This window comes from Dendrobium catenatum, unplaced genomic scaffold (assembly GCF_001605985.2).
Source record: "Dendrobium catenatum unplaced genomic scaffold, ASM160598v2 fragScaff_scaffold_853, whole genome shotgun sequence".
Classification (NCBI taxonomy): domain Eukaryota; kingdom Viridiplantae; phylum Streptophyta; class Magnoliopsida; order Asparagales; family Orchidaceae; genus Dendrobium; species Dendrobium catenatum.
The window spans coordinates 3,581,026-3,650,325 of NW_021319315.1; the positions used below are offsets into that span (position 1 = coordinate 3,581,026).

The 69,300-nt window shown below is 33.7% G+C and overlaps 3 protein-coding genes across 4 annotated transcripts in view; 2 read left to right on the forward strand and 1 right to left on the reverse strand.

The window, feature by feature from the left end:
- The first annotated feature begins 16,522 nt into the window (after window positions 1-16,522).
- On the forward strand, window positions 16,523-43,722 carry LOC110097208 (AUGMIN subunit 2). The gene is made up of 6 exons (XM_020823468.2): window positions 16,523-16,943; window positions 17,588-17,713; window positions 17,827-17,931; window positions 23,273-23,341; window positions 42,249-42,362; window positions 43,218-43,722. The coding sequence occupies exons 1-6, from the start codon at window positions 16,827-16,829 to the stop codon at window positions 43,389-43,391; spliced, it is 705 nt and encodes a 234-aa protein (XP_020679127.1). The 5' UTR covers window positions 16,523-16,826; the 3' UTR covers window positions 43,392-43,722.
- A 2,428-nt stretch (window positions 43,723-46,150) lies between these two features.
- On the reverse strand, window positions 46,151-50,396 carry LOC110097196 (protein JASON). The gene is made up of 6 exons (XM_020823455.2): window positions 50,068-50,396; window positions 49,920-49,968; window positions 49,711-49,802; window positions 47,350-47,534; window positions 46,770-47,238; window positions 46,151-46,543 (listed from the first exon to the last, which is right to left on the reverse strand). Exons 1-6 carry the CDS (start codon window positions 50,155-50,157, stop codon window positions 46,535-46,537), a joined length of 894 nt encoding a protein of 297 aa, XP_020679114.1. The 5' UTR covers window positions 50,158-50,396; the 3' UTR covers window positions 46,151-46,534.
- Window positions 50,397-64,129: 13,733 nt separating this feature from the next.
- The window catches only part of LOC110097188 (serine/threonine-protein kinase D6PK-like), a 15,099-nt gene continuing 9,928 nt past the window's right edge, over window positions 64,130-69,300 (forward strand). The window contains exon 1 of one of the 2 annotated variants that reach the window (XR_002303180.2): window positions 64,130-65,060. Coding sequence is in view for 1 of the 2 variants with exons in the window: in XM_020823443.2 (XP_020679102.1) it covers window positions 64,282-65,060 (779 nt within the window). In the remaining variant the exon portion in view is untranslated. The remainder of the gene's footprint in view (window positions 65,061-69,300) is intronic. The other variant, XM_020823443.2, reaches the window with a different exon arrangement.

Genomic DNA, 69,300 nt, shown 5'->3' on the forward strand with positions numbered 1-69,300 from the left:
TTACTGAAGTTGGCAGCTCAACCGTTCAATAGTTATGTAGTTTGAGTTCAAATAGAAGGAAGGCCTTGATGCTATGTAAAAGTGAGAGTGGTGTCTAACCCTTTATCAAGGATGGAATCATTCCCAATATTGCCCATCTGACTAAGGGAAGTGATTCAAACCATTTACCTATTGCTTGTTCAATCTTCTTTTATGGGAGATTAAATATTGACTTGTTAATAGCTTGAACTAGCTCATTGGTCTGTGGATGGTGAACTGAGGAAAATAGAAGGTGAATGAATTAAGACGTGCAAAATTCTTTTATTTTCTTATTGATAAATTGTGGTCCATTATTAGTTATTTTAGTGAGAGGAAGAATGTATCTATTGATAATGTAATACCATAAGAAGATTTGAATGGCCTCTTGATAGAAGTTTAGCACGTGTCTTTACTTCAATCCATTTAGTGAAGTAGTTCACCATTATAAGGATAAACATTCTTTTCCCACACAATGGAAGGAATGAACCAATAAGACCCATGCTTCACTTGATGACTGGCTAAGAGCTGTTGATGAGTTGGAGCTTGTAAGGGGGTTGCATTTGCATGGTGGTAAATTGTTGGGATTAAGAACACTTGATTGAGAATTCTTCTGCATCTTTTTAAAGAGTTGGCAAGAAGTTTCCTTATTACAAAATTTGGTGGGTAAGTGTTCTTCCTCCATAGTGGATCGGCCGATTGAGCTACAACCACTCCCCAAATTCTCTCCTTGGTAAGTTGTGGAGTGAGCTGGTAAATAAATTTTAATTTAAAAGAAATTATTTGTAGATGATTTTTAAAAAAGATATGAGTAAGTTATTTTTTAACAAAATAATATTTTAAATTTAAGCAACTTTTTCTTTTATAAAAAACTAAAATTGCCATGAATATAAATTGCAACTTTAACAATGATGAAAAATTAATTCTTAACATTCTTCACATTCCAAGGTATCATAAATCATAAACAAATATCATCATCACTTATCATGTAGGTAGTATATGAGTAATAAAGTACAAAAAAAAATACTCCACAAGATCAAAATATCTTTTACAAGCAAAGAAAAAAGACTCTTTAGATCTATGCTTTAAATTCTCAAAGTTGAGGATTTAATTATATGATTTGTGAAAATAACCAATGGTCTAGACTCTCTCATGAACCTCTCCTGGTCAAAATGGAAAATCTCAACAGAAAAGAGAAATTGAGAAACAAACATTTCTCCCGAATGCTTTTAATATTTTTAGTTGCTTTTCTTGCAAAAAATTTCATTTTGGGATTTTTAGAAAAGGATATTTAAAGGGTTTCTTGATTTGAAACCTTGACAAGGATGTTTTTTAAAACTCTTGGTCATATAATGCAATTTGATCCACTGATCATAAAATATGATTAGTATAATTATTTAATTTCAAGAAAAATCTCTTTATTTGATCAAACTGCACAATCGGTATTGTACAGTACAATTAGTACATTTAACAAATTTTAGGAAATCATTCTCTATGTGAAAGGTACCCTGTATGGTTGGCATCATACAATACAATACAATTTCAATTTTGATTTTTTAATATGTTCCTTGATTAATGGTTCTTAATTAGATAATTACTTAAATAATAATATAGTATGATCATATCTCTATCACACAGTACAATTAGTTCAAATTTAAATTGACTTAATTAAGAAAAGAAGCATATAAAGATTATGTAATTTTGAATAAAACTAATCATATTTTTAATTATCATCATATAGATTAGTATGAGAATTATAATTTTGAATTTTTTGAAAATCAATATGACTTTATCTTCACTATTACCAAAAATATTCTAAGTAGAGTACAATATGACATAAATCATACATTGCATTTATAGTAGATCAAGTTATTTTAATATACCATTTTTATGCAATTTGTAAGCCTTTTTTTTAAAATAAAATTTATCTCTAGTGTGTGTACTTGGTCATTTCACATATATCATATATGATATACCTAGCATATAAAAGAAGACTAAACAAAAATAAAATTTACAAGTATTTGATTTCATAGTCTAAGCTTATGATTGTCATCCAAGCTGTATGTCAAGTCCATATGGACCTGCATCTATTGTAACCCTAAAATGTTAGCATTAATTAGTCAAAAAATTAATGCTAACAATAATGATCATATTCATTAAAATCTCAATAAACTTATAGGCTCACTAGTCTAACAATTTATCCTTTTTCATGATGGAAAATACTTTTAGTTAGGCTATATATCAAACAAAAATTGTTTTGTGAAAAAAAAAAAAAATTATTAAATTTGCAAAAATACTTCTTCCCCTTAATTTATGTCTTGAGTATTAAAAACCTAGTCAAAAGTGTAGATATTATAATTTTTTTTTAAAAAACTATTTAATTATTTTAATAAAAAGAAATAAGTATAAGTATAAATAACAAACACAAGTACACGGTAGAAATACAAGTACATAATTCAAATACAAGTCTTCAACACAACCAAACACTTACTCGTTTCAATATCTCAAAAGTGAAAAATGACATTAAGAAAATAAAATACATGAAAAAAAAAATAAAAAAAAAACTCAATACTCAGAAGGTCCTTAGTCTAAAGGACTAGAGGAGATTAGCGATGCAATTAAGATAACTGATCTAGACACTAAGGCTTCGTTTGGGATGACTTTTTTATTACTTCTTGAAGCAGCTTTTTAGTACAAAAATTAAAACTTTTTACTAAAAAAATTGCTTTAAGAAGCACTAAAAAAGCCGTTCCAAATGAAGCATAAATTAGATCGTCATCCTGCTAACATTGTAATTGCATCCACCACATATTTTCTTATTGGATGTGCTTGTTTTGAATTCTAGCGTTAAAAATGCTTAGTCCACTCATCATGCGGGTAATTATGGCCAGAATGAATAGGAAGAGGTGGCCCTCTTTCTTTTTCCTCATTCCCACCTCTTATATATATTGGGAAAAATTATTAGGTCCGGACACCGGACATAGATATACGTCCGGACTCCAATAAAATATTGACATGTGGAATGTACATGTATCAGCGGAATTTTAAGTCAAGCGCGTCAAAATTAAGCGCAGGTAAAACACAGTCAAAGCACAGTCAAAGCGCAATAAAAAAGGGCAGTCAAAGCACGCGCAATCCATGTGGCAAAGTTTAAGTGGATATCCGGACTTATTTTTAGGTCCAGTGTCCGGACCTAATAATTTCCCCTATATTGGTTGATTCCGCTCACTATATAAAATATAATAAAAATGGATGGTAAAGTAGGAAGGTAGATGGTCGGGTGGCTAAGGATATTTTAAATTGTATTTAAACTCAAGGACTTAGTCTATGATGTGTCCTAGTGCTAGGTTTTGCTTTCTAAAGGCACTTGGGTTCCTAATATTGGTACGACTTTTAATGTACCAAATCAAAAGATTTATTGTGTAAAATTATGTTCCAGTAATGAAATAATAAGTAATTATTGTGAGCTATGTGGTGTTTTAATGATGTACAAAAGCATATGTTGGATTACATAAGCGTTCAATACAAGGCTACTCACTAAAGGTTGCTGGTGACTAAGAGGTAAATTTCTTAAGGATGTATTTACTAAGAACCTATTATAGTTAAGGTCAATAGCTATTTTTTGGGGTGCAACAGTAGTATAGGATATGTGTAAATACTCGTGTGACTCTTGGTCATTTATTGATACTTTCCTCCTATATGCTAGTAATTGTATTCCAGCCATATCAACATTTATGCTCAAATTTGTTAGGAATTCATAAAAAAATTTAGAGAAAAAATAGAATGCAAATGAAATGAGAAATTCTAAATTAATACCAATAAAAAATCATAAATTTGATAAGATAAAATTTCTTTCTACATGACCTTTTATTTAGTAATAGAAGCTTCCATATATCATCAATCTTATCATTCAACGGACGGTAAGATGATGATACTAAAGAATTAGAGCATTTTCTTGCCATTTTTGAATGAGAAGGGAACGAGTGTCCCTAGGAAAATGAAAAACCAACACAAAGACAATGGGATCTTACATGAAGATGTGAGTGATAAGGGAAAATCATGCTTATTTATAAATTTTCAAGGCTACGTAAAATCATACAGTATGATCATGCTAATATAGTATGATTTGTTATACTCCAGACTATCCTAATGATTATCTAATAACTCTTTTGATTGAGTAAATCATACATGATGATAAGTATTGTACAATATTATTTATTACTTCATGATCATTCCAATGACTATTCTAAATAGCTAGTTAACTCAATCAAATTGTATAGTATGAAATAGATCATACAATATGAGCATTTAATTTCTTTAGATTATTTTCAAACAATTGACCAATTAACATCATACAATGTTTAGTGAATTATATAGTATAATATTAATCATACAATATAAAGTTGATTTATTAAATCTTTTGTATTTTTCAATTTTTGGGTGATCAATAACCTCCAAATAGGCACACAAACATTACCAAATAATAAATAAAAATATTTAATCACAAATACAAATATTCCTAACATAGGTACAACTGACACACATAAATAACTTACCTTATGGTCTAAGCTCCTAAATATATCACTCTACTATTTCAATTCTTAGTAAACTAAAATTTTCAATAATAAGTTCCTTTATAAAAATATCTAACAATTGATTTGCATTGCTAATAAATTGAATGTTAACATCACCTTTTGATACATGATCTTTGATAAAGTGATAAAAATTTCAATGTGTTTTATTTGTGAATATTGTGTTTGATTCTTTGTAATACAGTTTGTAATTGTATTATCAAATAAGATAACTATGGTGGCAACGTACATACTGAAGTCAATAAGCTATTACTTTAGCCTCAAGGCAAAAGCGACATAACATCCTCCAGCAATGTATGCCACTTCTATAGTGTATATGGCTATAGAGTTTATCTTCTATTGGACCATAAAACTAATGAATGTTTGATGAATTATCATTTCTTGATATACTTTTCCCAACTCTATAACCTGCAAAGTCTGTATGGGGTTTTAGTTAGCTTTGGTCTTATGTGTAGTCATTCAACACATAATATATGTATTTACCTCCTTTGCTAAAAAATATTTAGGTAATTTGTACTCATTTAATAAGCTCTAGAAGTCTTAATTAGGGTCTTATTCTTCCTCAATTCAATCCATTTTATCATGGTGTCCTAAGAAGTGTTCTATTTCTATCGCCTAAAAATATTTTATTTTATTTTTATTTTTAAACTCCCTACTATTATCACTATATATAGTGGCTACTGTGTTTATTTTCTCTTCGACTAGAAAACTAATTGATATTTGATGAATTAATATTTCCTGATATACTTTTCCACAACTGTATAACCTATAAAATGTGTATGGGGTTTTAGTTAGCTTAGGTCTTATCTGTACTCCATTCAACACATAATATATGTATTTACTATATTTGCCCAAAAATATTTAAGTAATATGTACTCATTTAACAAGCTATAACAGTCTCAGTTATGGTCTTATTCTTCCACTATGCTATCCCATTTTATCGCAGTGTCTTAGGAGCTAAGAAATATTCTATTTTTATCTCCTAAAATATTTTATTTTCTTTTTATTTTTAAACTCCCCACCAACATTACTATGTATAGTGGATATACTATAACTAATTTTTCTTTGAATTCATATAGTAATAGTTTGGTCTTTAAAAAAAAATCCCTTTTATGCCAAAAATTTAACTCATGTAAGTCTAGTGTAGTAATTTACTATCACAAAATCATAGGACTTCCCTCCAAAATTTTAGTGTTAATGAATCCAAATAGATTCATATATAAAATCTCTAGTGGTTTAGAAGTTATTATATCCTTAACAGAATGAAATGATGTCCTAACATATATTCTAACCAGTAAGCATTACATAAATAGTCATTATTAAAATATAGTTTTAGTATTCCGTAGACATACTATAAGTGTGTGATTTTTCTAAATGTGTTCACACTAGCATGACACAATCTCCGTTACTATAACTAAAACTCATCTATTATGATTTTTGGGCAACAAACTTCCATAGACCTACCTATACTATCCAAATTGAGCATATAGATAATATTTATATGTTGACCTTTAAAAAAAATACCATTTAGAACAATTAAACATATATCAATAAAAATATTATATCAAAATCTTTATCATAGAATTGACTAATGATAAACAAACAATATTAGGGAATGCATGATGTGCCTATTTGATGCAAACTTCATTTTCAAAGAAGATGACGGATGAAGAACCACTCTTGGGGATGCATGATTATAAGTAGAACTAGGTGCAAGCTTTCTCAATTATATAAATTTTTTTTTGTAAGTCTTCATTTGCACTTTTTTATCTTAATCTTGATTTGAAAGTCAATGTCAATTTCTTTAAAATTTTGAAACTTACATTCTAGTTCAATGTATACATGCTCATGCTTAGAATGCATGGAAGCTTGTTCTTTTATCTTCTTATTATATATATTTTTTTTTTCAAATTTTTACATTCTTTTAACACAATAGTATGTTTTGTTTTTTGCAAGGTAAAAAAATTCTCTTTTATACAAATTTTATTTTTTTATTCAATTTCTTACATCTAGCATGCGATTATTTAGAAAATAAAAATAGTTCATCATGGAAAAACTCTTTACCAACTCGCTATCTAAATCATTTGATCCTTTATTGGCCATTAAACATAGATCTGTTGCATTGTCATCAATATAGTTTTGAGGAGTCTAAATTTTAATTAATCTAAAATGCACGTTGTGTTTTCCTCATTTGTTTTTTCAAACTTCCCCATATTTCTTAAACTTATCATCTTGTTATTGGTTCTTAAATAGTCCCATTTGATATGACCTAGCTTTTGGACTGAAAATAAAAAATGTCAGAAGTGATTTTATTTATTCTTTTACCTTTTTTCTTGCCCTTCACTTATGATTATGTTTTTATTACCTAAGAAGGTTTTGAATCATTAGGTAATGAATTCAATATCCTCATCTTCGATAAAAGTAATGAATGCGATGTCTACTTGTCTTAGGAAAACTTTTTATTCACATGCTATAAAAAAAACATGTTGATGATCAATAGAGTAAAAATATTATTTTTTTAATTTATAAATTTTCATCACCTTAGTAGTGTCAAAGTTTTGGCAGGCATCTCAATGTTTTACTCACCTTTTCAACATTAGAGAATTCTCTTCCAAGGGCATACTAATCTAAAAGGCACATTGTATTTGCCCCTTATTTTTCTCACTTTCCCCTTCTCCTTCTCCTTATCATTTTTTAATGGTTCTTGGACACTCCCATTTGATATGACCTAGCTTTTTAGACTTAAAATAAATAGTGCAAATCTGGTTTTATTTAGCTTTTTATCTTTTATCTTATCACTCCACTTTTGATTATGTTTTATTATTATGTGTGAAGTCTGGAAAGGAAGAACTATCCGGATTGCTACGTATTTATTGAGTATTTGCTGAGTATTTGTAAATATTGAGTAAATACTTAGTAAATACGCAACAAATCAGCAAATACTCAGTAAATACACAGCAAATCAACAAATAGTCAGTAAATACTTAACAAAAACTTAGAAAATACTCAGCAAATATTCAATAAATACTCCATAATACTCACAACTAAGTATTTACTATGTATTTGGTGAGTATTTACAAATATGCAATCCAGACGGTTCTCCATATCCGGACTCCAGATAGAATAATTTCTCATGTCTATGACATTCATCATCCTCGGCACTTGAAAATATAATAATATATGACTTAAAAATAATTAAAATATTTTTTTCATCTTGAAGCTTGATCTTGTTTGCACTTGAGTTAATATGACATAACCAGACAACTGGCTTTTTTTAATCATAAAAGTGTTTTGTGATACATTTTACTCTTGATGTACTATTACAATCGCTACTTAAAGTGTATTTGGTCATACATGCACAGACTTAATCAATAATGTTACATGATCAAATTAAATTATATTTATGATCATTAAAATATTAAACATAAACTTAAGCTCATTGTGTTAAAAATAAAACTATTGATGCTTTATCTAGGGTGACTATAACTATCTTTTTTTTATGACTCAAGAACTCAAGCTTTGATAGAATTGGAAATGATTACCCAATGTATCATGATTTTGTGTAACTTAATCTCAAACATATGGACAAACCTTTGACTTTACAAGGAACTTTCTTAGTCATTAATATATTTTTTTATAAAGAAGAGTGGCTCTATCTTTAGACCATTTCTTAGGGAATTTCTTTTTATTGAATTACATTTAGGAGGAGGAATTGAAGGTTTTCTTTTTTAGAAAGAGAAAAAAATGTTAAAGATTAATTCTATTAGCCTTCACTAAATTGAGATACTCAAAAAATTTGTGGCCTAGTGTTTAACTAATAAATAAGCCAAAGCCAGAATATAAAAAAATAGTTAGTACATTACTTTACTAGTTTTATATAGTCCTTGGGAAGATTTATAAATGATTTTATGTTAGATTACTCAATGACTCAAGTACACAATAGTGTTTTTTAAATTGTTTATAAGTTTTAAAAAATAGTTTATTTCTTACCCTGCTCTAAAATAAATAATGCTTTGCACATGACTAAATTATTTTTTAAGAAAATACTATGACTAAATGGACTCCTTTCAACTATTATTTATGATAGAAATATCATATTTGTACTTTTGAAAAACATTATAAAAACTATTAGGAATTGAACTAAAGTTTTGTAGCACCTTTCATCCTCAAACTAACGATCAAATTGAAGTAGTCAACAAAACATAAAGAAATCTACATAAATATTTATTTGGAAAAGTACAAAATTTAGATTTATATATTCCTACTTCAAAAGTTGGTTATAATAGTATTACATACACAACTAAAAAAAGTAATATTTTGAGATAGTCTATGGACAAAATCTTAGATGACTATTGATGCAGCTAACCTCCCACCTCATGTATTTTGTATGCATCTTTTCATTTGTGAAGGACTTTCAAAACCTATATGAAGAAATGAGAAATTATAATTATTACAAGTAATGATAAATATGGTTCTAGAATAAGTAGTAATTCTTCTATAAGAGAATATAGAGAAAGTAATTATGTTTTAATTTGATCCACTCTAAAGCATTGGCAAACCACCAAATCTATGAAAAAAAAAGCACTTATGAAAGTTACTTGGCTAAACTAACTCATATCCCTCAGTTAGTGTAAGACTACTTGAACTCTGACCATGAAGAACAAACTTTAAATGAGCTCTAAAAATTAATGAATCACATTAAATGGATCAATAAAATCAAGCTATATGTCTAATTTTAAGAGTCATGACTAAACCCCAAGTAAAAGATCAAACTAAAGTCACATTAATAATAGCTTAGGCTAAGGCCCAATTAATGAATATTAAAATTTATGTTTTTCTCTTTTATTTTGTAACTTTATTTCTTTATGTGAATAGCTTGGTCAACAATTCATGGCTTTGGATAAGAATGCAAAGGAGCATTAAGTGAATTGTTGAAATCACTTTTTTTCATTAATTGGTTGACCACCTCATTTTCCCTTTCTTTTTTTCCCTCCATGTGCTTTATAATGCAGTAGTCCAAGAGTTATGTAAATGCATGTATAATGGGCATCTGTATATAATGAAATATTTTTGGCATTTGGAAGAGAAATTATTTTGGAGAAGTTTATTCTCTAAGTTATTGTTTGGTAGTTTAATTTGACTTTTAATTAGTAAGATTGGTTATTTATCTTGAAAGTGCTTGCTACATCTCTCAACATCTCCTCTAAATCTGTCACATCTTTCTACACCTCTTAACATCATCTAAGGATTGTCATTCAATACTGACAACCTCAAAACCACTCTAAACCCTTCATTGAAATCTTGATCATATCTAGGAAGATATTTAGTTAGTCCTTATTCTCCACACCCCTATGGTTCTTTAAAATCAATAAAGCTACAAAAGCTACTTTAGATCAGAAGTTGACATCCTAATGTAACCGTCCACCGTCATTGCACTCATATTAGATAATTTTAAACTAATTTCTAGAATAGATACTTTGAATCAGTCAAAACTAAGCCAATCTAAACTTACTTTGTTTTGGCTTTCCCTCCATCACACCTCTCTAAAGACAATACCTTCAAACAAAAAAACTCTAGTTCACACCTCAAATATTAAAATAAAAACTCCCATAGTTATTTTCAACCACTATGCTCACAACAAATGTCTCCCATTACCGCCAACGAAGGTTCAAGCAATCTTGTAACACAATCAAACAAGATTTTGAGTAAGATTCTAACCAATTCAAATAAGGTTTTAAGAAGATTCATACGAAGACCCAAATAAGATTTTGAGTTAGATTCTAACCTAACTGAAAAAGGTTCGTCTGCGCGTTCTTTATAATCTGCATTGGACGCTGACAGCTTGTTCCTCACATCTTCTAGCATTTTGGTGTAATGTTCGGTTGTTTCAGCAGCCGACTTGCTCCTGCATTTTGGTAAAACAGCAACATCCACAATGTGATTAGGGAGTTTAGTATATACAATGCTAAAGGGACATTGGCTGGTCGATCGGTTACTCATCGAGTTATAGGCAAATTCTGCCTGCCCCAAGTAGTCGTCCCACTGTTTGGGATGTTCGTGGGCTATGCACCGTAACATGCTTCCCAACGAACGATTGACGACTTCTGTTTGTCCGTCAGTTTGCAGGTGATAAGATGAGCTCAATTTGATTTCCGTTCGCAGCCGTTTCCAAAGCTCCCGCCAGAAGTGGCTAATGAATCTTACATCTCTGTCGGATGTAATACTACGGGGCAACCCGTGAAGACGGACGATTTCTTTGAAGAATAGGATGGCGACATTCAGGGCATCGTAAGTCTTTTTACAAGCTAGAAAATGTGCCATTTTAGAGAATCTGTCGACGACAACCATGATTGAGTCAGCCCCTCTTTTGGTCCTTGGCAACCCCAATATAAAATCCATGCTCAAATCTTCCCAAATGGAGTTTGGTACTGGTAACGGCATGTACAACCCAGTGTTTTGAGCATTGCCCTTGTACAATTGGCATATCGGGCAGCGTTCCACAAACCTGATTACATCGCGACGAAGGCGCGACCAATAGAACCGACTCTGCATTTGCTCCAATGTCTTGGCTCTTCCAGCGTGAGCAGCTAGTCCGCCACTGTGGACCTCTTTAATCAAGTGTTCCCGCCACGACGACTGAGGAATGCAGAGGAGGTTTCCTTTAAAAAGGTAATTGTGTCGTATTGAAAAGTCCTGACTAGCTGATGCAGTCTCCTGTGACAACGTGGTCCATATGCTTGAGAAGTCAGCATCGGATGCATACAACTCCGCGAGGTATTAAAGACCCTGTTGGTCCACTTGAAGTTTAGCGATTAGTGCAGATCGCCGGCTGAGAGCGTCGGCGACTCTGTTGTGCGTACCAGCTTTGTGTTTCAAAACAAAACTAAATCGTTGTAGGAATGTCACCCATCTGGCGTGCATTCGGTTGATCGTCTTCTGGCTGTTGATAAATTGCAATGCACGGTTGTCGCTGCTCAGCACAAAGTCTTGATGTATTAGGTAGTGTTCCCACTGTTTTAAAGCTCTAACCACAGTGTATAATTCTTGCTCGTAGGCGGACCACTTCTGTCTGGTCGGGCTGAGTTTTTCACTGAAAAATTCGACTGGCCTTTCTTCTTGAGATAATACTGCACCGACCCCGATAGCTGAAGCATCAGTATCAACACTGAAGGGCTTATGAAAATCAGGAATTACTAGTACTGGAGCAGTGGTCATTGCCGCCTTGATGTTTTCGAAGCTAGTTTGTTGTTCCTGATTCCACTGTAATGTTTTACTCTTGAGGCAGTCTGTGAGTGGCGCTACCAATATGCTGAATCCCCGAACAAAACGGCGATAAAAATTTGCTAAACCAATGAAGCTCCGCACGTCTGAAATGGTTTTGGGTGTTGGCCAGCTAGTAATCGCTGAGATTTTCTGTGGATCCGTTTGAACGCCATTGCCGGATACAATGAACCCAAGGAAGTGGACAGAGGTAGTAGCAAACTCACATTTAGAAAAATTTAGATATAACTGGTTGGCCCTTAAGATGTCAAAGATTGTCTGAAGATTGTTCAGGTGCTCTTCGATGGAGGAACTGTAAACGAGGATGTCGTCGAAGTAGACGACACAACATCTTCCTAGAGCTGATTTCAAGACTTCATTCATAAGTCTCATAAATGTGGCGGGGGCGTTGCATAGGCCGAATGGCATCACGCGCCATTCATATAACCCATCACGAGTCTTAAACGCTGTTTTCCACTCGTCCCCGGGACGGACCCGAATATGATGGTAACCACTTCTCAAATCCAGCTTCGAAAAAACTATAGCTCCAGTGAGTTTGTCCAGCATATCTTCGAGGTGAGGCACTGGAAATCTGTATTTTACAGTGATTTTATTGATCGCCCGGCTGTCGACGCACATCCGCCAACTCCCATCCTTCTTCGGCACCAATAAGGCGGGGATGGCGCACGGGCTCAGGCTTGGCTGTATCAAATTCTTCTGCAATAACTCCTCTACAATTCTCTGGAGTTCTTCATGTTCTTGCGGGCTCATCCGGTAATGGGGCAGGTTCAGGAGGGTAGCTCCCGGATGCAATTCAATCTGATGTTGCAAGCTGCGGAGGGGAGGAAGAACGTTCGGTAATTCTTCCGGCCAGACGTCCTGATATTGTTGTAACAATTCCTGTATCACCGTAGGAAGCAGGTGGAGTTTGTCATGTGAACTCTTCAGGGACACGATCAAGGCCAACATGTGGTTTTCTTCCTTCCAGGATTCAATGAGGCTGGGACCCGACACCATATGCATTGCTGTTTTTCCCAGCAGTTTCTGACTATTATCCGCAGGGGTATGCGGCAGCAGTCTAATTTTACGGTCCTTCCAGTCGAACGAGTAGGTGTTGAGGCGCCCGTCATACATAGCGTCGGCGTCAAATTGCCACGGCCACCCGAGTATGATATGACATACATCCATTTCGAGGACGTCGCAGAGAACTTCACACATATAATTTTTCCCAATTGTGAATGTTACCCGGCCCATTTCAGACACGAGTATGTCCACTCCCTTCTTCACCCAACTGATTTTGTACGGTTGCGGATTCCTGGTCATTTTCAATTGGAGCTTTTGCACCACCGAACGAGCGATGATGTTTTCTGTGCAACCACTGTCGATGAGCATGTCACAAACCTTGCCGTTGATTGTGCATCGCGTCCGGAAAATGGCATGTCGCTGAGTGTTATTGGTTTGCCGTGGAGCCAGCAGTAGCTTCTCCAAAATACATACTAGTTTTTCTCCGTCATCTGCTTGAAGGTCTTCAAAATCTTGTTCGTTGACATCTTCTCCAAAATGCTGTTCATCTTCGGGTTCGCCCTCTGCTAAGTGTAACTGTTGCCGAGTCGGACAGTCATTTGACTTGTGTCCCGGTTGAAAACACCGGTAACATTTGAATGTTGTTGGTTTAGCATAAGGATTGGCATCCTTAACTGGAAGTTTTGCCCGTAGAGGGGATGCGGCTTTGGGTTCAGGACCAAGAATGCCCGCTCCACCTAATGGTGATGCCGCCGGTTTGTTGCCGCTGTGGGTCAGTGGTTTGCTAGTTTCTCTAGTCTGCTCACTATGGTATCGGTTGATAGTGCGATTCCTCGGGTGACGGCTGAGTTGTAATTCGGCTTTGAGAGCGTAGTTCACCGCCTGCGACAGTGTCCAAACCGAGTTAAGTTACAGCTTCTCCTGGATCGCTTCTCGTAACCCGCCTATATACCGCGCGACGAGCTGGTTTTCGGATTCATTCAGATTGTTGCGGGCACTCAATATGTAGAACTCTTCTGTATACTCGTTCACAGTTTTCCCCCCTTGCGAGAATGCTGATATTGAACATACAGCATTTGTTCGTAATCGACTGGCAAGAAGTGTCCGCGGAGCAGACGCTTCATCCGGTACTAGCTGGTTACGGCACCCTTTCCCTCTCTTCGCCGGGATTGTAACAGTTGCATCCACCACGCTCCAGCTCCCCCTTTCAAGCGACAAGCAACATACTTAACTTGTTTTTCGGGAGCTATTTCCATGTAATCAAAGAAAGCCTCCACTGCTCTTTCCCAATCCAGATATTCCTAAATGTTAAGACGGCCTTCAAAAAAAAGGAATATCGAGCTTGATACGAAACTCCCCTTGCTGTCGGCGAGGAATGGGGTACCGTCGCGGTTCATAATACATCTGTCGTTCGTCTTCGTCTGATTCGGACGCATCTTGATTTTGAAACTCTGCTTCGTTCTCGGAATCAGAGGTGACATGTGTGACCGTCATTTGTCGCCGAAGGCGAGGCTGCCGGTGAACTGCGGTATGAATCGGCGTCGCGAATCGAGCGCCCGGGGTTAACGGTCTGTTGGTTCGTATGGAGCGAAGCTCTATTCGCACCTCTGTAGAGAACCGCACGAGCTCATTGGTGAGCGCCTCTATTTGGCGCGTGATGTTCATCTGAGCATTCCACAATGCGTCTAAGCTCCGATCGTCCTCCATAGTTGGTCTCTTGATGCCTTCCGCCATTGCGACTCAGCGACTAGCTCTGATACCAATTTGGTGTGGTACCTGCAAGGAACAAAATAAACAGAACAGAGAAAATGAAAACAGAGAGGAAGAGAAGTGAGATTTCTGAAGAAGAGCAGATGAGAAGATTAGAAGAAGAAGAGGGAGCAGAAGACTGAATTGAGGAGGAGAAGAAAATACTCGTTTTGAGTTCTATTTCTGTGTAAAAAACTAACTTGCCTTCTCCAGGCTACAACATAAGTAAACTAAGAGAGAAAAGCTGACTAGGCAAAAAGTGAAAAAGTGCACTGCCAAAAGCTGTAAATAACGGAAAGGTGAAAATGGATGAGTGGAGAACGAAGCAATCGTGGGAGGGAATGATGGCTTCGTTCCTGGACGAGGAGCAGTCACCACATCAAAAATCTTAGATGACTATTGATGCAACTAACCTCCCACCTCATGTATTTTGTATGCATCTTTTCATTTGTGAAGGACTTTCAAAACCTATATGAAGAAATGAGAAGTTATAATTATTACAAGTAATGATAAATATGGTTCTAGAATAAGTAGTAATTCTTCTCTCACATCCTTCTACACCTCTTAGTATCATCTAAGGATTGCCATTAAATACTGACAACCTCAAAACCACTCTAAACCCTTCATTGAAGGCTTGACCATATCTAGGATGATATTTAGTTAATCCTTATTCTCCGCATCCCTATAGTTCTTAAAAACCAATAAAACTATACAAACTACTTTAGATCATAAGTTCACATCCTAGCTTAACTGTCCACCATCATTGCTCATCTATTAGATAGTTTTAAACTGATTTATTAAAAAGATGTTTCAAATCAATCGAAACTAACCCAATCTAAACTAATTTTGACTTTCCCTCCATTATAACCCTCTAAAGACGATACCTTCAAACAAAAAACTCTAGATCACACATCAAATGTTAATGTAAAAACACCCATAGTTATTTGAACCACTATGTTCACAAAAGAGTGTCTCCCATTACCACCAAAGAAGGTTCAGGTAATCTTTTAACACGATCAAATAAGATTTTGAGTAAAATTCTAACCAATTCAAATAAGGTTCGAAAGAAGATTCATACGAAGAACTGAATAAGATTTTGACTTAGATTCTAAACTAATTGGAAAAGGTTCGAAGTAAGCTTTTAAGAAATTAGAATTTGAACAAGGCTCTGCTAAGCTTACAACTTATTTGAATAATATTTGAGTAAGCTTCCATCGTATTCGAGTAATATTCAAACAAGTGAGTCAACTTCTAACCTATTTGAAGAAGGTTTCTAGTAAGATTCTGACCAATCTGAGCATTATTAGAATTTTGTTCGAGCAAGTTTTGAAGAATCTTCAAATAATGTTTGAGTCAATAATATGATGTTCAATGCAGTTTAAGATTTAAGCTTCAGTTGTAGCAACTTTTTTGTTACTTTATAAAAGAATTTTTTAGTATAAAAAAATTTTGAATTAAAAATTTTTGTAATAAAAAGCCGTCCTATAAAATAGTAACAAAGCTATCCCAAACTAAGCCCCAGTGCATGAATAAGCTTTGATACTTTTAAAATAAGTTTGTATATTGTTCATTTTTGAACCTATAGTTTTATAATTTTCTTCCTATTATAGCCTATAACTGTTATTGATGCATGCAATTAAATACATATAACCAAAAATATGATATTACTAATCGATTATGTTTGGAAAGTATAAACTTAATGATCTTATATGCTTTGAAATCTTGAGAGAGAGAAAATGTGCTAAAGAGCAGCTCCATCTTTAAGAAATTCACAAAAATTATATGTTGAGAGTTATGTCTCATTTTTTTTTATAACATGTATAATTTTATCCAAAATAAAATCTTAAATATATTCCTACAAAGGTATATCGTGGCTATTAAAATCAAATTTACATATTTTTTTCCCGAGCCGGCCGTTTGAAGGCCAAAGGGGTTCTTGATCTGCACTCTTCTGCTTGATGACCTTCCTATTCTGTATCATCAAGCACAGATCGGCAATCAGCGGCTGTTCAACCTTCACCGTAGGTGATGGCCGAGGGGCGTTTGATGTACGCGGCTGAGGTTTATCTTATTTGTCTTTTCTGAAGCTGCAGGCACGGGCAATACTCCTTAATCCTTTCTTTCTCGTCGTGTCGCCTCACCCTTTCTCCCCTCCGGCCGCATATTGACTTTGTTGGCTTGTTGGGAATGTCGATCACTGGAGATCCGGTATGGGCCGGGAAGAAGCCCTCGAAGAGACTTGGAGGAATGGCGGAAGCCCTTTCCATCGCTTCTGATCTAGGTTTTTCTATACCTCCTGTCGAGGTTTGAGTTTGCGTTCTCATGGATTTGTTTCCTTTCGTTTCCCTATCGCTCCTCCTCCTCTTTTGTAGAATTCACTGTATATCACTCGGTATTTCGGAAGATGGAATTGCATATCAATGCCGCTTTTTCTAACAATTACTGTGTTGTATTTGCTATCGGTGAAACACGATGGCGGGCGATCCTGCTTTGAACTTAGCTCTCCTAATTTTCTTATTAGAAACTTGCGGAGGAACGTATTTGCATCGTTTCTACACGAAAATATTGCAACTAAAATACTATGGAAGCAGTTGGAGCTATTTTGCACCAAGCTGATGATTATTCAATTAGAGACCTGTCTAATTGTGTTGCCTATAAAACTGCTTTTTAGAACTTAATTGAGTATAACAATTATGAGGATGCATTTTATTTCTCTGCTCTTGGATTTGAAATATTATGCTTTTTAAAGACTTGTACCTGCAAGATTGTTGGTTTGAATAGGTTAAAATAGATTTTATTTCTCTAGTTGATCTCTAGTGTGTCCATCGTATGTGATATGTTTATCATATTGAACTCCTTCACTCTGTTTACCTTCATATTTCAGCTAGCGCATGTCTTTTTTAAGTTCCTCTGTTGTTAAACGGTTATTAATATCATGCGCTTGACAGGAAGAGCTAAAGTCTTCATCAAGCTCCTCTGGTGACAAAAGTGATGAGTTGATTAGGGTTTTAAGAGAGCTTACGGTTGTTCAGAGAAGCATTGCGAATTTGCAAGTAGAACTTCAAGGAAGAAAGGTGATATAGTATGGCTTATTTTGCTTCTATTTTTCTTCTCATGGTAACTGTACAGCAGCTTGATTGTATTTCTGGTTTTTTTCTTCTTGACATGTTTACTTGGAATTGATTAGGATGATAAGAATGTGGCACATCTTACACATGTGAGTGAGATGGAGAAGAAGTGCGAGTCCTTGGCCAGAATTACAGCGATACTGAAAGGCGTTATCCAAAATAAGGTATATGTCTGGTAAAAAATAATTATTTCTCAACAATATCACTTTATACCTTTATCTACTGAAAGATAACATACTTTAGTTTGTTAATCCTCACTTTATATGGAATCTTTGGATTATTATTGAGTTTTTTTCTTAGTTTTCTCTTACATCAGTTACCATTATGGATTTTTGTTTTGGCATGATCTACTCCATGAAGAAGTAATAGCTATGATAGGAACTTTAATCTTTTGATATGGGAGATTTGGTGAAATTTGAAATTAGGGAATACTAGTAGATCAAATTCCACAATTTGCAGCCATCAATATTTAATTCATTTGTTAAAGGTTGACATGCATAAAAAATCTTCGCCATTTCTAGTGGATACTATGCTTGTAATCAAGTAGTGTGTTTTTTCATTAATGCGTGATTTTGGAAATGTTATCTAAAACATGCTTTATAATTGTGGTTGTGAGTTATGATTATTGAGTGATGGGTAACACTGAATGAATTCCATGGGATAAGATCTTTCTCTTTTGAAGGGATAAAGTAGTTTTATTTCTACAAAAAATTAGGATAATGTATTGTAACTTTGATGGCATGAGAACAAGAGCACTTTTTACTTTGATAATAGCATTGATGACGCCCTTTTTTGCCAATGATAATTTCATTATTTAGCTTGTCTTCAACATGATCATATGTTGTGAGGCCCAAATGAAATTACATTGGTGTAGTTGGTGGAGAAATATAAATTTGCCATATATCATTATTGCATAAAGCTACTAGGATATTCAGTTTGTTGTGGTGAAGTTGGCATTGAGTTTGCAATGAAGGAATAAATAAGACCACTGTGGTGTAGCTGGTATTGAGTTAGCAGTTAAGGAATAAATAAGACCATTGAAGTGAAGAAGTTGTTACTGATATTTGTTGTTATATTTCTTTTTTTTTTTTCACTAAGCTTGCAAGCCCTCCAATAAAGAAATTTGACTCCAGTTTTATTTTAATCAAAGAGCATTTTGGCTTCCTTCTAGATGTAACGCAGTAAATGGACTTTAATTTGAAGTCATCATAGGCTAGTCAGATGCTCTCAACTTCAACTTCTATGCTAATAATTAAGATGACAATTCCAATGCATACATATATGCTCGCTTCATGTTGTGTCTCTAAGTGTAGAGCCACTCATCTACCTGAGCATCCTCATCTCTTCAACACTTAATTTGTGTGTCACATTTAATGGTCAATATTTTGCACCGTAAAGTATTGCAGGTCTTACCACCATCTCATAGAATATTTCCTTAAGTTTGAGGCGTACTTTTCTATCACACAATAGGCCCAATGCATTTCTCCACTTCAAACATACAACTTTGAATTCTTCTAATAATATTCTCATATATTTCACCATGGCTTTGAACAATAGACCTGATATATCTAAACGTGCACTCTTTTTAATGACTTGATCGTCTAAAGTCATAATCCATCAGCCCACTAGATCTATTACTGCTAAAATTACACTCAATATATTCAATTTTAGATTTACTCAAACGAAAATCTTTAGATTCTAAGGTTGATCTCCTTATTCAAATTTGCTTCAACTCTTGCTATAGTCTTATCAACATGAGGAGTATCATCAGCAAAAAACATGCACCAAGGTACATCCTCTTGCAGATGTTTAGTAAGAAGATCCATGACTAAGGCAAAAAAAAAAAAAAAAAAAAGACACGGGCTTAAAGTTGATCCTTGATGTAATCCGATTGAAATAGGAAAATACTTGGTCAAACCACCTTCTATTTGAACACAAGTAATAGCTCTTGTATACATATTCTTATTGACTTGAATATAAGTATTAGTAACTCATTTTTTTCTTTTGGAACTTTATCATATGCTTTCTCTAAATCAATGAATATCATATATAGAACCTCCTTTATTTATACTTTTATATGTTGCACCGATACACCTATTTATGAAGGCGTGCTGTATCCGATACACCGATACACGGATGCGCCACCGATACGTGTTGGATACGCCCAAGCCGCCAATTAAAATACTATTTAATTTCAAAAGGACACGCATATCCGATACGCGTGTCCGTTGAAAAACAAAAACAAATCCAAAAAAAAAGAAGTGTCATATTTGCTTCCATGGCTGCGAGCAAGGTTCTCTCATTTCTGAGATGGATTTGAATCTCTTGATGATATGAGAATATTAGAAATTACTAATCTTTCACTTGATGAACCTGAATTAGAAGATATGATATTTATTGAAGATATATGATATAGAGGTTCAAAGACAAACCAGTGAAGAAGCTAATCATATCATTCATTCTATTGAATAATTGAAACTTCATGTTATAGACAATTTATGTTTATGCTTTTGTTATTGTACTAGACATTTAATGCTTACTTATATTTTGATATTATAAGCTACAATGTTACAAATGATGTTGTAGTCATTTTTTTTTTTTAATTTTAAATATTATGCTTTGATTGCTTTCTTAATTTTTATGTATGATTTAACAATTATAATGCCGTGTCCGCACCGTACACGTATCCTATATTTTTAAAAATTAACGTGTCCCGTATCCGTATCGTGTCGTATCCGTGTCGCCGTATCCATATCGGTGCAACATAGATATTTTTCCATCAAACATCTCAACAAATGTATAGCTTTCATAGTAGACCTACTCTGCATGAATCCAAACTGATTTTGAGAAACATTAGTATCACATCGTAGTCTATGGTCAATTTCTCTTTTAGTTTTTAATGTATGACACATTAACTTAATTCTTCTAAAATTCGCACATTCATGTACATCACATTTATTTTTAAAAATATGAACCAACACACTCCTCCACTTATCTGACATTTTTTTAGTCTTTAAAATAATATTAAAAAGTTTAGTAAGCCAAAAATTTGTTGCTCTTCTAAGCATTTTCACTCCTCTATTAGAATATTATTAGGTACCACTGCTTTTTTACACTCCATTTTATTTAAAGTCTATTCATTCTCGGTTTTACTAATATAACAATAAAAATAAAGATCTTTATTAGCATTTAGGATGCTAAGGTCACTAAAGTCAATCATATTATCATAATTTTTATTGAAAAGCTCATCAAAATATCTCTTCTAACTATGTTGAATATCCTCTTCTGAGAAAAGCACTTATGATTTTCATCCTTATTGCACTTCACTAGAACTAGATCCTTTAGATATGGCTTTGTCGTATCCGACATGTATCGGTGCCCTATCGGACGCGTATTTGTGTTCGACATGTATCCGATACAGCTCACTTTCATAAATAGGTGTATCGGTGTAACATAGCCTACCGTAAAATCTCGCTCAAATCCAATCCACAGTTCTACAAAACGGGGCCGAGCTGTCTCGTCCCTCTCTGGCGGAAATCTTGCGATCCCTGTGTAAATCCTGTGACCACGCTCCTCTTCACGCTAATAAAATGAAGACGAAATGCTCTTCGTCTCTGTTTCTCCCCGCACACGAGCAGCTCCTAGTTCCTTGTTGGTTGCCCAAGTGTCATATGAAGGAGGCAGGCCTTTCTACCTAATCATATCACTTTTTTTGAAATGATACTTTCAACATCCAAGTTGGCATGTAAAATTAAAATGATCCGATCTATGAAAGAGGTAGTTTTGTAGGACTCCCTCGTATGGAAGAGTTATAGAAAATTCTAGAGATTTGAACATGCCTTGATAAAGCAATATTTCTTATCATAGTAAACTTGAACAACAAAAAGCTATGATCTTTGTGCAAGTAGGTCAACTCTTTAAAGTTGTTGTGGTTGCAGTGGTTAATGTTGAATAGTTGTTAATGGGGTGAAGGCAAACATGATCCAATTGATGATGTGATTACTGATTAAGAGAGGCGACAACCAAAAATAAATTGGCGATTGACTGGATGGGAAACCATTGAATGTGCCATAGTGTTTTTGTAGAGTTACTTTTACTTTGAAAGGAGTATGCTAGAATCTTGTAGGTCATGAAGATAAAAGGAAGAAAAATGAGTGTGACATAGTTTCTAATAAAATTTTAAAGTTTAGAATTAAAAAATAAATAAATAATTATAATCTTATGATCTAAAATTAATATATAATAGTTTATATTTTACCATTTACCATTCCTATTGCCCAACTTCTGTAACCGAATTCTCGTGGCCCAATTTCACAGCTCAATTCTCCATTATCATAGCCGTTTACTCCCACATCAAAAAAAAAAAAAACTTAACTTTGTATTGTTTAAATGAAAAAAAAAAAACTCCATGGTTTTAGGTTGCAACTTACTTGAGTGGTGGGCATGCTGATGATTTAGCTCGACTAAGCTCATGTTGGCTGGATGTTTTATAGGATGTGATTTTTAAGGTTTGATTTAATAATTATTAAAACTAAAATATTAGTTTAAGCTCTTAAAGTTTATTTTAAAAGTTTTAAAAATTAAAGTATTATGTTTAAGTTCAATGAGCTTTACTCAATAAGGTGGCTTCTTAAGGCTCAAAATGAGTTCCTTGTTTGAAGCTCATTGATCCCAAAATGAACCAAGCTCAAGCTAAGCTCAAACTAAGTTTGAGCAAGCTTGAATTTAAATGAATCAAGCTTGAACATTGTCATAAAAGCTTGAATCAGGCTTGAGCCGAGCTCATACATTCTTTTGGTGGCTAGAGCTTGAATAGCCTCCAACTTTGCTCGGTTTGATTAGTTTGTAGCCCTAAATTTCCTGCTATATGATGCCTTGCATATCCCCTCTAAATTGTGAATTTAACCAACCCAAAAGGGAAAGAACCATATCTTGGGATTCGAAACTAGAATAATGGCAACTAATAAAAGAAAATAACAGAACCTTATGGCACGTTGTATTATGTGGCAATCATGTTGAATGGCATTTAGAGCATGACTCGGGTTATCTTGTCAAATATTTTCAGTCCTGTTGGCCTGTGCTTTGTAATCACTGTTATTTGCCCCTTTTTTATGATGATGGTTGTGAGTAATGCCCCTCATTACATCAATTTTCACCGGGAAAAGTAAAACCATTTCTTAAACCTGTGATAGTGACATTTAGTTCCCAGTTTTGTTTTTGAATCTGTAGCAATAATGGTTATATTGACGTGCGGTGAAGGTTCATAAGGAAATAAACAAAGCTTTATCACAGTCCTTACGTAATTCTTTCGCTATTTCTTTTAGCAACTTGGTAAAAACTAAAAAAATTTATGAAGCTTACATAACTTGATGTATGCAAAAATACTTTGTGGTCCTCTTGCAAGCAATTAATGGATTATGTGGTCAGCCTACTTGATTGTTGTAATGCGGCTTGCTGCATGTTTGAAAGTATCATTCTAAGAAATAATATATTCTGTTTTGCCAGGATCGCATTATTGCTAGACTTCAACAGCCTTATTCCTTAGATTGCATCCCAGTGGAAGCTGAATATCAGGTATGATGCTAAAATATTATATTTTACATGGTGGAAAAAAGTTTTCTTGATATATTTCAATTTGTCGCATTCCTAACTACTGTAATTGCTTGTTCAAGATATTTTTCTTTGAGATTTAATCCTTTCACTCTATAAATGTATGTTCTTTTTTGGCTTCTCTCTCGTTTCCAGTATATTTAAGAGGGATCTCTTAACTAGTTTTGAAACTGTGTTTGAAGATTGAAGACCGAGTTTCAAGTGTTGGGAAGCTCAGTTTTTCTCATTCAATGGCTTGATATAAAACCTGATGCTTTTAGTACATCTTGCTAACTAAAAATTTATGAGGATCTGTTGTATGTTGGTATGTGAGTTAAAGGACATTAAAGAAGGTGAAAATCAAATTGCAGGTGCATATTAACAATCAAGCAATGTTTCTCCTCTTTTAATTTCTTCCTTCCGTTGAATTATGCTTTATTTTGGAAACAATGTTGGTGCGAGTTAAGGCCCTAATCTCACAGTTTGTGGGGTGGAGGCAATACCAATCGAGCTAATGCTCATTGGTCCACTTGAATCACTTGCTTGAAAGAATGAGGAGATAGAAAGCTTACATTTGAGACCTTTTTTAATCTATATTACAACTATGAAGCCATCGTTTTTTTAAATTTTTACGAACTTAATAGTCAGGAGTAGCATTTGGATATTAACTTTATAAATATATTTCCATGGATAACAGAGCAAAAATAAAAGAGCCAAACATTTGAAGATTCTTTGGAACTTCAAACTAAATACTGAAAATTTTATTGCTTTAACTGAATAGTGTATGTAGGTTTTTTAATTATCGTTGAGAAGCTGGCACGATCATGCAATGTGATGAAGATCTGCAAGTATACGTTTGTTGGAAAGTTGAAACATAAATTTTGTGCTGAGATGAGCATATTAGCAAATTGAACGTTATTTTTATTTTATTTTGCAGATTATATATAGCACGTATGTTTTAGGCATTTATGTAAACATGCCTCTGATGATATTGCTTATGAGAATGATATGTGTTCTCTAATATTCTGATTCTTCTGGTCCTGTTTCACATATTTGGTTTGGCTTACTATTCATTCAAATATCTGATTTGCTGCTTAGTTCATTAAGAGTGGGGGTTTAATATGGTTCGAGACTGTGTGTTTGATTTGTTCTTATCTTTTGGGCTTGCATTTGGATCATTGAAAGCGTTGTTCAGCTATGGTAGAGGATGACAGGATTTGTGCAAAGATATTTGATTTCTAACAATGTTTATCCTTGCAACCCATGCTGCTGTTGCCATTCCTCTCCCCGTGATTGTTATTGGCTGTAATTTTTCTAAGATTTCTTTGTAGCATTTGGTGATGACCATTCTGAGAAATAGATACTTATAAATACAAAATTTGAGACATCTTGTTGGATTCAAATTTATTTGTAGATGACACCCAACCATACTAGTAATTAACCTTGAGATAAAAGTTGAGGGGACCAAGTAGGTTTTAAGTGAGTATGCAGAGTGAGAATGTTACGGATCATATGAGAAAATAATATGGAATCTCGGCAAAAGCCGGGGTGCATTTGTGGATAGCAGCCATCTCACTTATGAATAATCGCACTAACTGAAGAGTAGAGGAGACTGAATGTTGAGCTACATGGTCTTCACGAAAGTGTTGAACTTCTTTGGGTTTATCCTTGCCTAGATTATGCCTAACTTGGCGGAAACCGTGATCTAGTTCATGTCATTCGTGCAACTGCACAAGTTGCCCTGGATGGTTCATTTCATCACATCTTTGTGGTGATTTCATCATTCTAGCTACAGAAAACAAACACATCTCAAAAGCAATAGTAACAATCTCTCACGTTTAGACAGTCCTTAACCTGTTGTTATTGTCACTCAAGAGGATTCATCTTCTTTGCTTTTAGAGGTTCGAATCTCACTTGAAATGGACTAGCCATCACATCTAGAGAATTCATCTTCATAGAATCATATTGTACACTGAGACCCAAGGACTCGCCTATGCACTCGCTTATGAAGACTTGCTTAATGGACTTGCTCCGAGATCCAGAGTCATATTGTAGACAAAATTCCATTTGGGGGTTAATTGGCTAGGACATATATTCATGACTATTTATAATGAGTCTCATCATCTATTGTATTCTGTTTATTTTTTATTTTTTAAGGTTTAGTATTTCATGTAGCCCTCCAAACCCTATAAAGGGTGAAGAGACATATTTGGGATTTTGGGATCTTTCTAAATCTTTTTGGCATATTGAGACTTGTGATCTTTATTTTTCGGTTCTCTCTCTCTCTAGGTTTCATATTATTCTCTCATAAGACTTGTAGTATTCTCACTCTCCATACTTAAAATCCACTCTGTACCCTTAGCTTTCATCTCGAGGTTACTTGTTAATAAGGTTAGGTATTATCTACGGACAAATTTGATTTCAACATCCTTCTAAATTATTTTTGCGAGACTTGAGATCTCTTATTTTCTAGTTCTCTCTCTCTATCTTCCATATTATTCTCTCTTAAACGGACAACATTCTCACTCTCTATACTCAATTAAAACCCACATGGTCCGTAAGTTTTCAACTCAGGGTTACTTACTAGCAAGATCATGTGTCAACCACAAACAAATTTTGATCCAACTTATGTAATGTTGAACTTTATGCTTAATAAAATTTATGTTTTCCCTCTCAAGATTGAATAGTAAGGTGATGTTTAATTCGTCAAGTATGATGTAAGTGTGCTTGCTTGTTTTCAAGAGATGTCTACTTCTTTTAGTAGCATAAGGCTTGGATTTCTTTGTTTAATCTTTTATCTTGTTCTTTGTTGTCTATAAAATTTGAGATTGATTTTTGCATGCGTGAATTAAATCAAAATTATTGCAACTGGATTTCCTAATTACAACATGATTCTTTGTTGATTGCTTTTATATTTTTAATTTCTTGCATAATTTCCTCAATTTAGATGACCATTAAACTATTGTTTGTTTGAATTTACGTATTTTTTAATTTTATCAAAAAGAAGCAATCAATTGTTTAATTCTTAGGTTGTAAATTGTGAATTTTGAATTTCAGTGACTGAATTTTAATTGTAACATTTAGTTGCATTAAAAGACTTAGACCCTAAGACATCATGCTTCATAATCAGCTAACATCTTGTATTCTTTTGAGGGTATATGAGATTTAGAAGATTTACTGTTACAATATGAATCTACATCTAATATTGTTGAATTTGAGTCTATGCTATGTTAGGCGATATTCATGAACCTTGCTCTATGCTTGAATAAGAGTCAGCATTTGAATTAAAAATTGAGTTTAATTACGAGTTCAATTCTCAATATAAAATTCACTCTAAAATTGAACCTTATATTATGTCTAAATTTAAAATGCAGTTAGAGAATCTAAGTATATTCTTGACTGTGAACCTAAAACTCTAATAGAAACTAAATTTATTCTTGAATATGAACATGAGCTTTTAGAAGAAATTGAATCCTTTTCAAATATGAATTTCAATTAGTCACGTCGGCTAAAAATGATGAATTCATTGAAGAATGTGATGATTTAATTGTTGATGAAGTGTTTAATAAAATTGCCTCTATAAAAATTAAATTTAGATTAACTTTATTTTTGGTTCATAATTTCTTGACCAACAAATTCATAAAATATATCTGTGGAGAATTAAAAACTTTGTTAATATTCTAAACAATTTGTTAATGTCGAATGCCTTAAACTGGATTTGAAATTTAAAAATTTATATTTTTTTATCAAATCTAAAAATACCTAATTCATCATAACTAATATTTAGGCTATTTTAGTTTTTTTTTTATATAAAGATTTTCTATCTATATGGGTATCTATTTGTGTGGCTTGTTTATGTTCTATTTTATTTATCTTATCATCTTCTAGGAATTAATTTTGAATCTTTAATTAATATCCCTTAGGATGCATGTTAGTATTTCAATCACTCACCTCATATCATATCAATAATTTGCATGATCTGCATTACTTTTCCTGATTTGAATGAAAATTAACTTTTAATTATAAGTCTATTGTTGACGTGAATATGAGATATACAGAATGCAAACATAAGTGATAAGTAGTAGTACATTTAAATTTTGAAAGGTGTCTGACTAATGCCTTGAAGAAATTAGATTTGAAAAAGTAGGAACCATATAAAAGCATGTGTGTTGTGCATTGGAATAAATGCTTAGAAATTAAAATTTTTAATTAATTATTGTATTAATGAAATTTCCAATGCATCTGATTTTATTTCATGAACCTTCTTCTAATGGCTTGGATTCTTTTTTTTTTTCCCTTTCCTAATGAATTCACTTACAACATTTTTCCAAATAGCTCAACACATCTTATTCTAGAAGCAATCATAGAAAATGAGATTTTGTCCACCATTGATAGTGGATATAAAAGTTATTATGATAATTATGTACAAATCTATCCGACAACTATCAACCAAACAATTTGTCAGACCTAAAATTTTTTAAGCCCACTTATTTTACACTAGAAAAAATATTAGGTTCTCCTTAGTTGTGATATTGGCACTGTAGCACCTCTAGATTCTATTGGAGATGTGACTTTGTGGCAATTTCCTATAGCTGGAGTCATTAATTTATGATTGTTGAATTGCTCTCCGTTGATTCTGACACTGTGAAGACTATTGGGACTTGTTTCTATGCTATTTATTTAAATCAAACAATTTTTTGCACATTGTTTGGAATCTTGAATTTGTTGATTATGAACTTGCTGTTTTTGTATTTGGGATTTGATTGCTAATTTTGATTCTTTTTTTATATACATAATACTATTGAGACATGTAAAGATTTAATTGCGTCAAATTATTTGAGTATTGTGCAATATCATTGTGGGCTCCAAAAATTTGCGCCCCGGCCTCTTCTTCTTTCGAGGGAGTTTTAACAGATTAAGTTCTGGGTTAAATTTTCATAAGGAAGATTGGGTTTGAAATAAGACACTACCCAAAGATTCCGCCCTCATTTTGCGACGACTTTATGATTTGTGTTCTAGTTTCTTATAGGCGCAAACCCCTATAGTTAATTATCCCTCCCGATAATGAGAGAGAACTTTTGATTAAGGCTAGTCATCGATCAGATACATCGTATCCATGGATATATGATATCCGGCATATAATAGCAACATTGGTATTTGAAAATTTTAATATTTGAAATTAAAAAGTTCACCATTTTGCACTTAAAGAAGAAGGTGGGGGAGTGATTATGAGCCTGATCAAGTTCCATTGGTTTCGTCATCTCGGGCCATCATCAGGGAGTTCATGGGTTATTTTAATTTTTGTTCATTGAACCTTGTCGACTCTGTCTACTTATTGGCAAAGAATTAGGTTTGAATCTAAATTTATTTCTTAACCCGGGCGACATTATCAGACGTCATGTTTGTACCTACAACACGCTCGCCAGGGCCTACGTGGGTATATGTCATTGGATGCATTTCGCACGATACAGTCATGTGTGCGCATGATATGATTTTTGAAATATAATTGTGGTGTCGAATGACACACTGGAACCTTCTGCATATTACAAGTATGTGAAGGAGGACGATTTTTGGAATACAATAGAAATGTCAATTGGATATACTAGAATGAAACTCTCAGCATCCTACAAATGCATGTATGAGGTTATTTTGAAATGTAATAGTAGTGTCAGAGTGACATGCTAGAATGAAATTCCTAGCATCCTACAGATATACATCGGAGGACATTTTGAAATGCAATAGCAATGCCAAATGAACATGCTAGAATGAAATCCTTGGCATCCTACAAATGCATGTTGAAGGTCTTTTTTTCAAATGCAATAGCAATGCCAAATGGACATGCTAGAATTAAATTCTCGTCATCCTACAAATACATGCGGAGAGGCCCTTGGCTATACACATATGATGCATCTACATGTAAATGCAATGTTTGATAATATACTTATATAACCTATCATGCTTGTTGCAATGCATGTATAAGAGCATTTCAAAATATTTGCATGCAATGGAAAGGGGTGTCCGACTGTATTGATGACTATTGTGGTTGAATGCACGGGGCTTTATTTCGGGCTTTTTTGATGCATTCTTTCTGTCTGTACGAGTGTTGTAGATCCGGTGGCGCGGTGTTGCGCTTTAACAGCCTATGTTCCTTACTACCAATTCCTTGCTTTTGCTTACAAGTGAATCATAGTGTTGTTATCTAGTTGTCGTGAGGCACCTTATTATTCTGATGTAGGCTCCCTTTTCTCATTCATCGGAAGGTCGGATTCACAAATCAATCGATCCTTGTTTAGATTGGATGAAGACATATAAACCACATGAGGTCATTTTGTGATAGATGAGGTATCCTTATCTGATGAGACTAAAGGCGCGGTTGATGTGTCGTTGGCTCTCCTCATCTTCAAATCGCCACACGATATTCTCCTTGAGGCATGAACAAGACAGAGTGCAAGGTCATCTTCGATGTCTTAGTTACATTATAGTATCTGAGATGCATATGATGTATAGAAGTTTTTCCTATGGCTCCATGACGGCATGCTTGAAAGGCTCGTTCTATGTATTTCTTATGCAATATAGAACACTGAGTTGCGAGGGTTGATCTCCGGACCTTTACTCAAACGGCGCGACTTATCTTCATATCTTTACTCGAATGGTGCGGCATATTTTCGGGAACCCCAGCATTTATGAAGAGATGATAGAATGAGACATCCTTTCTTCTTCAACTGCTCATTCTTTGATTCTACATAATAACTTATAAAAACGTTCAATTTCATGTGGTTTATTATGTCATTGGGGCCTTTTGTTTGCAGCAGATCAACAGGTTTTTATGGCAACTTGTAGACACTTGCAGTTCCCTGTAGTCTTCGATTTTTTTGTAGAGATGATAAGACGAAACATCTCTTTAACTAAATTATTTGACTTTACAGAATCATTCAATTTTGCATGCTTCACGTCACGATCAGGTCCTTCCTTTGATGATGCATCAATAAGTTTTTTCTAGACATCAAGTCGCCTTCATACCCATCTATCATTGTCGGGTGCTTTGAAGTTATCAATTAGAGGACTTTAATTATACTCGATAAGTAGAATTTTCAGCTCCGACAAGGCGAATGTGCTTCTATGCTTATAGAGGACCTACCATACTTACAACATAATTGAGAAATTTTCTTATAAAAATATTATTTTTTAAAGAAATTATTTTTAAGAAATAAGAAATAATATTTTAAATAAAATATTTAAGACACATATGTCTGACGCGTTTGTTCAATTTTCTTTAAATATTATTTTAGTTGGACATGCCTTTGTTGTGTTCGCATGCATGTCTTTGAACTGTGTCAGATGTGTGTCCTTATTCGACGTGTTAGACATTACATACCTCCTTAGAAAGGAGTGTCAGTGCATCATAGTCTAATATATGACTAATTAAATACCTGATTATCATACTAATTTTAGTCAAGTAGATCCGTAATTATCATAATCAATCTGTTATGAACCCATTCTATCACTAATTAGATTTATAAATCAGTTTTATCAAATATCTAAATCATTAATTTATCCCTAATGTTCATCTAATTAAAATATAATTAATTAATTAATCAATCAATCCAATTTAATGTTAGTTTTAATTAAATCCAAGTTTGGGAGAATGTTGGGTGTTTTCATCCGAAGAAATGAGATGAAGTTGAAATCCAAAATTTTGTTTTTCATTTCATTCTAGATTTAAAGCTATTTTTAGTATACTTTTAGCAATTCATCCGCTCCCTACGGAACGCTGAGAAGCTGATTCTTTTCTTCTGAAGGGAATAAGCAAATTTAAAAAAGTATTGTTTAATCAATTAGTGATAACATATGAGAATGCTTTATGTTTAATATGACTTTATATAATGTAAGTTATAGGCGGCAAAAATACATGCTAAAAAGTTGAATGTAACATGTGAATGAGGAGATGGATGTGTGATAAACTAGAAGGAAGCCCATGTTGACTGCAGGACAAAATGCCTGTCTGAATCTAAGGAGAATGAGGTAATTTCAATTGATCTTGTTGATTTAGGCATGTAAAATGGGGACAAGAAGCATCGTTTGAGTATAGTATTTCTAGCATTTGGTGGGAAAAAGACAGATTAAAAGGATATAGGTAACATTAGTTGTACGCTAGCCTAAAACTCAACCCTTATATGAACAAACAACACGAAATAGGTGGTGATATGATTGTGTGCAGAGTTATATGGGAGCTTTTTGAGGATCCAAATTTCATTTGTTCTCATGGTTTAAAAAGTTGTTTGAGGCATACGCCTCAAGGCGCACCTAGATTCGAGGCATAGCTTAGATGCCTCGAGGCTTTAGTCTTGGTGGTTTTGGCCGAGGCTTTTGATTTTCTTCATTGAGGCATACGCCTTGAGAAAGTTTGAGACGCTACCTAAATTAATTTTATTTTATTTTATTTAGTTTGGAAGAGTCGAGAGCGCTTATTAAATTTAGGGCTTCGTCGGTTCAAAACATTTGTTCCAATCTTCGCCACAGGGCAGCTCGCAGCGAAGGAAACACTCCTCGCCTTCATGTGCATTACTTCAGCCTCACCTGCTTCAATCTTGACTGCTTCGACCTCGCTTTGTGTTAGGAAGAGTTTCTCTTTATGCAGGATGAGTTCTTCTTGAGTAGGTAACAATCCATCTTCCCTTTCGAGCTTATGTAGGCTTAAACAGCTTTGAGAGAAGTTATTATGAAATTTAAGACGTGCATTTCTTACATGAGGTATTTATGTTGAAGTTTGATTAGCTTAATTTATATTTGTTAAAGTTAACATTTTCATCTTATTTAATTACTTTTTTTAATTTTAGGTTATTCCAAAAGTAATTAGTTGGTCACTACAAATAATTTTTTTTCATAGTTTTTTAGCACTGAGGTATAATTGTATAAATTCTATTTTCTATAGCTTTCTTCTTTACGCTCTTTAATTGCAATTGCACATTTTTGAATGAAATTCACCACGAATAATTCTTTTTTCCTTTAAATCGTATTTGTTATAGCTTTCACTTTTTTTAAATTAATATGGTTGAATTGCCTTCATATCAATATATGTTTTTTTAATTTCTATGATTGAATCGCATGGAAACATCATTTAGACGGGCTAAAATTGAGTTGATAGAGAAAAGAGTGATTTTTTTAGTATTTATTTTGAATCTTGTGTTCCAGTAACATTTATTTTCTAACAAGTCATTATGTTCATAATTTAAATTATTAATTTACTTAATTTTTTATCATTTTATGAGATATTTATAATTTTTTTTGTATTTTAATTTTTCCATTTTGAAGCTGTGGGCTCTGAAAATTCGACCCCGGCCTCCGCCCGCACTGTCTGTTGCTTTTATCTTCGGCGAGGGAGTTTTAATGAAATAAGTTCCGGGGTAAATTTTGGAAGGGCAGATGGGTTTGTAGATAAGACACTACCTAGAGATTTCGCCCTCATTTTGCGAGGACTTTAATGATATGAATTTTGGTTTCCTATAGGCGCAAGCCCTTATAGTTAATTACCCCTCCCGATAACGAGAGAGAACTTTTGATTAAGGCTAGTCGTCAATCAGATACGTCGAGATAAGTGTTATCTGGCATATAATAGCAGCATTGGGCATTTGGAATGGTTCGAGAATTTGGGAATTTAGAGGAGTTTGTAGGTTTGGTATTTAAAATAGAAATTTTCACCATCTTGCACTTAAAGCGGATGGTGGGGGAATGGATGATGAACCCGATCAAGATCTCATGATTCCGTCGTCCCTGGCCATCGTAGTCCCTGGTCTACTTAGTCAGAGGAGTTAGTCGACCCAACCTGATAGAAGGATCCTTGTTGGCAGTCATGGGTTGCTTCGTCCAAGGGAATCTCGTAGACTTGGGGTGAGTATTTGTCTAAGGGGACAAATTTGAATCCACCTAAGCTAACAGAGGGCTTTTTGCCCTATCGATTATATCATATTGATTCATATCTCAAGGATTTGATGCCACTAAGGAGCGTATTGGCTCTGGCAATAACTGGTATTTCGTGGTGTCATTTGGTGGCAAAACCACTCGGTTCAGAGGGCCCCGGGTCATAACCGTTTATCCTGCGGTGCTATTTGGCGGCAAAACTGTTAATTAGAGAACACGTACCACGTCCTTATTGGCAGGAGATTGTTTGAGAATGGATCATAGTGATATTTTCGACTAGGCATTTGGCTCGTTGTGAGTTGAAGTAAATTTTGATTTGTTCACCTCGGCAAACTGTCGCGGAGGGTGGATAGATTTTGCTTTGAGTGATTGATGCATGATTTAGAATTTAAATATCTTAGAATTTGGGATTTGTTGGGTTTTGGACTTTGTGGAGTTTTGGATTTTTTGAGATTTGAATTTTGTGGGTATTCAGGTGGCATTTGAAAATATCTGGAGTTAACCCCTCTGATTGAGATTTTCTATCAACACGGCCATCATCGGGGTGTTTGAGGTCATTTGAAAATATTTATGTCTTAAACCTTGTCGACCCTATCGACTTGCCGATAGGGGATCAGGTTCGTAGGCTTTGTGCCTTTATTAGTGAATTCATATTGTTATAGGCATTGAAAGCCTAATATGAATGTATTAAAACAAATATACTGGTCGCCGGGAGGATCGAGTTTGGGGCATTTTATAATTATACCCTCTCTACTCCTTTTTACATGCCTAGGAGGATCGAGTTTAAATTTAATAACTCGTGCAGCATCTCTAGACGTCACGTGTGTACCAATAACACGCTCGTCAGGGGCCTTGCAGGTGTTTGGGGGCATTTTATAATTATACCATGTATACTCCTTTTTACCTGCCTAGGAGGATCGAGTTTAAATTTAATAACCCGCGTAACATCCCTAGACGTCATGTGTGTACTAATAACAAACTCGTCGGGGCCCTTGCGGGTTTTATGATTGCTTTTACCCCTTTTAGTGTACCTATGTGTATACAAACTACGGTGCAAGTGCGGGGTACTTTGAAAGTATTTGTAAACGCCTTTTATCCGCTTGCATAGAAGTTGCGGATCCGGTGGCGTGTTGTAGCAGCTTTTGGATCAGTTGTTTGCTGTTTTGTACAGGTAGATTGTCCTGCACTGCTTGTTGCTTTCTGCAGGTAGGTTGTAGTACACCAACGAATCTCCTGCCTTTGTTCGTAAGTAGTTGATCATATGATATCTTTGCTCATGGTTATTGCTCTTCATACAAATCTTCTAGTGCCGGCCACGGGCATTTGTATTTATTGTAGTTATTATGTATTTTTTCTTTTAGGCAATACTTTGGATGTGTAACGGATTTCTTACGGTAGCTCGTAGGGGTTTGCACTTGTTGCAGTTCTCTTTTGTATTTGCCTTGTAGATGACATTTTGAGTGCATGACAGATCTTCTACAATGACTCATAGATATTTGTATTTGATGCATATCATATACTTCTGGTGTATTCACTTTCAATCAAATGGTATTGATTGTACAAAGTCCTCATTTATCCTTTTTGAGTTCAAAACACTAGTTCAAGTCCAAAGTATATTCAAATAAAGTCCAAGCTCAATATGAGCCTCTTCCGTTCGTCGAGTCCCCTGTTGTTCTTGCAAGTTCAATTTATGCTCATTTGATATTCATTCCTGGTTCAAGTTTGAATTTATTTTATTTGGGTTTGATCTTTTATTAATCATTTGAGTTTTTGTTCAAGCATAAGCCTTCAAGTCCACTATTCATTCTCATTTGAGTCCATGTTCTTTGTTCTTTTGAGTTCAAACAGGTCCGAGTGTAGTTATTCATTCACCCGAAATTTCGGCAGCCTCCCGGCGGCTCCCCCTATTAGGGGAAAACTACAAAAATGCTGGGCCTCCCGCCATGCTAGAGAAAAGCGTGTACGGTAGGTGCCCTCGTATGAGGACACTGCGGCCGTGAAATTTTTGTCCCCACCACGCCAGAGAAAAGCGTGTATGGGTCTTCAGTACCTGTTGCAAAAGAGAAGCAATTGTTTCCTCGCGAGCGGATACTTATGAATATCCCGGTATCGCCGTAGGCCCCGCACCAGGTTCCCTTCCCACCACGCTAGAGAAAAGCGTGTATAAGCTGTTTGCCGGCTCGACACGAACATCGAGAATAGGATTTTGGAGCCGAGAGGTCGCTCACCTACCTCATCGTAGGTGTCGTGCCGGGTTCCCTTCCTACCATGCTAGTAAAAGCGTGTATGGGCGGTTTGCCGGCCCGGCACGAATGCCGAGGTTAGAGAGTTCTTAGGTTGTAAATTGTGAATTTTGAATTTGAGTGACTGAATTTTATTTCTTGTAACATTTAGTTGCATTAAAAGACTTAGACCCTAAGACATCATGCTTCATAATCAGCTAACATCTTGTATTCTTTTGAGGGTATATGAGATTTAGAAGATTTACTGTTACAATATGAATCTACATCTAATATTGTTGAATTTGAGTCTATGCTATGTTAGGCGATATTCATGAACCTTGCTCTATGCTTGAATAAGAGTCAGCATTTGAATTAAAAATTGAGTTTAATTACGAGTTCAATTCTCAATATAAAATTCACTCTAAAATTGAACCTTATATTATGTCTAAATTTAAAATGCAGTTAGAGAATCTAAGTATATTCTTGACTGTGAGCCTAAAACTCTAATAGAAACTAAATTTATTCTTGAATATGAACATGAGCTTTTAAAAGAAATTGAATCCTTTTCAAATATGAATTTCAACTAGTCACGTCAGCTAAAAATGAAAAATTCATTGAAGAATGTGATGATTTAATTGTTGATGAAGTGTTTAATAAAATTGCCTCTATAAAATTAAATTGAGATTAACTTTATTTTTGGTTCATAATTTCTTTACCAACAAATTCATAAAATATATCTGTGGAGAATTAAAAACTTTGTTAATATTCTAAACAATTTGTTAATGTCGAATGCCTTAAACTGGATTTGAAATTTAAAAATTTATATTTTTTTATCAAATCTAAAAATACCTAATTCATCATAACTAATATTTAGGCTATTTTAGTTTTTTTTTTATATAAAGATTTTCTATCTATATGGGTATCTATTTGTGTGGCTTGTTTATGTTCTATTTTATTTATCTTATCATCTTCTAGGAATTAATTTTGAATCTTTATTAATATCTCTTAGGATGCATGTTAGTATTTCAATCACTCACCTCATATCATATCAATCATTTGCATGATCTGCATTACTTTTCCTGATTTGAATGAAAATTAACTTTTAATTATAAGTCTATTGTTGACGTGAATATGAGATATACAGAATGCAAACATAAGTGATAAGTAGTAGTACATTTAAATTTGGAAAGGTGTCTGACTAATGCTGTCTGACTAATGCCTTGAAGAAATTAGATTCGAAAAAGTGGGAACCATATAAAAGCATGTTGTACATTGGAATAAATGCTTAGAAATTAAAATTTTCAATTAATTCTTGTATTAATGAAATTTCCAATGCATCTGATTTTATTTCATGAACCTTCTTCTAATGGCTTGGATTCTTTCTTTTTTTCCCTTTCCTAATGAATTCACTTACAACATTTTTCCAAATAGCTCAACACATCTTATTCTAGAAGCAATCATAGAAAATGAGATTTTGTCCACCATTGATAGTGGATATAAAAGTTATTATGATAATTATGTACAAATCTATCAGACAACTATCAGCCAAACAATTTGTCAGACCTAAAAATTTTTAAGCCCACTTATTTTACACTAGAAAAAATATTAAGTTCTCCTTAGTTGTGATTTTGGCACTGTAGCACCTCTAGATTCTATTGGAGATGTGACTTGTGGCAATTTCCTATAGTTGGAGTCATTAATTTAGGATTGTTGAATTGCTCTCCGTTGATTCTGACACTGAAGACTATCGGGACTTGTTTCTATGCTATTTATTTAAATCAAACAATTTTTTGCACATTGTTTGGAATCTTGAATTTGTTGATTATGTATTTGGGATTTGATTGCTAATTTTGATTCTTTTTTGATATACATAATACTATTGAGACATGTAAATATTCAATTGCGTCAAATGTGTCAGTTGGTTGGATGAGAATTATTTGAGTATTGTGCAATATCATTGTGGGCTCCGAAAATTCGCGCCTCGGCCTCTTCTTCTTTCAAGGGAGTTTTAACATATTAAGTTCCGGGATAAATTTTCATAAGGAAGATTGGGTTTGAAATAAGATACTACCCAAAGATTTTGCTCTCATTTTGCGATGAATTTATGATTTGTGTTCTGGTTTCCTATAGGTGTAAGCCCCTATAGTTAATTATCCCTCCCGATAATGAGAGAGAACTTTTGATTAAGGCTAATCGTCGATCAGATACATTGTAATCGTGGATATATGATATTTGGCATATAATAGTAGCATTGGTATTTGAAATTTTTAATATTTGAAATTAAAAAGTTCACCATTTTGCACTTAAAGCAAAAGGTGGGGGGAGTGATGATGAGCCTGATCAAGTTCCCATGATTTCGTCATCCCGGGCCATCATCGGGGAGTTCATGGGTTATTTTAATTTTTGTTCATTGAACCTTGTCGACTCTGTCTACTTGTTGGCAAAGAATTAGGTTTGAATCTAAATTTATTTCTTAACCCGCGCGACATTATCAAACGTCACGTTTATACCTACAACACGCTCGCTAGGGCCTACGTGGGTATATGCCGTTGGATGCATTTCGCACGATATAGTCATGTGTGCGCATGATTTGATTTTTTAAATACAATTGTGGTGTCGAATGACACACTAGAGTGAAACCTTCTGTATATTACAAGTATGTGCAGGAGAACGGATTTTGGAATGCAATAGAAATGTCAATTGGATATACTAGAATGAAACTCTCAGCATCCTACAAAAGCATGTATGAGGCTATTTTGAAATGTAATAGTAGTGTCAGAGTGACATGCTAGAATGAAATTCCTAGCATCATACAAATATACATCGGAGGACATTTTGAAATGCAATAGTAATGCCAAATGAACATGATAGAATGGAATCCTTGACATCCTACAAATGCATGTTGAAGGTCTTTTTTTCAAATGCAATAGCAATGCCAAATGGACATGCTAGAATTAAATCCTCGTCATCCTACAAATGCATGTGGAAAGACCCTTGGCTATTCACATATGATGCATCTACTTGTAAATGCAATGTTGGATAATATACTTATTTTTTCCTATAATGTATGTTGTAATGCATGTATGAGAGCATTTCAAAATATTTGCATGCAATGGAAAGGGGTGTCCGACTGTATTGGTGACTATTGTTGTTGAATGCGCGGGGCTTTATTTCGGGCTTTGTTGATGCATTCTTTCTGTCTGTACGAGTGTTACAGATCCGGTGGCATGGTGTTGCGCTTTAACAGCCCATGGTCCTTACTACCGATTCCTTGCTTTTCCTTACAAGTGAATCATTGTGTTGTTATCTGGTTTTCATGAGACACCTTATTATTCTGATGTAGGCTCCCTTTTCTCATTCCTCGGAAGGTCGGATTCACGAATCAATCGATCATTGTTTAGATTGGATGAAGACATCTAGACCACATGTGGTCATTTTGTGATAGATGAGGTATCCTTATCTGATGAGACTACAGGCTCAGCTGATGTGCTGTTGGCTTTCCGCATCTTCAATTCGCCTCACGATATTCTCCTTCTTAAGGCATGAACAAGACAGAGTGCAAGGTCATCTTCAATGTCTCAGTTACATTATAGTATCTGATATGCATATGATGTATAGAAGCTTGTCTTATGGCTCCATGACGGCATGCTTGAAAGGCTCGTTCTAAGTATTTCTTATGCATATATAGAACATTGAGTTGCGGGGTTTGATCTCCGGACCTTTACTCAAATGGCGTGACTTATCTTCAGATCTTTACTCGAATGGTGTAGTATATTTTGGGGAACCCCAGCTTTTCTGAAGAGATGATAGGATAAGACATCCTTTCTTCTTCAACTGCTCATTCTTTGATTCTACATAATAACTTATAAAGACATTCAATTTCGTGTGGTTAATGATGTCATTGGGGCCTTTCGCTGGCAGCAGATAAACGGGTTTTTTATGGCAACTTGCAGACACTTGCAGTTGCATGTAGTCTTCAGTATTTATGTAGAGATGATAAGACGAAACATCTCTTTAACTAATCATTATTTGACTTTACAGAATCATTCAATTTTGCATGCTTCATGTCACTATCAGGTCCTTCCTTTGATGATAAAGTCCTCGCAAAAGGAGGGCGAAATCTCTAGTTAGTGTCTTACCTACAAACCCATCTGCCTTCCAAAATTTACCCTGGAACTTAATTCCGTTAAAACTCCCTCACCGAAAGACAAAAGCACAATACATTGTGGGCGGAGGCCGGGGCCGAATTTTCGGAGCCCAAAAATTTCGGCGGGGAGGCCGGGGCCAAATTTTTGGAGCCCACAGAGGCGCTACCTAAATCAAATTTATTTTATTTTTTTAAGTTTGGAAGAGTCAAGAGCGCTTATTAAATTTAGGGCTTTGTCAGTTCAAAACATTTGTTCCAATCTTCGCCACCCTTCTGCAGCTCGCAGCGAAGGAAACACTCTCGGCTTCATGTGCATTGCTTCAACCTCACCTGCTTCAATCTTGACTGCTTCGACCTTGCTTTGTGTCAGGACGAGTTTCTCTTTGTGAAGGATGAGTTCTTCTTGAGTAGGTACCAATCCATCTTCCCTTTCGTTCCTATGTAGGCTTAAACAGCTTTGTGAGAAGTTATTATGAAATTTAAGACTTGCATTTCTTACGGCAAGTATTTATGTTGAAGTTTGATTAGCTTAATTTATATTTGTTAAAGTTAACAGTTTCATCTTATTTTATTACTTTTTCTACTTTAGGTTATGCCGGAAGTAATTAGTTGGTCACTATAAATAATTCTTTTTCATAGTTTTTTAGCACTGAGATATAAATTCTATTTTCTATAGCTTTCTTCTTTAGGAATACAAAATTTTTAATTGTCAGGGCTCTTTAATTGCAATTGCACATTTTTGAATGAATTTCACCACGAATAATTCTTTTTCCTTTAAATCGTATTTGTTAAAGCTTTCACTTTTTTTTTAAAATTAATATGATTGAATTGCCTTCATATCAAAAATTTTTTTTTTTTCTATGATTGAATTGCATGGATACATCATTTAGGCAGGCTAAAATTGAGTTGATAGAGAAAGAGTGATTTTTATGACTATTTATTTTGAATCTTGTGTTCCATTAACATTTATTTTCTAACAAGTCATTATTTTCATAATTTAAATTATTAATTTACTTAATTTTTTTATCATTTTATGAGTTATTTATATTTTTTTTGGTTTTTTAATTTTTCTATTTTGAGGCTTTCGCCTTGATCTGGCTTGAGACTTAAGCCTCGCCTCGCTAAGAAAAAATGCCTTTATTCCCAATATTACCTTTTTAAACCTTGGTTTTTATTTGTAAAATTAGTGCCAGTTTTACCGTGGTCATATATTGTATAAGTGGATGGTTTTTGTTAAGGGAAATCTTATCAACACTTATGTTCGCTTATTTTTTATATCTTGCTGATAGCTCTTAATTACAGTTTGTGTTGGATACCTAGCGTCCCGAGTTGGAATTTCGGTTTTTGCATTTTTCCGTTTTTACCTCAAGCCTGGATGTTAGAGCTTAAAGGTTATGCATTTTTCAAATTTAAGCCAAAATGTTGAACTGAATCTCAGTTTATGATTTTTTTTTCTAATGCTTTGCTTAAAAAAGGGCAAAGGATGTTTAAAGCCCAACTTATAATAGATATGAATTATCATAAATTAGAATGATGGCTATTTAGTGCAATTGAAAGAAATCATGGGAGAAATCCAATTCAAAACTCAAAAAAAGTCCTAAGGCCATACTTTTTTAAAAATCATCATCATCATTAACCCTGTCACAAGCCTAAATAAATTTGTGAATTATTTTGATAAAATTCCAATTATTTCATGGACTATTGTCAATATGGAATGAAATTTGCCTTTGGAAGCAAGGCATCATGACTGACATATAAGTACTGAGATTGATCCTGAGAAGTCAGAAGAGGTGCCAGAACAGAACTTCCTAATTTCAATTAGTTTACTTGATAAAAAACTTAATTTAAAGGAAATTAAATTAATGAGTCATATGGCTTACAAACTTTTTGTTAGAATGGCCATATTGGCTGGACTAACTAGATTTTCATTCAATGAAGAATATTGATGAATTTAATGTGATTTGGTCAGGCTTTAGAGGCCTTTTACGACATGCTCTATTTGTTCTTCAAATTTCTGCAAGTCTGAGTGTCATTGATGATAGCATTTTATTTTTTGTAGGATAAAACCTGTACATTCAACTACAAAATTTTTGGCTTAGAAGTATTGTTTGCAATCTATCTAAATATCATATAGTATGTACTGAAGAACATATTACTATGCTGCTAGGATTCAGGAATCCAACTTTTCCATTCATTGTGGAAAGCTTTTGGATTTCTTTCTTTGATGGTATTTTTGGCCCTCATCCATTAATGAATAAAATTTCTGCTGTCAGCTATACTATATATAGTAATACTATCTTCCCTCAATTTTATTGAGAAAGTTGCATTATGGTGTGCTTGGTTCATTCACGGGTTTCATATAATGTAATGTTATTAAGAAATACCAAGTGTTTTGGTTCATTGACATTTTAAAATAATAATTTCATATGACATTCTGTTCTATTTTGATTACATTTAGATATTGAGCTATCCAAATTATTAAAATCACCATTGTTATTTCAATGTTTTTTCAGGCATTTACTATCCCTGTAATTTCAAAATTCTTGTTATTCCGTACATGAATCTCAATTCAGCAAGTCTAAGTCTTTCGCATGTTTTTATTTAGAAACAATTTTCAGAATTGCTGCTGAAGGCAGCAAGTGACTATGGAGCTTTAACTGCATCAGTTGCTGATTTCCAATGGAGCCAGAATTTTAGGGAAGCACCGTCAGTATGGGGGGTAAGTTGAAATGAACATCTCTTATGCTGAATAAGAAAATGTCTGGGTTTACACGTACTACTTGTCATGTTGGAAGCATAATAAATAGTTATAGAAGACGAAAGTATACTAAAGAAGTATATAGAGATTAGAGAATACAAAAATGTTAAACTTATGACCAGTGAAACAAAAATTTTGCCATCAGTTCTCCTCCATAGCTACTCATCCCGTTCTAATATTATTGCCCCTTGAAAGTTGGAAATGCCAACGTTTCTGGGAATTATTTGGAAGAAGCTCATAATCTCAGAAAGTACCCCTCAAATTTAAAGGAATAATTCTATAAGATGGTGGTGAGACTTGTAAAGCTTTATGGCGCAGAATGTTAGCCATTAAAAGAAAAGCATAAAATTAAGTTTAGTGTTGCGGAGATGAGAATGCTTAGGTGGATGGGTGCCTTCACTCCTGTAGACAAAATGTGAAACGAGTATAAACATGAAAATGTTGGAGCAGCTCCAATAGAAAGTAAGATTAGAGAGTCTCCTTATATGATTTGGTCACATAAAATATCGGCCTTCTAATGACTCTGTTAGGAGAATAGATGTATTATTTTTTACCTATGTTAAGAAAGGTAAAGGTAGACCAAAAAAAGTCTTCATTAGAAAATATTAAAAAAAGATCTTTTTTATTAGATTTAAATGAGAATCAGACTCTTAACAAAACACTATGGAGAAAATGGATTTATGTAGCCGATCCCACATAGTGGGATAAAGGCTTGACGATGTTGTTGTTGTAATCAATTCCATGCAACAATTTTTTTTTCATTATGTACAACTTGCAAGGCTGGGTACTGAATGTTTTTGACTAATTTGTTTGAAGGAAATGCTTCGACCAATCCCAGTAGCTTTGGCATCTTGCACTCGTTTCTTTGAGGCAATGTCTGCAATGAGGGAGTCATTTGTAACCCTTCAAAATCACCGAGTGGGTCCCTCGTCAAGACCAATGACTCCAAGCAACTCTTCCACTGATGATTCTAAGTACTACACTCCTTGACATACATAATTAGAGGGCAACAAGTAAATTAATTATGGTTGCATTTATCCAAATTTGATTTTTAGTACAGTAGAATGTCTGTGATTAGTAAGTAACACGTCAGTTTGAATGTGGGACCCAGCGGTGGAAGTTTTATTTGCCATTTTTAAAAGTGTGAACTACATTTTTGTATCCTTAGGAGTATCTAATTGATTCCATTAAGATGATCATAAGATATGTACAATGAGTTTGATACACATTTTTAAGTGTTCTTGTATGATAGATTGATGCAGCTTAAATATGTGTTATGAATGATTGTTGATAAATGCAAGACGATCATGATGTGCTCTAATGCTTTCTTGTTTTTTGGTTTTTACTAGCAAATCTTTTAGGAGTGGATTAAAGAGTGTTAATGTTATGTCTAGAACATCACTTGTATATATATAGGAGGAAAATCAATTGATATTTTTACATCCATCTATTTTTCAACTTATGAATATGAGATGACTTTTTTACTGTTTTGTAATGCTTTTTTTTTAGTTAGAAAATCTCTTAAATACAGGAAAAAAGTAGTGGTCTAAAGCTATTCCAAAAGGCTTCATTTGATATAGCTTTCTTATTAGTTTTTATAGCAACTTTTTAATATTTTTTTTTCCATTTTTTTTTACTAGAAAATTATTTTATTAAGCAGTAAGAAAGTTGTCACAAATAAAGTCTAATGCTTCATTTGTGATAATTTTTTAATTGTTTTCTAAAATAACTTTCTAGTATAATTTTTTTTTGAATTAGATATTTTATACTAGAAAATTGCTTTAGAAAGCCTAACAAAAGCTGTCTGTCATAAATGAAGCTTAAATTTAATAGTTTTAGTGTTTTATAAGCCTTCTATTTTATGAGAGTTCTTTGCATTAGCCTCACTCAATCATAAGTTTTTCAACATCAAATATTGCCCACCAAGAACTCACTTTCAATATGCAAAATAATGATTGTGAGTCACCCAACTCTTTAACCTTCATAATAAAAAAGGAATTAAAATTAAGTATGATATTCAAATATATTTTCAAGTAAAAATTGAAAACCGAAGAGGCGGGACAAATCACTTAGTATTTTTACATTCAACTATCCAAATCTAGATTAAATTAATGCTCTCATGTGGTTCAATTGAGATAACCCAAAGAGAAGCATATATTGGTAATAGTTTGACTATGCTTTTCTTGTATTTGTTAGCAAAATAAATAGAGCTTTGGACATAATGAGCTTCAACTTCTGAAGCTCCAATAATCTTAATGTGTTTATCAATGAGCACATGCTGGATAGTCAATAAAGTTTTCAGGATGACAAAGATTTTCCTAAAACCAACAGACCACATGCCCTTTAATTTTTGGCGTTCTGAAACATTTCTTTATGAAATGCATTTGGCCTTTCTTACCTTTGTAATGCACTTATTTTCAGAGGGAAACGCATTTGCTTCCACATGCGTCGACTAAGCTTTGTGGAAGCAAAAATAAACTCATCTAGAAGCGTAGCCTTAACTTCCATCAAGCAAAAAATAAAAAATAGAAACATTTCATAACTCACATGTCTAAATGCATATAAGAGCTGGCCCCTAAATAGAAACCGGTCGGATGGCTGGTCCGATTCAATTTATAAAATCAGCTATGCATTGAATCAGCTTGAATCGGCAAAAACTGGCGGTTCAACTAATGAACCACTGAACCGTTCCGGGTTGGAAAGAACCGGCCGATTCTATTAAAAAAATTTAATTTTCTTTTAATTAAATTTTAAAATAAGATATTTAGTTTATTAAAGATGATGATTAATTATACCATAATATATGTATGTTATCTCAAATATCTCACAGAAAGTGTTTGATAAAAAATGTGTACTTCACATTATATAAAAGGGTTAAAAACAATTATCTCAAACTCCTCTTATGATGTGGGACTAAAAAAATTTTATGAATTATTTAAATGTGAATTTGAGCTTAATTGAGCTAGTTGGGCTGCAAATTAGGATAATATATTATAATGTATATTATAAGAATTAATAATATAAATTTTTAATATTATAAATTTATTTATATATTATATTAAATATTATTCTTATAAATATATATTGGTAATAGTTTGGCTATGCTTTTCATGTATCTGTAATCAAGATAAATAGAGCTTTGGACATAAAGAATTCCATCTTCTTAAGCTCCAATAATGTAATGTGTTTATCCATGAGCACATGTTGGATAATCAATATAGTCATCAGGGTGAGGAAGATTTTACTTAAACTACCGGTTGATTTTTGGCATTCTAACCTTTCTGTATAAAATGCATTTGGCCTTTCCTACCTGTATAGTGCACTTTTTTTCAAGAAATTATTGTGCGATCACCGGACCATCCAGAGATGAATGAGAGCGTGCCACAATACCCGGTGCACATGACAGATACACAACAAAAAAAGTGATGTGTCGCGTTTTCATTTGTCTTCGAACGCCGTCCAACGACCACACAGAATAAATAATACTTATTTTCAGAGGGAAACGCATGTGCTTCCACATGGGTCGACTAAGCTGTGTGAAGCAAAAATAAAGCTACAAGCTCCTGCTTGCAAGATCCTATCACTGCCAACCCCAATGAACTCTCATAAGAGAGAGGACTATTGCAAATACGCTGCGTTTGATTTACACTATAGATTACACTAATTTCTAAATACTTGCAACCAAATAGCCCCATTTACACAATAGCCAATCAGACACAAGTTTAATTGAAAGATTTGCCAACGCATTGTAACGGTAAAATGAAAATTTTGAATTATTCATAATGTCATCTAGCAGAAGAATCAACCAGAACAAAAGGATCTGTTTGCAATAAGAAAAACAGGCAAAGTAGACATTAGGGAAGAGTAACGAAGAGGCAAGAATCTGCATCTTCTAATATCCACTATGGAGCAGCAGCTTGTGAAATGGTTTGGAGCATTACAAAGTAAAAAAAATCTCATTTAGATCTCCCATTAGTGTCTTTAACGCAAAGTAAAAGCAGATATGAAACATACAAAACTTATGGTTCACAAACCATGCAATGGTAAAAATTTGCATTTTTTAAGCCAAAGATGATTGAGAATGCAGCCAGCTTCTCAGATCTACTCGGCTTTGAGTTCAATCAATCTTCCCATCAAGTTTCCTGCAAGAAAGGTAAAAGGTTCAAATTCTGAAATACTCATATGAAAAGAATTCTATTTTGATTTTCTTCACTTCACATGGATCGTTTTGAACCATTTTTTATTTGTTTATATTTTGATGTGAAATAAAAATGTATTTGATATTTTAAATGAAGTGTGCCTTTGCTTTTATTAAAAAAATTCATATATATATATATATATATATATATATATAGAAAGAGAATACACCTTATTGTAATTTGCAGTGGAATTCGGAATTTCATTGCCTTCGCACGATTTTGGTGAAAGGAAAGAAAGCAAATCTTCATCCCAGGGGCCTGCAATAGCTCCAATAATAGGCCTATCCACAGTAGGACTGTCATACATCTTTACTGTATTCTCACTGTCCTCACTCACCACCTTCAATCCAAATGTACTCTCAAAGAGATCTGGAATTGGATAAACAAATTGTGCTCTAAGCATCCTTGCCCTAAAATAGTCTGATTTTGGTGGATATATAGTTCCTGGCGTTTGCATTCCATCTACCAAGTTCAATGGTGTAGGATAAGGCGAATCTTGCATCTTATTTTCAATCTGAGGGGACATATCCAATGTGATAGATTCCAACTCTTTTTCAACTCTAGGATGTTTAAACTCCTCAAACAACAATGATTTCCTTGATTTATCATCATGATATTCAAGTTGGCAGCTAAATAAACTGTAAAAAATTAATGATTTTGTTGATCAAGAACTCATAGTTCATGAAGTTGAAACTGATTGGTATGAAGAATCTTAACGTGCAAATATCTAGAATAGTTTCAAGGTATACCTTTTGGATTTCTCTTCTGAGATAGTTGAAGTTTCAGGAACTTTTGAAAGAGGATGAGAACTCTCATCATGTCTTTTATCCCAGTTCTTTTTAGATGCATCAGAAACTACATAGTGTTGATCTGATGCTTGAAGGAATTCATCAATATTGTCAAGTATAGCACCCCAAGTCCTGCGGAGTTTTGCCTGTTTAAAACGTGCCACAAACAAGTTTGAAAAATAATAAAATGAATTGTCAAGCACATAAACTTGTATCAACGGTTGTCAATATGTGTAATGAAATAAATATATTTATCAATATTGAGCACAATGTAGATAAGTTAACTCCAAAAGTAAAATAAGTAATTAAGCTTGCACTTAAATAGACCAACCTATAAGTGACACCACACAAGTGATTAATGTGTGTAGTTATAAGATAAATTAAGAGTATGAGTAGAGCTCAATATAATTGATTAAATCAAATACACAATCTTAGATTATATAATTACTATACATCAAAGTACACAAGTGTCTAGATGATATAAGGTGTATGCTACTTATGAGAGTAATTAAACTATATATCACTACTATTAGATCTATTGAGTCACAATGGCATATCAGAGTTAAACAAAAGAATCAAAACAAAAACATAATGCAAGGAGGATAATAAAATAAGAAATGAATGTAGATTTAAGGAAAGATCAATAGACATGAATTTTATGAGGTTTGGAACCCAACCGACCAATATTCATACCTAAGCACCCTTTACATATGATTCTACTAACTTTCCCCATTGTCGTGGTTAAACCTTCTCCTTAACACCATAATAACCTCAACCATGCTCTCCTACACTATAAGTGCACAACCGTACACCTATCCCTCTGGGCTAGGCAAACCCAAAACCAAGATTCAAATAATTTTACCTTGGGTTTCACAATGAAGCTATCTTGGTTTTTTTTTTCCTTATTTCATCTTCTATATATAAGGAATGAAATTACATGAAGAAGGCCAAAATAACACACTAAATGTAAGAAAAAGGCTCTTAGAAATCCTTTAAATAGCTCTTTAAACCAGTCGTAATAATAGCTTCATAAATAAGTGGAATCATAACTTAATAAAATTATAATATAAATAGATAATTTTATATCAAACTGCATGTGAGTGACTTAATGAATACAATGAAATAAAAATTAAGCTCGTTTCTTTACCAAAGAATAAATCATATCTGACACATCAATAAATTTAATATAAATTTTACGATTAAATAAGTTTGCTTAGAAAAATAAGACCTCATAAAAGAATACTTAATGACATATCAATTAACATAAATTCATTAGTTAAGCAAATAAATATACAATTAGGAAATTAATAAAAGCTAGCAAAACTAATTATAATTAGCATATTTATTGGAGTGATTAGAAAAAATTAGGATGTCATAAACACATTAGTGATTAAAATCATAATGGTGAATGAATTATGTGCATGATCAATAATTACATATGAAATAAATTAAACAATATATGAATATTTAATTGGCCAAATAAATTAAGATATGTTCATCATCCTTAAATACTAGGTAAACTAAATATAATCAGTTTAGATGTAAGAACTCGGAATATACACATTAGATTTGTAAATCTTGGATTTTTTATTTTGCCTTCTTGAAATTGCTAAAGTAATCAACATGAAGATATCTACAAGCAGATAGTCCTTCTAGTGAGCCTGGCGAACGTGATCATAACCTTCATGGTTACTAAACTGAATCTCTTGAAAATACTAAATAAACTATTAGATGACACCAAATAAGATTTGCTATCATCAACTCAATAGTGAACAACACTTCAGACACTTAGGCACATACTGTCGACAATAAAACTCATTAATGAAGCTGAATGCTACTAGGAAACAGACTGAAAAACAAAAAAATAAAAAAAAATAAAAAAAAAATAAAAAAAAAATAACATAGAATAACATTTTTATGTCGCAACTTGTTTATCATAATAAGGTTTACTAATCCAAATCGATGCTGTTTTTATTAATACATACAAGTTGCATTTATTTCACTTCGTTATGTTCCAATTCACATGTTTGCTATCATAACAGCCTTCTACAGATTAAAATTTAAAAAATTTCTAGGGCTATCTGTTGTCGAAGCGCTTTCTGGAGCAATTGTTTTCATTTTGAAAAAAATTAAGTTTACAAGCATTTCAACCATGCATTTATAAAATATACATTCATAGATGATGACAGAAATTTTCAATTCCAACTGACAAATAGATTTCAAAACCATTACATCCTACATAAAGGTACACAAAACCAATCGTAGTCAAGATTGAAGTATAGTCCAGCTATGTAGAGCATCAATACAATGTCTGCCACTCACCTCTTTCCTTTGTTTCTGGTGAACACAATCATCCCCATCAAATTTCTCTTGAAAAATCTCCTCTCCCTCTTTCTTAGATGGAGTGGCTTTCTCTTTCAATCAGAAAAATTGAAAGGGAAGCATTTATCAGTTTAACCAACACTACTCGGATATGATCAATATCCCTGAAAAGATCTTGAAGATGTTAGCGTTAAAGACTGCTCTATTACCTTTAGATGAAACCAAAGAAGAATACTGATTCTTGGGCACCGGCGGTTCCTAAAGATTTCAAAACAAGAAAAAGTTCATTCAATGGAACAAAAATCCCGAAATTGAATCAATTTTATGTAACTTACAGGAAAGAAAGATTTATCCTACCCTCTTTTTCCACAAAAAGAACCTGGAGAACGGAAGCGATTTGCTCCAGCTGCAATCTTTAATACCGAAGCACCCCAAGAAGCAGTCCATTTTGCTCCGATCGCCTCACAAAAAACCTAAAAAAACACTCGGACACAGAAGGTAGCGATGAGATTAGACTTCCTTACCTCTCCCTCCGTCGTGTTCTATAGGATTCAATTAGCAGGGGATTCTCCTCTCAGTCTCTTGTACAACTCTGCTTCGAAATTTGAAATGGATTTGTAGTGGGGAAATTGCAATCAAGGCAAGATAATCACGGTCCTTTTTCAATTAGATGATTCCGCTTACGTTACTTCTTAGAAATAAATGGGGGAAAGATTTAAATTAGGAATGGGTGACAGCAAATATTATTTTTAAAATTTTAAAAAACTGAATTTTGCCTATATCAAAATGATGGTTTGAAACTCAAGCTTCATTTGGGACAGTTTTCTTATTATTCTTTAAACTAATTTTTACTATAAAAAATTTTTGAGCTATAAATTTTTGTACTGAAAAACTGCTTTACAAAACAATAAGAAAGTTTAAGCAAACAAAGTCTCAATTTAAAGAAAAAAAGAAAGAAAGAAAGAAATGTTAACAAGATTTTTAGAATCATTTTTTAAAGAAGGTCAGGTGGCAGAGAATTTTATGAAGTAATTATTGAATCCAATTTATCTGTGGATAAGACTGGATCTTGCTAACAACAAATCTTCTTGGAAAAACTCAAAGAACTTAGAGAATTTGTGTGAGTATAGAGAATGAGAGATAAATGCAAGTGCAAAATAGCATTAAAAAATATCAAAAGATCCAAGAAATATAAAAAAAAAATCTAAATTGTTCATCTTCACCAATTATTTATAGAGTTTGAAAGGCTACAAGGAAGGCTATATATAATAAAAATTAAGAAGTATAATAATTATTTTTGACCCATTACAAAATGTACATGATATACGACATATATTGATAGGTATCTATATGGTTGTATGTCTTTATAATGATCCTTGGTTTCAAGGTGAGTCCCTTATGAGAGTTTCACAAGTGAGTGCATTGGGCGTGTCCTTTGGATTTGGGGTGAGTCCCTAGAAGCTCTACTTCGACCATTGGGTGTGAAGGGCAAATCCCCTTAGGGGATAAGGATAATAATCATGAGCTAAGGATTATTCGAGTTTGGGGGCCATATTCATGGACCATTAAAGTGTGCATTTCCTATAGTTGTATCATGGGATATCAATGGTGGCTTGATGGCTTGGATGATGGTTTGTTCTAAGAAACCCACTCTCTCTCTCTCTCTCTCTGACACACACACACACACGCATGCTTGAGCTTGTAATAATCTATAAGAGTCTCATGATGGATGACTCCTTGATTTGGACAAGTTATGTTCTCTACAGACAAGTGGTTTAGATGGGCGATCTGACTGGTTGAGTTCCCTTTCTAAAACCTGCTAGGTACCTATAATATATATATATATATGGACATGTAATAATATTGTGTTAAAATAAAATCAAATTTAAGATGATATTCTTTTGTATTTCTATGTCCCTAGCTTATACACTAGTCTACAACTCAATTAAAAATTACAACATAATGCCAAACATCAATTTATTTTAGCACATTAAGACACATCCAAACCACACAATCTACCTAGCACACTTTAGATAATTTTCTAAGAAAACCAACTCTAATTTTAGACTAGGCCAGTACTTTACTTTCCTATTATTGTGTGTCAAGTTTTTTGAGATTTCAGTGCATGCTGGTTAATTTTCTTGATTTATATGATTGTTTTTTTAATTTGTGTAATATATTAATTAATTTAATGACTGTTAGATAACCCTTATATTAGGAATGATCTGGATGCTAACATAATATTATGCATGTGGTCATGCTCTTATAAGGCACTAAAATTAAAGTGGGCAAAATTAAATTTAAACTAATCAAATTTCTACACGTGATTTAATATGCTAAGTTCCCCTTTAAATCAAAAGAGCATGGCCAAATGTGGCTAGTTTAAGTACTTTTAATTTTAATATATAACTGCTTGAGACGTAATTTCAAATTATAACCACTTAGGATAATCTTACAGGATGTTTGAGTCTATAATTTTATATTTTTAAATGTAATTTGATTTGAATGAAGAGTTGTAATGTTAAAGTGATTTGAAATGGGATGTTACACATCCAATTTAGAATACAAAAAGGAAGGAACATCCTCCGAGGAGAGTTCTATCCATTTAGAGATTCAAATTTGGATAGTTTTAAAATATCTAAAGAGAAAAGACAACACCCTCTTTGAGGGAGGGATTTCTTTTCATTTGGATATCCAGACCCAACAGATCCAAGGAGCCTATAGAAGGACAAATAAGTGAAGAATGAGGAGAATCTCATTCTCAAAATCACTTGTGTCTTAGGACTAGAAATTAAGGCTTATTGTTAGTAGTACCCGCCCACTTTACTTTTTCTATATACCATAGGTTCTAATATTAAGTGGCACTTGTCATATGGACTGTTAAATTTATTTAATTAATTTGATTTGATTTGATTGATTAATTACTTTGATTATGATTAGGATTGCCTACTTTAAAAAAAAAAATTGCAATTTTATGTCATATTTTGATTTAGCTTAGAACCTGATCGAAGGCTCATGAGGATATGAATAAAACTTTTTTTACTTTAATTAAATTTAAAATATTTAAGCTCATATAAAAACTTAATGACTTAAGAAGTAAGTTCCGGATCGCCAAGAGTTTTTTATGCATCATATTAAATTGCTTATCTTCCTTGTTAGGCAACTCCCCATCTACGGGTTCTAACAGGCCACCTGACGTATTATGGTGTAGTCCTATCAAGGAGAAGTTGTGCAATCTCTAGGCTAAAATTTATTTTAAGCCTTTTCTAAAACTGCTTTATTCTGATTTAAGAAGTTATCGAGTCAACTAGCATGTATTGTATTAGAAATAAATTTATTTGTATCTAAAATTTAATTTCATTTACTTTAAATATCAAATTACCCAACATCAGTTAAGGGGTCAATTTGGATCTACTTTAGATATTGACCCCAATTCCTCATACTTAACTAAACAATATCCCTACCACTCTTTCGTAAGTGATTGGACTCATAGATTTTATTCGACTAGGTGGTTAGTTGCTCACTAATCATGACCGGGATAAGCCAAAATTTGCATTGCGTTAGCTAGGTAGGGGCTACTGACTTTCAGTGCCAAATTTAGATTTAGGTTCTGAGGCAGGTTCATACTAAAGGATATCAACATCTGGAAATTGAATCTCAACTTTCTAATAAGATTAATAACTATAATCAAATCTCCTTCAATCCCAAAATTTAAGCACAACACTTAGGATAGGCTGAGATATTTTTGAATTATTCTAACATCTCAAACACCTCCTATTTTTCTTCCTTTGACCTCCAAAAATAAGTGTTCAATTTTGATCCAATCCCAGTTGAATTTTCAATCCTCATCCTTTTGACATCAATCTTTAAAAATTTAAAATGAAAAAATTTTACCCTTATCTTAATTGAGAGTATTTGTAGGAAACTTAGGTTTCCTATGATGTAATTAATTTTGAGGGCTTGTGCTAATATGAGATTTAAAAACCTAGATCAAATTTTTAAAAATTTAGTTTTCAAAATTCAATTAAATATTTTTGGAAAAATCAAATTTAATGATCATTATTATCATATTCAATTGATTGATAATAGGTAATATTCTCTTTCCACGAAAAAATATGTCGTTCTATAATTATAATTTTGATTATAAAATTAATGATTATTTACCCATATCATCATAATCAAATACAAGAACAAACATCATTTTAATCCTTTGGAGTCATATAGGATTCTTTCCTGAATCTTATTACGATAATTGGGGTAAGCTCAATATTTTGTAATCCTATCCCATTAGGGAATGATATGCTCACCTCCAAGATGATATATTATAAGTCATGAAGTGTTTGATTCCAAAACTAAAATTCTGAAAAAGTAAATTCTGTCAAAGAAAAATAATCTTTTTCAAAACTCGATCCTTTTTTAATTAAACACAGGACCATTTTTTCAATCTTTTGGAAACTAATATATCATGGTAGTAGTCAATTATATCTCCAAGTGAATTGAAGGAGTGTTATCACCTAAGGATGATGCTTTGATTATCATAAAATTCTAAAAGAATTTTTTTTCTATATTTAAAATACATACATTACTCTTTAGTTATGGGGGAAGTCACTTTTGTCATAAAAGAATTAAAATTTTGGATCCAACATAGGGAAGCAACTACTTAGCAACCTAAGACTAGTGGACAAGTAGAGATTTCTAATAGGGAAATCAAGAAAATCTTTTAGAAAACTATAAATCCTAATATGAAAGATTGGTCTTTAAGATTAGATGATGCTTTATGGGCTTACAAAATTGCTTTTAAAACTCTAATAGGAATGTCTCCCTATAAGTTTGTATTTATAAAATCTTATCCTTTGCTAGCAGAACTATAGTATATAGTATTTTGGGTTGTTGAGGAGTTAAACTACAAATTAAATGATGCAAAGAGAAGAGATTATTACAACTAAGGCTAGAGGAATTAAAATATGAGACTTATGAGAATGCCGTAATTTATAAAGAGCAAACTAAATGATGACATGATCATAAGCTAATTAAGAAAGAATTTATGCTTGTACAAGAAATGCATTTATAAAATTCAAGATTGAAATTATTTCTTAAGAAGTTAAAATCTAAGTGTTATAAACCATTCACTATAGTAAAGGTATACCCCTATGGAGCTATAGAGATTCGAGATAAGAAAAAATGACTAAATTTTAAAGTTAATGATTAGAGATTGAAACCTTACCGAGGAGTGGACATAGTTCATAGCAGAGTAACTGTTGGTTTGGATCATTCTGAGTAAGTTGTAGCTTAATTTGGCTAAAGATTAAAAAACTTAAAGCTCGTTGAGAGGTTACACAATTTTAAATTATATGTTATCTGTTGTTTTGATATGTATAACGATCTTGAATTTGATTTTGTTTTATTTTATTTGCATGTTGAAATCTTGATATGTATAATAATGTATTTGGCAGTGGCGTACTAGTCACAGGAGCACCTAATGGTCCCTCCTTGTATTGATTTGAATTGCCAAAGTTCCATAATGCTTACACTCTTGAGCGCCACAATGCTTAACAGTTAAAAAATTATTATTTTTTATTTTATTGTTGTGCCTGATGATTTTAGTGTTGTAGTATCAAATTTCCTCATAGCAATGCAAAGAATGTAAATTAAAGCACTAAAGAATTGAGTTCTCAAATTTAATGAGAATAAGTGCCATAATAATATCATAAGTGTCATGACAACCACTTAAACCTCATAGTGATGAGCATGTAAGTGTTATGGTATTGGTCTTCCTCAGCGTCATAGCACTGACACGTATTAAGTGCCATTATATTGGACCAATAAAAAAGCTATCATTTCATGTTCTAATATAGAGCGCCACAGTGCTACCTAACCATATTATTACAGTGCTAGTACCTTGTTTGACATATTGATATTTTGGCTATTTAGCACTGCAGAGCTCACACCATCAGTATTACAACACTATAATGTTTATAAATATGATTTGGCTAAAGTACATGAATTTATGATTCATTTAAATTTCTTAATTCTTTGTCTGTAAGAAGCATCCCTATTAGTGAAAAATAACATTAAAATTTAATATTGGCAAGTAGAGGTCCTTATTTTCATATTCCTCTTATGAAAAGAAGAGGTTCATAAGTCTAGGTGTAGAAGAAATGTACAATCATTTTATGGTTTATAAACAACTAATCCCTGAGAGAGGCTTTAGGAGTTTGGTGGGAAAGTTAGAACTTTTGATAGTTAATAGGGGTGGGAGAATGTTGTGAAGACCCAATGGCATGTATAGTCCTTAATTTCATAGAATTCCTTATAAATACTAAGGAATCTAAGGACAACATTGTTTTTATTAGAGGGAAATGGGTCCCATTTGATAGTGTAACAATAAATCTGATTTATGAGCTCCAAAAAATGAATTACATGACTATACTGATTTTATGAATGCACCTATGAATTATAATGATATCTTAAGATATCTTACTATTTATGGTGCCAATGTCCAATGAAAAATAAAGGAAGGTAAAATAATAAATTATCTTACTTCTATTATTTCTCTAGAAGCTAAATCTTAGTGTTAACATGAAAGGTACAATAATTCTTTGGTCTACAAGCAACTAATCTCTAAGAGATGCTTTAGGAGTCTGGGGGAAAGGTAGAACTTATGATAGTTAATAGGGGGTGGGACAATTTTTGTGATGAGCCAATGGCATGTATAGTCCTTATTATCAGGGAATTCCTTACAAATACAAAAGAATCCTAGGACAATGGTGTTTTTATTAGAGGGAAATAGGTCCCATTTGATAGTGAAATAATAAATCAAATTTATGAGCTCCAAAAATATGAATTAGATTACTATTCTAATTTTATGAATGCACCTATAAATTATAATTATATCTTAAAATATCTTACTATTTTCGGTGCCAATGCCCAATGAAAAATAAAGGAGAGTAAAATAGTAAATTATGTTACTTCTGCTATTTCTCTAGAAGTTAAATCTTGGTGTTACTTTATCTCTACTAGAATAATGCCTACCACAAACATTAGTGATATTATTAAGTATAGGGCCTTCCTTAATTACACTATCCAGATAGGCCTAACCATAGATGTAGGAAAAAGCATTCATTAGTCCCTCCTGAATATGGTTAAGGGATTTGCTTCAATAGGTTTTGGGCATCATTCTTTGGTTTACTCTTTGTGTAGTTGTCCAGTGTTCGGATTTGTTAAAGGTCAAAAGGAAAATTTAGTTAAAGTTTAAATATTAATGTATATATATATATATTAAGTGTTTAATTTTGAAGATTTAAATTATTTTGACCCAAAATCATCCCAAATTGAATGAAATCATTCCCAAAGGCTAGGGATTTTATTTATTTATTTCATGCAGTCTGAAATGAGTTTGGGTCAAAATAGTATTCAGGCTAGAGTCTCATGAGACCTTGGGAAAGCTTTTCCCTAATTCTGCTTTAACAAAAAAAAATAAAAAAAAAATCCAATCTTTTAAGACATCCTCTTGGGAACCTAGGGAGAGTTCAAGTCAATCTATCTAGCTTATGAAAACCACCCCTTGGACCATATGATTAGGTTGTCGATCTAAGGGAGCAAGTTGCAAGGATCTAGAGTACTCTAAATGTGAGTCAGTAGTGGAAGTAAGGAATGAGCCATAGAATGGACTATCTCATGGACCAACAACTCAGTAAATTGTGTACTTCAATGCAACATTGGTTATCATGTTTAAGAACTCCCAAATATTTATTGGTATGGAAAGATTATTTTTTCTTGTAGCCCCAATCTTTGATCCATTACAGGAAATTCAACTATTATTGGCGCTCCTATAGCCGCTGGTAATACCAGCAGTTTAGCCAGTGGATAGACAGCCGGTATTTACTGGATGTTTTTCATAAACTGTCGCCAGAATTAGCGGCGGTTTAATAATCACGAGCTATGGAACCGGTTAATTTAATACCGGCGACCACGATTGTCGATGTTAAGTGAAATTTTTCTGGCGGCCAGAACCGCCAGAAAATGCCCTAAAGTTAGCCATCCCGAGCCTTCTGCTTTATTTCCTGCATTCTTTCTCTCGCACGCTTGCCCCCACTCCAAAATCAGAGCGCCTCTCACAATCGATCGCGACTCCTGCGCAGAATTCCAGCCACCGACAACCTCCCTTCAGCCGAACATCTTGCCCCCACTTCGGCATCAAAGCATGATCGCAATCCACCTGCGAAACTGCCGTCCGAACAATTTATAGGTTTGTATTTTTTTTCAAGCAGATAAACATATATAGGTTTGCGTTTGAACAAGTTTTTTCCTATTTCTATTGGATTAAATCAAGGATCAGCATTAAGTCCGTTTCTTTTTTGCTTTACTCATGAATGTTCTCACTAGACATTACAAAAGGATGTACCTTGGTGTTTGATTTTTGCTCATGACATTCTTCTTGTTGATTTTGGCCAATCAAGTCATTTAATAAGAGTACACATATTAGATATCTTGTGATTAATATTCATAGTCATCTTGAAATAGATTGGGATATTATTAGAATACATTTAATAAGAGTACACATTTTAGATATCTTATTAGCATTAAGTCCATTTCTTTTTTCTTTACTCATGAATGTTCTCATTAGACATTTGCAAGAGGATGTACCTTGGTGTTTGATTTTTGCTCATGATATTCTTCTTGTTGATTTTTGCCAATCAAGTCATTTAATAAGAGTACACATTTTAGATATATTGTGATTATTGTTCATAGTCATCTTGAAATAGATTAGGATATTATTAGAACACATTTAATAAGAGTACACATTTTAGATATCTTATTAGTAGTAAGTCCATTTATTTTTGCTTTACTCATGAATGATCTCACTAGACATTTGTAAGATGATGTACCTTGGGGTTTAATGTTTGCTCATGATATTCTTCTTGCTGATTTTGGCCAATCAAATCATTTAATAAGAGTACACATTTTAGATATCTTGTGATTATTGTTCATAGTCATCATGAAATAGATTGAGATATTATTAGTACACATTTAATAAGAGTACACATTTTAAATATCTTATGAATGCAATGCTTTATAGTGCATAATTTTGGCCATTAAAAGAGAAGCATAATATTTAAGTGTTGCTGAGATGAGAATGCTTGGATGGATGAGTGGACTTACTCTTAGAGATCGGATATAAAACGAGCATATCCAGGAAAAGGTTGGAGTAGTTCCAGTGACATATAGGATTAGAGAGACTTGCCTTAGATGGTTTGTGAATAAGATAAGTTTAGGGTATTATGCTTCATATGTTGATTATGTCTAATCTAGTTATAAAATCATTAACAAATATGCTTGAGGTTAGGCACTAAAAGAGAATTTTTCTAAATAGTTTCTAGCTCCAACTACCAAAGCGACGATGGCCGCGGTTATCCGGCGATAATCCAGTCGTTTAGTCGCCGGTAATTATTGTGGTTCTAACAGCTGGTAAGCCGCCAGTGATTTACCGGCAGTTTACTGGCGGTGGCCGGCGGTCAATTGGCGAAAATCTGACGGTTTGACCGTCGGTAACACCGATGGTTTTGATAGCCGGTATGCCGCCAGTAATTAACCTGTCATCACCGGCGTAATGACCGTCGAAAATTACCGGCCGTCTCCACCTCCTGAAATAAGCTGCCGAAAATCATTTGCTACACGATTTTTACCAACGATTTTTGAACTACTAGAAAATCGCCAATTTTTTACAAAACCGCCAAAAATCTATCATGAATCGCCGGAAAAAAATTGTTGGTAATGCCTGAATTTTTTGTAGTGATCCTTTCAAAAGGATTGGTTTATCAATAAATATAGTAAACGAATAAGGAGAAGAAGAGGAGGAAAAAGAAGGATAAGATGAGGAATAGGGAAGTAGAGTTCCCTTGTTTTGTATGTTTTTTTTTTTCATTTCTATGCTTAAATGTAAGTTTGGAGGGATGCATAATGAAATTATGTTTTGCTTTTTTAAATGTTAAAATTTTATTAATTGCCTTTAAATTTTCCTATTGCACATTTAGATGTTAATTAATTATTATCTTATATTAATTTCAAATGTAAACTTATAAATATTAAATTAAGAAAAATAATAATTTATGTGATTATTAGTGCTCAAACTAAAAAAATAATAAAATTAAGCAAACTTGACAATAACTAGTAGTATCATCAAAATTAGTACATCCTAATAAATTAGATTCCTAAAATGTACTAAAGCTCTTGACTACTTTTTAGGATTAATTGATTAAAATTCTATTGAGAATGGATTATTCAGATTAATTTTAAGACATATCATAAGTGTGCACTAATGTAATCAAGATATCTATAAAAGACCTTGGGTAGAACCAACTTAGATTACACAAGTGGGAGAGTACAATAAGTAGTCAAAATCATTAAGAATTACTTAACAAAAACATGAAAAATAGAAAAAGAAGAAAAATCAAAATCAAAATAAAAAGAAAAAGAAAAGGGAAGGAAAGCTAATTACTAAAATATCAAAATTTGGTACCTAAAATCAATGTCCCACTTAATCAATCTAAGGATGTTCAACCCTAAGTTGAATTATAGGAATCATGATACATTAGGAGACTTATGCTATGACTGAAAAAATAAATAAATTTGAAGTTCCCTTAAACTTAAAACCATTAAACCCTAGCTAAGATATTCATAAAGTTCACATACACATTTAGGAGTTCATTTTAAAGGGAATAATAATGAAGATAAAGTATTATGTTATCAAAATTTGCAATAATTGAGTTATTGACAATTAGCAATACTATTTAATCCCTAAAGATGTTATTTTCTTATATTTTAAATTCAAAAACTTGCATTCTAGGAAAATGAGATAAATCTAAAACATTGTGCATATGGATCACTTAAGGACAAGTAACAATTTAATTTTGAGGACTTTTGTTAGTTTGTGAAGTATGATGTTTTAAGTTATCATAATTTGCATGAAAATTATCTTACATTATCATTTTGTGTAGGAAATTCACGGAATGAAGGTAAAACGAGAAATGATTGAGTAGTGTCGTGGCGCCATACCTAAGAGCATCGTAGTGCTAGGATGCCAAAAATATAGATATAAAAGAGCCAGAGCATTGCCATTAAGCATCACAATGCCAGTTCTTGGAGCGTCGTAGCGGCATGGGAATAAAACCAATATAGAGAGCAATGTGCCGCATCTACAGAGGATCTGAGCATCAGAACAATGAATTTTTACCCTAAGCACATAATGCCGAATTGTCCAGGTGTAGCAACAGAGCAATTAACATAGTCATGTCACTAAATAACACATTGATTTAGTCAAAGCACCATGATGGAACATCTTTCAAGTGTTTCTATGTTAACTAATTTTGGAGTACCACAACACCACGCCATGGCACTATGATTAGTTATTGAACTTCAAATATAAATTGTTGGTTGAATTTCAATAGAGGGGGCTAATTATTTTAGTGCAGTTTTTCATTCTCTATATTGTGGGTGAGGGAAAGTGAGATCAAAGAGCAAAAGGAGATTGGGAGCCATTTTTATCATTAATTTGAGTTTTATCTTTCTTAATTCAAACTATTATAACTATTTTTATACTTGCAATAATTAATTTCCTTATTATGTTTAGTACAATGCTTAGCTAATTTAATTTTCTAGATATGTAATTTGATAGGAATGCATGTGTTACATAGAGTAGGTCTATGAAATTAAAGATTTTTTTCATTACTATTTCTTGTTCCTTCGAATCTAATTTAGTTGTGCATATGCCATGCATAAAATTAAAATATAGTGCAATCTATATCCTAGATGAAAGCATAGTGGAATAAATAGAAGAACTTAAACAAATTGCTTGAAAATATAGACATGTTTACATAAGACTTTTGAATTACTAAGGAGGAAGTTTAAACCTTGGTGAAATTAATGACTTTGCTAGAACTCCAATCAGCTCAATAAAGACGAGGAATTAAATATGCTCTAATTAACATCACATAATTGATAGACCAATCTATGTGCACATAAATCGTTATCTATCATAAGTTCATATTTATTTAGAACTTTAGAACTCATTTCTAGGGTATTGTAGTTTGATTCCTTCACTAGCACACACCTCTCATCTATGGTAAGATAAATATAACGATTAGTAAAATTAGTAATAAGATGATTTTTTAGAACATTTAACTTCCCTTGGGAACGATTTTCAACTCACTTCTATATTATTTGATGTGACACATGCACTTGCATATTATCATTTAATTAACTTGTTAACTCTTCATCGCTAGTCTGTTTTGATTAAAAAAAATATATATAAAAATATATATATAGTTTTGAAAATATATTAATTTTCTTTGGGAATCTAGGTAGATCCTAAAGTCTGACTTCTAGAAGGGTCCTAGAGGTCTAGAGTAGATCCTAATGTCAGGATTCTAGGAGGATCCTAGAGTTTGAATTGATTTGGAAATTGAATTGGTTTAGGGTCAAGATTGGTCCAAGTGACCTCATACAAAAATGAGGTCAACATAGTCATAGCGTGAGTGGCATCGAGGTTAGTACTATGCTTACTTTCCTCTAATTGAAAATAATTGAGTCAGCGGATCCCTGAGGGGTGCTCTCCCTTGGTGTATGTCTTTGTAGACCCACTAAAGTATCTTGAATCATCTTTGTCAATCTCTCCTCTATATCTACAAGATCTTAACGAGTATTATATTTTGGTTTTTTTCATGTTTACATATGGTTTAGGATTGACTTGCTCGTTAATCTATGCTTATCTTTTAGTCACATATACTAATCCATGCTCATCGTAACTTTCAAGGTGTTGGATCCAAATATGTCCATGGGTGACACTAGACATTAATAGTAGACAAGTTTAGAAGGATATGACCCGAGAACCTATGATGAGTATGAAAAGAGAAGAAGAAATTTTGGGGAAAGTGTATCACTATACCAATTGTTTCTTTAAAAAGTGCCAAAAAATTCAAAATATTTTTCTTCACCCATTATTCTTGGGGATCTGAGGACTGCTCGGAAGGATACATAAAAAAGAATAAAAAGTACAATATCAAATAGCTACCGGTATGGACTACCTTAGATACATGTCTGGCTCTAATTGCTCTTGAGAATGGCTATATCTTTTTATTCAACTCTTCTCCCTTTTATGAGTCCCCTTATGCCAAGTAACCACGATTAAGTAAACGTAGGCAAGTCCATTGATAAGGGCCCAAGTGAGAAGACTATTACTTACAAGCCCATTGAAGGCCTTGCTGACCCTTTTGTTGGAACCCTTGGATTGCTTTGATGTGGGAAGTGAGCCTATTCAATTGTAGGGTTGTAGACTTTTGTGGTTGCATGAGTGTGTTGAGGCAAGCTTGAATTCTCTTATGAAGGTCTTTCCCTATAGCTTGGATGATAAATTTCATTGATGACACTTTTGCCTAATGTGGAAGTGAGTGGCTTTGAGAGTGTGCTAATTGTTGAGGGACAAGTCCCGATCTGAGTGGTCCATATGAACCTTGGCTTTTCTTTTGTGTGTGTGTGTGTGTGTGTGTGTGAGAGAGAGAGAGAGAGAGAGAGAGAGAGAGAGAGCGAGAGAGAGAGAGAGGTTCTTCCTAACAACTTGGTCGAGTTGGGGTTGATGACCCCTAAATGAGTCTTCATTGTCAGGGTCCGCAAGGTATCAGCTCTTGTTATGACCCACTAGTTATTTATAATAAAATATCTTAAAGGCATATGCAAATGGGGCCTGCAAGATGTCAGCTCCTATTATGACTTGCTACTTATTTGTAAAATATCTAAAATGCATATATAAATCTATACAACTCTTGCTTTTTTCGTGACTAAAATAAGTTTGAGTTGATTTTTATTCATCTTAAAATCAAGCAAATTTTATGACCATCATAATTCAGTAATTGCCGTGTATTTTAAATAGACGATCACAATTGAAAGTCCATGCATCCCATCATAAAGTTGATCGAGCGCAAACTCATTATGAATCTTATAAAAAAATTATTCTCCTAAACTAAATCTACACTTAAACTTGTGCACATCAACAAATATAAATTTTAAGACCCAAGATATTGATTAAAAATATATAACTATATTTTATTTAAAAATATATAATTAATAACATGTTTTATTATATCAAAGTTTTCTAACTGATAACGAGTCAACAAGTCCGACATTTTTCTTTTAACATCCAAAACAAAAATTGTTTTTTGAAAATTATTAGATTTTTTTAATTTTTAAACTGATTTAATCATAAATTATTTTTTCTTTAAATTTTATATTTATAAAATTATAACATCAAAGAAATTTAGTATAAATAAAATTTAAATTGAAGACTTTACCGACACGTACTTTGTCTTTTTTAAGATTTTCTTTCAACTTTTTTTACTCGCCAGAGAAGCCGATTGCTTTAGCTCAATTTTTGCGTCCAATAAACCCATTTATTCTCGGAATATTTTCTCGGAAACACAAAGAAATTAATAGACGAGAAAGAAGACAACGGAATGCTACATTTTTAAGTCGCTAATCATGGATGGTAGAAGAATCTCCATCTGACGACCTACCGATTCCATGGCTGCTGCATCAACCATCTCCTCCGCCCCCAAGAGCCCTCTTACGGCCCCAAGTGCTGCCGCTTCTGGCCACGAAGACCTTTGCCGTCGCTTTCGCAATGATCAGAAACAACTGCATCCTTCTTCTTCTCTGAGGCAACTGCTTCTCGTCAAAAACCAGGACACGGGATGCCCCGAAGGCTGCATCCCAGCAGGCGGCGGAGGGGACTCCGCCCCCATCTCTTTTCTCGGATCGTCGGATCCGAGTACCATGCAAGAACAGCCTGGGATAGCGGAGCACTCGTCCTCGGAAGGCAAGGGTATCGTCGAAGGAGGGGAAGGGAGCACGAGCAGCGATGGGAGTGAGGAGTGCAGTACGAGCAGCGGCGGGTCGTGCGTCTGGAGTAAACCCCACAAAGGCAACGACGCCCGATGGAAGGCGATCCGGGCCGTCAGATCTCGCAACGGCGACCTAGTGCTTGGCCATTTCAGGCTTCAGAAGAAGCTCGGTAGTGGGGATATTGGAACCGTCTATCTTGCGGAGCTCAGCGGAACGAGTTGCTGCTTCGCCATGAAGATCATGAACAAGGAGGCTCTGGAGAGCCGGAAGAAGCTTCCGAGAGCGCAGACCGAGAGGGAGATTTTGGAGCGCCTTGACCATCCTTTTCTGCCCACTCTGTACACTCACTTTGAAACGGAGCAGCATTCCTGCTTGGTGATGGAGTATTGTCCTGGAGGAGACCTACATGCTCTTCGGCAGAGGCGGCCTGGCAAATGTTTCTCTGAGCAGGCGGCCAGGTAGGATCAGAACGATTTGAATTGGTATTTGCTTATAAATATCTCTTAGAATATTTTTTATCAGTATCATGTAATTGGTTTCTTCTTGCTCCTTCAGTTGTAGAAATTTCTGTCGCTGAAAAATTTCTCGTTTAAATTGTTAATCTAATTTGGTTCCATGGAAATTGAAGAATCGTGTTATGATTTCTATCTTCTGCTTTTTGTTAATTTTTAATTGTTATGTATCTGAATGTGCTTGTAGGTAAATGAACAATAGAAGAATGGCCTTCAGTGCTTTCCTTCTTGATGCTGCTTATAGAACAAAACGTTTCCATACTTATGCATATCCCAAATGCTGAAACCATTTCCTATCTATTGGTTTGACTTTATTTATGAAACCGTTTTACGCTGCATTAGTAGAAGTAAAGCTTTTGATTAATTTAATATTTAATTTCTTTATTTAGCATTTTTGGATTCTGTTATGTAAAGATTATTTAATGCCCTGTTATATTCTTAGTAGGGCTTATTTTCTATCAAATGTGTTGATGCTTTATTTGCTTGCATGGCATTAAGCCTAAGGCCTTTCTTTGTTCTTATGCACTAGGATGCTCTTCTTCTAGCTTCATTATGCTCATGATTGTTTCCATGGTCCCTATTGCAACACTTGTTTGTTGTGCCTTTCAAGCAAATAAGTACTATCCTATAGTTTATGATGCCCTGTGCTTCCATGTGCTTCATCACCTCCTACTTTAGGACCCTTTACGATCCTCAAAATCTGTAGGGCCTTGAGCTTCTATCAATTGTCTTTGGCATTCACCAGGGTCTATAATGGTCAGGGATGAGCTTGCCCTATTTTTTCTCATCGTGGTTGGTGATGGGGGAGAAGGAACTTTAGAGTATATCTTGGAAAAGTTGTTATTCACCTTTGAACTTTTTAGTCACCACAACTTACAAGTGCCACCTTCTGTTTTGCTAAAGTTACAGCTTGATAGCCCTCATGCACTTAACCCTAAAGGCTAGTAGGTTGGTGTATGCTTAATTTCCATGAAGTGTCCAAAGAAGCATTAGACAAAGATGTCATAACTAGAGCAAAGGGGCGAATGACTGGCTGCCTAATTACAATCAATGATCTTGATCTTTTTGCCAGGGAAAAGTACATGAAGCCTAAGGTGTGACGGTTTAAAGGCTCACTATATGACTAATTTTCAACTTCTAGATTAAAATCCTCTAGTTGGCTACTTCTTGCCATTGTAAAAAAAGGTATTTTGGTAGGATCCACAAAAATACATGGACATATAAAATCCCTCCACTATAGCAATCAATGATTACTTGTTAAGTCCAACCATTTGTAACATTGCTAAGAAAATAATGACAACTCAATTTAATTCAAATGGTTTACATTGTTGTCACTATAGCACAAAAAAGACAACAAGAAATAATAAAATTAAAATAATTTCCAAAACCTTAAACCAATCAAAATTAAATAACTAATTTAATAAAGTGATTAAAATATGACAATTTCTATAATAATTCAAGAGAAAAAAAACTTTTACATGGTATAACTTTCGAGCAACTTTGATTGAAAAATCATATTTATGATTAAATCTATATTTTCATACACAAAATAAACACTGGATTAACCTTATTAAATTCAAAATAATTTAAATTTATTCATATGTCCCAAAATAAATAAAAAATGGCATTAGAATCCTTAAACCAAGACCCTGAGGGGCCCATGGTGTCAGTTGGATTTACTTGGATATCTTGGTTTTAATGTTACACATTTAGACAAGCTCAATGAACATCAAATGAGACCAAACTTAAATCATTTTAATTCTTTAAAATACTAATAAAATTCTTAAAATGGAGGAAGTCACTCTATAGTTTATTAAAAAGTGTGGCACCTCTGGATTTTGTGCTGGTGCCTAGGGTCATTTAAATCACTATATTATCCTTCGAGTTCACATATTCATCAAACTTTGAAAAACTCTTGAATTTGAGGGTTTTCTTCTTTTTGATATAATAAAGTTTATGGAACCTTAATTCTCCTCTGCCCACCCTAACCCCAATATAGCATTGGACCTACAATTAGGTCAATTCACTAGGAAAGCTATCTAATCAATTAACTCATGAAATATTTGTTTAGTGTTAAAATTATTAAAGCTCAATTATAAGTTTCTTGCACACATAAAAAGGATTATATAAAGCAAAAGAAATTGCTTAATATGACTTCTAAAAAATTGTTAGTTTGACTCGACTAATTTTGTTAATATAATGAACATTTTTGAAGAAAATTAAGTTTGCCTTAATGATATCCCAATAGAGTAGTAAGAGGAGAGAGACTTTCAGTTAATAAGAGGATATCAAATCCCAAAGTTGAATGGAACTGCTAAAAGCTAAAAAGCTATATGCAGTCCACTGAGTGGCAGAGTTTTTTCTTGGATTTCTAAACTTTAATATGGGCAATATCAGAATGCCTAGATCACAAACATATGCATATTGCATGGTGCCACTCAAAACTTGATCAAATCAATTTAAACCAAGCCAATCAAATCAATCTATCAATACTTTTGTCTTTCCTCAATTTGAGATTTTCTATATTTTCTTTTGACCATCTTACCTATAGGATAAGATCGTAAGACCCATTTGTAGAAATCTCTTTTTTTTGGTTAACATACAATAGTTTTTTTTATATTGAAGCTTGTAAGTCTCACCTTATAAGGTTTCTATTAATAAAGTACTCTACCTTTATTCTTAATTAAAGTCAAAACATCAAATCTCACAATCAATCTCATAATAGAGCTTTCCAAAATCATAGTTTGCACGATCTTGTTATTATTAGCATCTTTAGACAAATACTTATGTGTCCTCTATCCATGAACGTAACTTTCCAATTTAATCAACATAAAGGAGTCAGAGCCACCTTACTTTTAAAGTCAGGTTGTATGATCCATTATTGGAATTTTTTAAAATTGAGGGATTGTAAGTCTTTATTCTTGGGCTTCTCCTAAAAGTTGATATATAAGTCCTACACTCAGCTTCTTTGGGCTTCCATAATTATAAGATAGTAATAATTGATTTCCTTGGTCGGATTGGTGTAAAGCTGGCGCACCCCCAATGCCATTTGACAAATGCAGATATATAAGCCCAAATCTATCAAATCTATATATTTTTAAGGCCACTTTATACAAAATATATGAATCTGGGGAGTCTTAAGATGTATCTGTTAGACCGGTCCACTGGACCGGTCTAGCCGGTCCAGGCGGGACCGGTTCACGGACGAAACAACAAAACGACGGAGATTGCTTCCGCCTGGGCGGAAGCCGCGCGTGACGCACGCCTTGCGGGACGGTTTCAGGAAGGAAAATTGAGGAAGTTTAGGAGGGAAATTGATTGCAGGGATTGTTTAGGGAATTCCTTTTGAATTTTATGTATTAAATAGATGTTTTTCCTAGGGTTTGGGCATCTTGAATTTGGCTGAAATTTGAGATCTCGTAGATTTAGGTTTTCTTTGGGCTCTTGGCGTTGCCAGAGATTTGGGAGAGAACGATCCTCCTCTCGAATTGAGGATCAATTGTATCTTGCTATTTTATTCTTCTACTAGTAAAATACAAGCTGTTCTTCCAATTTTCTCTCAGCTTTTCCCTGTTTTTCCCACTGTTTTGCTGTTTTTCCTGCTGTGAACAGCAGTTTGCATCGAGATTTGCTGTAGAAGTGATTTGGAAATACTTGAAATCAAGTATTTCCTATCAAATTGGTATCAGAGCGTCGTTTTTGGGACCTTAAGCGGCTAAAATCTTGATTTTTCAGCGAGCTTTTGGCTCCCAAAAGTGATTTTCTTGAAGATCCATTAGGGAAGAAAGATGGTCGGAAAGAAGGTTGACGTCTTGGAAGGCGAAGTCGGCCAATTGAAAGCCGATTTGGAGGAAAGATTCTTCAACCTTCAAAATCAAATCACCTCCAACAATGAAAGGTTGGAGGGGAAGTTCACCGCAATGGAGGAAATGTTGAAGAAACTACTTGAGATGAAAACCAATCCGGCGACATCGGAAGTAAGAGAGATCGCCGACGGCCATGGCATGGGAGGAAATCCGAACCCCTTGCGGGGGAGGAGAAATGTGGAGGTGGAGATCCTAGAGGAAGAGAACGACATGCCTCCTCTAGAGCCTCTTTCGAGGGAAGAGATGAGTATGGGATATGACAGAAGGGGGGCTGATTTTGGTGGGAGGAGAGAGGGATCGCATCGCCGAGGTGCTGAATT

Bases quoted from the DNA above. Each gene is read 5' to 3' on its own strand.
- LOC110097208 (XM_020823468.2), top strand. From the start codon at position 16,827: ATGTCGATCACTGGAGATCCGGTATGGGCCGGGAAGAAGCCCTCGAAG. The intron at 17,932-23,272 runs GTATATGTCTGG...CTGTTTTGCCAG, and splicing joins AAGGCGTTATCCAAAATAAG to GATCGCATTATTGCTAGACT. The intron at 23,342-42,248 runs GTATGATGCTAA...GTTTTTATTTAG, and splicing joins CAGTGGAAGCTGAATATCAG to AAACAATTTTCAGAATTGCT.
- LOC110097196 (XM_020823455.2), bottom strand. From the start codon at position 50,157: ATGGACTGCTTCTTGGGGTGCTTCGGTATTAAAGATTGCAGCTGGAGC. The intron at 49,969-50,067 runs GTAGGATAAATC...TGAAATCTTTAG, and splicing joins TCTTTTTGTGGAAAAAGAGG to GAACCGCCGGTGCCCAAGAA. The intron at 47,239-47,349 runs GTATACCTTGAA...AATTTTTTACAG, and splicing joins TCAGAAGAGAAATCCAAAAG to TTTATTTAGCTGCCAACTTG.